The sequence below is a fragment of the Lissotriton vulgaris genome, unplaced genomic scaffold (assembly GCF_964263255.1).
Source record: "Lissotriton vulgaris unplaced genomic scaffold, aLisVul1.2 SCAFFOLD_555, whole genome shotgun sequence".
NCBI lineage: Eukaryota > Metazoa > Chordata > Amphibia > Caudata > Salamandridae > Lissotriton > Lissotriton vulgaris.
This window is the reverse complement of record NW_028243517.1, coordinates 193,684-265,772: the sequence shown is the minus strand read 5'-3', so window position 1 is coordinate 265,772 and position 72,089 is coordinate 193,684. Positions and strand designations below refer to the sequence as shown.

At 44.8% G+C, this 72,089-nt stretch overlaps 1 protein-coding gene across 1 annotated transcript; it reads left to right on the top strand.

The window, feature by feature from the left end:
• Positions 1-16,170: 16,170 nt before the first annotated feature.
• LOC147668321 (maestro heat-like repeat-containing protein family member 1) lies at positions 16,171-65,118 on the top strand. The gene is made up of 14 exons (XM_086948599.1): positions 16,171-16,231; positions 16,878-16,939; positions 17,815-17,934; positions 26,733-26,840; positions 28,046-28,166; positions 30,180-30,220; positions 30,510-30,651; positions 31,555-31,607; positions 32,932-33,039; positions 47,520-47,639; positions 48,620-48,718; positions 61,737-61,820; positions 63,380-63,451; positions 65,074-65,118. The coding sequence occupies exons 1-14, from the start codon at positions 16,171-16,173 to the stop codon at positions 65,116-65,118; spliced, it is 1,236 nt and encodes a 411-aa protein (XP_086804725.1).
• The last annotated feature ends 6,971 nt before the right edge of the window (positions 65,119-72,089 follow it).

Sequence of the window (72,089 nt, the reverse complement as noted above, 5' to 3'; positions counted from 1 at the left end):
GCAATGACAGCGCATTAGCAGGACGCATTTGTCTCCACGCTTGTCTCCGCGCCTGCGCGCTCGTTGTCGGGTCATTCTGCGCGTGCGCGGGAGACCACTATTCTTCACAACGCAACGGCTGCGCATCAGAAGAACGACCCAGCCGATTGCAATTATCCAATTAACAGCGCTATAAATATACGCAAGTCCTGTCCGTCGGTGCCTCCCCTTCGGCTCGTGATTCCGCCGCAAGGTACCGACGGACAGGTAAGAGGGGACCGGGTTTCTTTGGACCAGGGGTTGTAGATAGTAGTTACAGTTATGCCAGTCTGCTCTACCACAGTGAACTTAGCTGGGACACCAGCTCACCAGTTACTAGCAGCACTCATAAATGGCTGCATTTTAGTCAATGGCTGTTGTCTTGGCATAATACTGTGGCAATTAAATCCCCCTATCAATAGTGAATTGAGCTGGGACATTAATCTCACCAGCTAATAGCAGCATTTAGACACGGCTGCTTTTCAGTCATAGGCTGCTGATTCAGCATAATGCTGTGACACTTAACTCCCGGTAAGAACACACTGCAGGGGACCATACACCTGAGACATTCTAGGCACTGGACAGTACAGGCCCTTTGGACCTATAAGTCTTTGATTTGTCCTTCCTGCCTGTAGAATGACTCTAATATAGGACAGACATCTTGCAATATTTGTAAACAGCACCATGTCCTAGCGGTCTACACTAACATCGGTAGACATTGTGGGTTAACCACTCAGTAAACCCCTTTAAAGGGGACCAGATACCTTAGTTGTCCGATGGGGCCATCAAGGACACCTGGTGGGTTACTGGTTACAGACAGATTAGAAAAATAAGTGGGTTTCTTCAACAGCACATAGAGGTCGTATCCTCAAGACATACATCTATTACAGAGATTGTCTTTGTATGTTTAGAGCGGTGCCTTATTCGTCCGAGCAGTTGCCGGGTGAGGTGAGGTCCACTTCCCATAAACTGATGGGTAAGTGTCAAACTTTTTGTATACTTCTTTATTGTGTGATGCAACATAACATATTGTATATGTGACTATCATAGAGTTATGATGGTCCAGTCTGAGAGTATTTTATATTACCACTGGTCGTGCACAAGCGTTAGCAATTTTGATTTTGCTTTCATTGTAGATGTAATCGTAAGGATAATACGTATGGTCTACAATGTTTTCTTTTCATTTTTTCCTAAACAGGAAAGACCTATTGCATCATCAGAACAATACTGAGAAGATGTGGTAGGATGGTTCTAATTTATCACTAGTATGATTATTATTTTTCTTATTTCTTAGTTGAGCACATTTGATAGTGCCCTTGCAGTAGCAGACTCTAGTTTGGCCCTGACGAATGCCAGTGACACTTCACAAGAAGGCAGAAACATGTTGGCCCTGTATAGATCTTTGTCTTGATTTCTACCAAGCAAGCCAGACAGTGATTATTTCACACTGTCAGTCCACTACTTTTAATCTGACATCCAGGTGAACACTATTAAAGGTCTTTGTTTGCCTTGATAGCCATTTTAATTCACTTCACTTTTTCCTTTTTTTGCACTGCACATATCAGTCCCACTATCTAGACTTACAATTTTGGTTACCATACCTCGGTTTTGTGATGCGCTGCCAATATATAAATGGGCGATCGCACACAAGCTGGCTGTGGAAGTCCTAGATGATGAGGCTCCGCCATCAGGTGGGCTGATAGGACTCAATCACCAAGTTATTAGTCTCTAATTATTGTGCAACTTCACCAGTGTTAATTGTTATATCTCAGCACCACGTGACCAATGGGTTTTGTTGTTATGTAAATAGTTACACAGGGGGTATTAGCCTGTTTGGTCGATAAACACTTCCCTCGGACCCTCTCTTATGAGTTGTGTTGACAGTCCCTGTGCATAGCCAAGTTCAAACCGGTTGCAGGGGCACTCAGCCCCTGCTCTGGCGCGAAACTGGACAAGGGGAAAGGGGTGTAACCACCCCCTCCCTGGGTCCTCCAGTAGTTGGGACCCTAGAGTAAGTCCAACCACTAAACTTAGAATAAGTATAGGAACCCAGTCCTTAATACTTTGGATTATACCTGGACGAAACTCTACAACATATATCCTGGAACTTTGACATTCTATTTCGACTAGAAGACAGAAGGATCTCCCTTGTGGTCAAGGAGTGACTTCCCTGTTCAAACCGGCACCAAAGAAGCATCTTCCAAGGCTCCCGCCGGATCCCGACAGATTTGCAACACAGGACACAGACTTCCAGACTTCCCCGAGGCCGACATGAGATCCCAGCAAAGCTGAGACCCGCAGCCCTCACAAGTGACTTGAAATCGGAACTCCTGGACACTATGCACATTTGCTAGTGCATCAACTTACCAAGCTTTCCCGAAGTTGTGCATTGGGCTAATTATAGTCCCTGGGCCGTTGACTGGTGGGTCCCCATGAAGGTAACTCTTTTGTTTCTTGGGCTTCCCTGATTGCTCCAGATGTGCCCTGACTCCCCTCCAAAATGTGAGTCCCTCAGACCTTTCTGGTCTGCACCAACGCCAATTTATTTGCTTTCTACATGGGTTGCTGTTGCCAAGGCTTGTTGGGTCCAATCCAGATACCGACACCACAGCACTCGACATCCCTCATGGCACTGCTCAAATCCAGCTCCTTATTGTTGTTGAGGCATCCTGGTCCTCATTGCTGAAGAGTCAAGCTTCACCTTCTGTACCTGTAATCACCGGACATCGGTGGGCGTCTGCTCATCGCCTTCCTGGTCACTGGCTAGTAACCCAGACTCTGTCCTCTCTGCTTTCAGGTTCTTCATCTCTCTGATCCACCCTTGGATCCATCCGGACACTTTCTACTTGGTCGCTGCAGCTCTTTTCCGCAGCTCACCATAGAAAACGACGACGAAACCTGACACAAAAAGACACCTATGCACCCGGCTTCCACGGGTGATGTAACTCGAGTACTCCGGTGCTCCCGTGGGTATTGACTCTAGAGCTGCCTAGTTCTAAATGGGTTTGCTCCAAGTCCACTTCTAAGTGTCCCTAATCTTTAAAATTCTAACCTCAACTATCTCCATAGAAGTCAATGGTGATTCTCGGCTGTGTTTAGACACTGCACGTGTGCCCCGTGGGTCATCTCTGTCACTTCCTTGGGTGGTTCCTGGTTGCCCCAGCGGTTTTACAGGCCCTAGGCCTTGTCTCTATGTCTATTGTAGTTCTTATACTACTTTCTTAGTATATGGTTTATTACGCCCCTAGGGCTAATCATATATTGTGCTAATTTACTGTGTGCTAAATATGTTTACCAAATGTACTTTCGCCTCTAGCCTCATAAAGAGACTAGAGGGATGTGTTTAGAATAAATACATATATGTTATATATATACCTAGCGTGGTTCTCCTTTCAATTGGTCATTCATGAGATTATAGACTGGCAAAACAAGCTGCTTTACATACCTTCAAGACTTAGCCTGAAGGTTGCTCTCCACAGCTACCACTAGGATAGCTTTCTATATAGATTATCTTTAAACCTACCATCAATAAGGGTCGTTTGGACTGGTGCAAGGTGCCCACTAGAATAGTGGACAGCATATGCCAGGCCAACTTCTCACAGTTTCACTTCCAGTGGATCTGCTTGTTGGCTCTAGTTGCATCTTAGTGTACCAGACAGTTTCACCAGCAAGGAGGAATAGACGCTGAGAGCAGAGGACAGCTGGTCAGCCACCACTAAGTGCACTGAGAAACACCTACTGGAACCCCTCTTGGACTAGGTGCAGTAAGAAGCCGGGGGCCCAAGTCTCTCAACCCCCAGCGACAGGACAAGAAAGAACTCTTAACCCCACAGGGCTGCTACCATCTCTGGTTGTCTTTGTACACCGCTTTGCCCTTGTTTTATTCTCTGCTGCTAATCTGCTCTCCTTTCTGTTTCTGCGATGCTGCTCCTGAATGCAAGAGGAGAAGTGGGAGGCAATCGGGGCCAACAAGTGGGGACAATGCAGTTCGCTTGCAAGCTGCACCCGGTCCTGTTCTGGCCGCTTCTGCTGGCTACCGGGTCTCTCACTTAGCAGCCACCTACTAATGGTGGCTGCGCTTGTGCTTGGCTTCCCAACCTGCTGGTCCCGCGACCCGTCTAATTAGCCTGACGGCTGCTCTACTGTGGCTGATGCTGCATCTCTGGATTTCAGGGGGCTTAGTCCTCCTGACTACCGTTTACTCCTCTGCACGGGTCCCCAGGCAGGAATTCGTTAAGAGTTGAGGCAGCAGGACGAGAAAGAGCAATAGGGCCTTATGGCCATCAGGGTTTGAAGAGGGGCTGGGCAGAGCCAAGAGGGTCAAGTGGGATTCAAGAGGGGGCCGCAACTAAGCGAAAGTAAGTACTTGACCACGGCTCTCCCCTCAGCTTAGCTCTCCCCTCTCTCTTCTCCTCACCTCCAGATGACATTGATGCTCCGTGTTCTTTGCCGGCACAAGGGCTCTTGGCTCATATCACTTCAGCTGCAACTGCAATTGCTGCCGCAAGAGGCTGCAAAAGGCCGTGAGCAACCGTGGCACACACCGCCTGGTTCTTGAAGGAGCAGCACCAGCAGTGGGAGCGCCCAATACAGCCCTCAGAGGAGTGGCAGAGGAGTTACGGTTACGGCTACGGCTACAATGAGGCAAATCCAGCAATGTCACTTCCAAACGGCCGTTCCACTCTCCAACACCGCAGCCTCACTCGCTTGCTGACAAGAATGCACATGACCGCAGGGAGGAGTCCAACAGACAGTTAGTTCCAGGCTGCTGAGAGAGAAGCTCTATCACTGGCCAAACCATTATTTAAAAAAATGATCATGTTTAAGACAGTTCCAGTCATACTTACTCTATGGGATGCCTGTTCACCAGTACTGTCTTTTAACTTTTTTAGGCTGGGTCTGTTTCATCAGTTGTTAAATCCAGAGGAAAAATGGTTTAAGTATACCGATTCTCCATTTTGTTCCTGTAATTTGTCTTTTAAAAGTGATATTTTGCACATCGTGTTGATATGTCCTATGTTTGAACATCTCCATCACAAATTTTCAAATCCACTTCTTTTAATTGGTTCCTTTGATTGGGACAGGGCAACTTTTTTGTTTTACAACTTCTAAATTCGCAATTAATATATTATAAAGTATCAATGTTTCATATGAGGGGTTCATAAAGTGGTACAATAGGGGACAATACCACTTGTATTGTATGGCATATGAATCTATTCATATACTTTTTTTTACTGTGATGGATTCTCTTATGTACTTGTATGATTGTATCGCAAAATCGAATATAAGTCTCCTATCATTATATTAGGACGAGCAGCTAGGTGAAATGTATCAGTATAATGACATCCATTTATGTTTTATTGCTTGAAAATTATATTATTTCAATCATTGCAGGGCTCATTAGTACCCCACCTATTTTAGTGAATATTTTTGACCTCCCCATACTAGACAATAATATAGATAACACAGGTAACATAGGCGACCCCTAATGAGGCCACTTCCTAGAACTTTTTTCTGAGGTTTTTGTCCCTTCGGCTTTCGTCTTAGTATTGTTTTAGCATTTTCACAATCAATGTATTATTAATGTAATTGTTTTATATATTACACTGCTATGACCTGTAATTCGTATCTATTGTGCTTTTATGTATTTATATTGCTTTTGTCCTGTGCACTTTTATGGTTTCTTGAAACGAAATAAAGTTGGTTGAAGAAGAAGACCTCTTAGAACAAACTGTGTGCCATTGTATCTTCTCTAGTCTGAGGGGCTGCATACACCCTTTGAAATAAAAGTTAGACAGTCCAAGTAAATGTATAAATGACCTTCACTAAAGATCACAATGACTTTGCATTACACTCCTGGTGACCAAACAGGTAAAACAAAGCAGTCTTAAGAGGAGCCCTTGAAATGTACCATGTTGGAAATCAATAATGTGTTTGCATTATTGAATACTATTTGTGGTTGCGATGTGAACTTAAAAAATATTTTTGCAAATTAAATAGTCTACAGTTACTGGGGTGTGAATTATATTTGCTGGAAAAGCAAGAGAGACAGACCTTGGTGGACTCGCTATTGGAATCATTACTTCTTGAATCTGCCAATTTTCATTTGCACAGAAATATACTTTTATGAGCCTTGAGACTAGAAGATTAATGTTGAGGTCCAAAGTGATTCAGTTTCTGCCTGGTCTGAGCTCTTACAGTTCAAAGGACAGGGTGTTACGATTCCCTTATGGGCCTTCTTTTGAAAGCCTCCACTTAGAATAAAAATTTGAAAGCCAGCTACAAACCAAAAACAAATGACAACATTTTGGTGTAAACCCTACTGGCCATGCACATTTGAGGCTGTTCCCCTGATGAGTCTTCTGAGCCTTCACTGCAGGTGATCATTCTCCTCATTAACATCTGTGAACCTAAATGTGTTCCTAAATCTACTTTCAGTCACCCATCTTATGTGCTGCAGCTACTGCCTCTAAGTCACCTCTGTGTCTCTTCTAAGCAACCCCTCCCCCTATTAGGCACATCTGCACTCCCTTGGTTCACAATGTGCAGGGCTGCAAGAGGGACATTGAAAAATACCTTATCCACTAATGCTAATACTGAAACAGGTGTAGTGGCACCTAGGTCCAGGGTTTAGGGGAACATCCAAATTATGACTGTATTTTACTGTCTAAATGTAAACAAGGGGCTAATTTCCTTTCAATGGTGTCCATCTAAACATTCTCAATCTCAGTGTGTCCTCTGACTGGAGGCTGTATCTGGTTGACTTTGGATGAGGATATATTGGTGAAGCACTTGCAGAATCAGGCAGATACCCAGAGGACCTGTGGGATGAAGAGGGAGAACTAAGGGGTGAAGAGGTTACACAGACGAGGAGGACAAGGGTACAAGAATCTCACAAAGGACCAGAAAAAGGGCCAGTACAACTGAATGAAGGAGGAGGCGAATGACCAGGTCCACCAGTAGGGTTAGGAACTGGATGTCCAAAAGAAGGAAGAGAAAGCAATATCAGTAGGGCCATGAAAAAGACCTGGAGGATCAGGCACCAAAGACCAAGTCTGCTAGAATGACTGAGGCCACAAGGACATGAGGACCAGCATGCCCAAGACAAAGGGAAGGATCAGTAAAACCAGGAGGAGAATTAGAATGAGGAATACCAGAACCAGGAGGCCAAAGAGGAGGAGAATGATTGGCAAGTGGAAAACGAGGGGCATCAGGAGGACTAGGACACAAGAACAAGAAGGAAGAAGACGGCCAGATCCACAAGGAGGACTTAGACCACTACAAAGACCACACACAGGATGAGGAGAAGGAAGATGGCCATGAGGATGACTAGAGGAGTTGAAGGGGGTCCAGGACCACTAAGAAGTTTATGAACTCCAGGACCACCAGAAGGATTTGGGTCACTTGACCAACAGGGGGCCAATACCTTGTCCAAGTACTAGGGAAACCAAGAGGATCAAGACCAGGAGGACTGGGAAAAGGACTTCCAAGAGGACTAGGAGAATAAGGAGGAAACCCAGGAGGAGCAGGAACAGAAAAAGGAGGAGAATTAAAAAGAGAAGGAGAAAGAGGAGGCCAGGAGGAACAGAACAGCAGTCACCGCCATGATCACCATGAGGGTCAACATCAGGACCGCTAGGAGGAATGGCACTAGAGGATCCAGAGGACTAGGAAGAGGATGACCAAGACTAGTTGGACCATAAACACAAGGACAAGCAAGATCATGAGGACCAGCAGGACTGGGAACAGAAGGATGAAAAGTTCGAAGAACACCAGGGCAAGATCGCCAGAAGAACAACAAGGAGGGACACAGCAAGAAGCACCATGGTAAAGATAATATTTACCAACAGGACAAGGGTCTCAGGAGGATGAGGGCCACTTATGACCAATTATCAATACCCAGAAGATCAGGACCAAGAATATGTGGATGAAGACCAGAAGTATGAGTTTGAGGAAAACTACGAGGTGGGACAGGGTAAAGAAGATTAAGAAGATAATCAGGAGGAAGAGATCTAGAAAAAAGGATAGCTTGAAAACCAACATGAAATTAGGAGAACTAGGAAAAGGAAGAGCTGGTAAACCAGGAGCATGAAGAGGAAAACCTGCTGGTGGAAGACCAGGATGAGGAGAATGACCAGGAGGAGCAGAGGGACCAGGGCAGCCGAGAAGACTAGGAACACTAGGATTACCAGGTCCACCAAGAGAATCAGTGGACCATGACCTGGAGGACCAGGATACAAGCAACAAGAGAATCGTGAGAACAAGCATTAGGAGGACTAGGGATGGGTGTAGCAAATGCAGAATAAGGATTTGAAAAAGGAAAGGGAGAGAAACAAAACTAGTTAGTACCATCAAGACCAGCAGGAGGATGAGGAACAAGAAGACCATGACTGGGGGGAGGGACTAAAATGGCCAAGAGGATCTAGACAAGAGTGCCATAAGAAGCAGGCATAGCAGACAACCCAGAGAACTAGAATCACCAAGAGAACTAGGACAACCAAAACGAGGGCCTTCAGCAACTGTGGTTAGGAATACAGGGCCCACAATGACAAGAAGTGATTCTAGGCTACATGCGTTAGGGCATGCCCCAGTTAAATGCAAAAGAAACAATTGATGGACAGAATTCTGGACAATTCAAACATTCACCCACAGTCACAAAGACCTGGGTTAAATCCATCATTCTTTTGTTCACCACACCACCACAGTTTGGACCCAGCCATATGCAATTCAGTCTTAGACCTGTTCCTTGAGGGAACAGTCCAGCCTGAGCTACCAAGCCAGGTCCTCCCTGGACTGGAAGCAAGCATCCTAGGACCAGTTTCAGGGCATCACCCTTCATCAGCCAGGCTAGCTTGAATCCAGTGGTGAATTGAGCACGGCGCCCACGTCTGGGCATACCCTTCCCACTTAGGGCGACATTTGCAAAGGAACAATTGATGAGCGGGCTGCTGGGCAATGGAAACCTTCAAGCCCAGTTACAGGGATCTGGGTTAAATCCATCATTCTATTGCTCACCACACCACCCCAGTGTGGACCCAGCCTTAAGCAAATCAGTCTTCACCCTGTTCCTTATAGGAACCATCCAGCCTGAACTGCAAAGCCTTTCTTCCCATGGACTAGAAACAAGCATCCTGGGACCCGTTTCAAGACATCACCCTTCATCAGCCAGGCTAGCTTGAATCCAGTGGTGTAATGAGCACGAGACCCACGTCTGGGCATACCCTTCCCAGTTGGGGTGACATATGCAAAGGAGCAATTGATGGACGGAATGCTGGACAATGCAAACAGTAACCCCAAGTCACAAAGATCTGGGTAAAATCCATCATTCCTTTGCTCACCACACCACCTCAATTTGGACCCAGCCATATGCAAATCAGTCTTGACCAAGTTCCTTGAGGGAACAGTCCAACACGAACTGCCAAGCCAGGTCTTCCCTGGACCAGAAACAAGCATCCTGGGACCGGTTTCAGGGCATCTCCCTTCATCCTCCAGGCTAGCTTGAATCCAGTGGTGTAGTGCACACCGGACCCACATCTGGGCATACCCGTACTACTCAGGACGACATATGCAAAAGGAACAATTGATGGATAGAATGGTGGACAATGCAAACATTCACCCCAAGTCACAACAATCTGTGTCAAATCCATCATTCTTTTGCTAACAAACTACCCCAGTTTGGACCCATCCATATGCAAATCAGTCTTGACCCAGTTCCTTGTGGGAACTTCCAGACCAAACTGCCATGCCAGGTCCTCCATGGACTGGAAACAATCATCCTGGGACTGGCTTCAGAGCATCACCCTGCATCAGCCAGGCTAGCTTGAATCCAGTGGTGTAGTGAGCATGGGACCCACCCACTTAGGGCAACATATGTAAAGGAACAATTGATGGACGAAATGCTGGACAATGCAAACATTCACCCCCTGTCACAAGGATTTGGGTTAAATCTATCATTCTTTTGCTCACCGCACCACCCCAGTTGCGACACAGCCATATGCAAATCAGTCTTGACCCTGTTCCTTGTGAGAACCATCCAGCTCAAACTGCCAAGCCAGGTCCTCCGTGGACCGGAAACAAGCATCCTGGGACCGGTTTCAGGGCATCACCCTTCATCAGCCAAGCTAGCTTGAATCCAGTGGTGTAGTGAGTTAGGGACCAACGTCTGGTCATACCCTTCCAACTTGGGGTGACATACGCAAAGGAAACCCAGATCTCTTGACTGGGGGAGAATGTTTGAATCATTCAGCATTCCGTCCATCATTTGTTGCAGTTACACTTATCGCCCTAAGTGGGATGAGTATGCGCCAGACGTGGGCCCCTTGCTCAGTGTGCCACTGGATTCAAGCTAGCCTGGCTGATGAAGGGTGAAATAAAACCGGTCCCAGGATGCTTGTTTCCTGTCCAGGGAGACCTGGCTTGGCAGTTCGTTCTGGACTGTTCCCATGAGGCACAAGGTCAAGGCTGATTGCATATGGGTGGGTCCAAACTGGGGTGCAGCAGTGGGCAAAAGAACAATGGATTTAACCCAGATCTCTTGACTTGGGGAGTATGTTTGAATCATTCAGCATTCCGTCCATCATTTGTTGCAGTTACACTTTTCACCCTAAGTGGGAAGGACATTCACAGACATGGGTCCCTTGCTCACTGTGCCACTGTATTGAAGCTAGCCTGGCTGATAAAGGGTGACATAACCTGAAACCGGTCCCAGGATGCTTGTTTCTGGTCCAGGGAGGACCTGGTTTGGCGATTTTCTCTGGACTGTTCCCATGAGACACAGTGTCAAGACTGATTTGCATAAGGCTGCGTCCAAACTCTGGTGGCATAGTGGGCAAAAGAATGATGGATTTAAACCATATCTCTTGACTGGGGGAGAATGTTTGAATCATTCAGCATTCCATCCATCATTTATTACAGTTACACCAGTTAAATGCTGCATGTGTCCTCTTGTGGTTCCTTGAAGGTCTATAATCCAAAATCTGACTCCATTAGGTAACCTCTACAGAAATCCCTTTGGACATTAGAGATCTTGATTGCTGACAGGCATTAATTATAAAAGGGTACTCCTGTGTGAGGCACTGTGAGTCAAAAAAACAGAGCCATCAATGAAGAAACAATTAGACATATTAATGGTCACCTTTCTAAAAATACTTGTGGTCATGTGTATTTAGAATTAGTACATAAGAGAGCTTGTTCACACACAAACTCACTCTAGCATTCATACAGAATGTATAATTTGATGTTTGTCATTTACCATTGACCCTCACCATGTCCTCAATTTTGCCCTTTGGCCTCATCTCAATTGACTTATCTCCTTGCAGACCCTTGAGTTATGCATGAAGGCAGCTGTTACCAAGAGTTGCAGAGCACTGAAGGAAACTGTGCCAACCGTGCTTACGGCTCTGCATCACCTGGTAAGTATATACATGAGGACATGCAAAGTATTTCAGCAGGAGACAACTGACATTTCCTAACAAAGAGGGTCCTGCAATAATCCAATTTATAGTAAGAGTATTTTTAGAGGGGAACATTTGGGAACTCGCTTGTATAAAATATTAAATGATCACCCATAAAGAGCCTACATGAACCAATTTGCTTCAAGGATGCAAAGAAAGAATACAATGCAAATACCTCTGTCAGATCTTTCAGCGTTGAGAGGTCATCAGCAGGAACCACCCATAAGTCTACCTCTCAGCAACTCTGGCTCTGATAATAGGTAGCAACAGAGTGGCCTGACAAGGGAAGGGACACAGGGAGGTACACCAAGGATGGAGACATGAAAAAGAAAAGATTTGCCCAATAACAATGGTTTACAAACAAATATATAATCACTAACAATGATTATCTCTGAGGGTCAATTGTCCAACTAGACTTTACTATATAACATATACTTATATAAATAATGATAAATAGTATATATCATATACATCTGATTAATGTCATCGATCAAAGTAAATTCATTATTTATCCAGCTGGGGTTCCTAAAGTCAATATGTACAGAAACTACCCTACACATAAGTTCAAACAATCCAAATGCATAATTCAAAATCAAGTTAAAGCCATTCGCTTTGCTATACAATAGCATTAGCAAAGCTAATGCCTTTAACTTAATCAAAAGCAAGACCTATGCATTTTCAATGCTTGTTTTTTTTTATTGCTGCTATGAGTACTTTCCAAGAGACTGGGAGCATACTACATTTACTCAGATCCTGCTTAATATCTTTTACTAATGCTAACCATTTATCAGGGACCATCTTTGGCAGTGATGGAGTGATGCAAAGTCTTTAATATTTAGTGTAATAGAAGTTATTTTTTAAATCCCTTCACTTCTGTTTGTGCAGGCATCAGTGCAAGTGTTTCAGATTTATTTATATTTAGACAAAACCATGCTATCCCATAAACAGTCTCCTTGTTCCGAGAGTCGTGTATCAAGTCTTGGAAAACCATCCCTTTACAGGTTCCTCTTTGAATGGTCTTCTGTTTGCTCCTCTCTGCAAGAATTAATATATTCAGATGGTATGTGGTATCTTGGCAAACACAAGGAGATCTTTGCCACAATGTCCTGAGGTCTAGCTTTGTCATATAGCTCTTTCTCCCCCTTTGTGGTCTCTTTCAATCCCTATAGGGAAGTCTAAAGAGCTGTTCAAGCACTCCACCACATATTCTCCTTCTTCTCCCTTTCCTTTTCCATATTACAGCCTCTTAGATTGCCTGTCTGGACCTATTTTCTAGGTCTTCACATCTATTAATTAATTATATGCTCTCGGTCTCCGGAGTAACTATCGACGTGGTGGCAACCTGGCTCATGTTACATGAAAATTGCTCTTCAAAGCCATGCCTCCAGCCTGGTAATATAGATTCTACCATCTAGTGCAGTGGTTCTTAACCTGGATTCTGCAACACCTACTCAGGCTGCCCACAATAGAAAATCAAATCAAATAGCAAATTAATTAAGCAAACCTAGCTAAACATCGAATATGTATTAATGTTCTATAAATTAGTAGGAATTTGCAACTGGGAGTCTAAAAATTAAGTTGGTACTGTTAGCACGATTCGTGGGAGCAGCACAAGAACAGCAACTAGAATCCAGTTGGACAAATGGTGGCCTCAACTGGAGCACTGCTAGACACGAAAAACGCCAGCAGTAGGAACAAAAAAGAAAGTGATTTGCAACAGTCTAGCATATTGTTTTGAATCTGAGAAATAAAAACACATTTTGAAAAGTTCCAACCTTCCAATTAAAATGTCAACTTTTTCATAGTTTTTTATTTGTGAGTGAAATAATTGCATATGTTGTGTATTTTTTTTGATGTACACTTGTTTCTTTATTTTCCTGTATTGTTTAGATGTTTGAATCGAAGCAATTGTGCTCAGGCAGGGTCCAGCTTCTAGTAGTGATTCAGTCGGTGTCTGTTTACAGATGTCAAAAGTTTAAACACCACTTAATTGTAGTGGCAATTCCGCCTCACTTCAACATATGCAATGTTCCTAACCCCTTCCTACTAGTGTCATGCTTATCACCCACTTAAAGTTGTTCAGTATTTTCATGTGTCACGCTGTGTCTTCCCGGTAGCAAGCCTCAATGTGCAGGTGTTCCGCTACTAGCAGTTGTCATCATGCATCAAGCCGTCTCCCTTACGCCATGTCAAAGTCCTCATGCCCTAGTCTCTCTTCCTCCACCCATAACAATACATATAACCCTCATACACTGCCTGTCATTCTTCATAACCCACCTTGTCGCACACCATACCCGGATGGTGTCAGGCTTCAATCGGGGTAGAACGCATCTGAGCTGGGTTTTGCTTCTAACATCTGAAGTCACAGGTCTCGCCTTTTCAGACGAATAGCCAAGGCTATTGTGAAATATCCTTCAGGCTTAAAGAGCATCTTCATGCGTCCCAGACATACCAACTTTCAATGCATGTACCTGTCTTGTCATTCTCTATATCTCCTATTGTGTCACAATCCTTGTCCCCGTCTCGGACTTTAACCTGCAAGCAGCATACCTACAAGCCAAGTTGTCAAAATCCCATGATGTCAAACTCCTAGAATCAAGTTCCCTGCAATGAACCTCGAACCACGAGTATCATAGGGTTTTACCAATTGTCTCTAGAAGGAAATGCCACTGTTCAGTGGAGTCGCTCTATCCATTACTGTTTCGGTTTCATCCAATCACCTACAAGATGCTGCTTTAGGTTTCACACGTGTTCAAAGATGACTTACAAAGATGTCGTGCTCATGTCAAAACATACCTGCTGTTATCATGGAATGTATGACCTTACAACGCGGTCTTTACACTGCGATACGTTCACAACGCGGTCATTACAATGCAAGTTGTTAGAACGACTTGCGCTAGAGGCGAGGGACTTAGGAATAGTATGATTTACTATTACAACTCCAGCTACGTAACAGTAGGGAAGGTATTGGAATAGTAAATCATACTATTCCTTACTATATAGCGCCATCCAGTGCAAGTCGTTGTAACGACTTGCGTTGTAATGACCGCGTTGTAAACATATCGCGGTGTAAAGACCGCGTTGTAACTGTTGTCTCCCATTATCATGCTCTTCCCTACTAACAGACCTACATAGTCATCTATGTGGCAAGCTGATAATATACCTACTGTGTCACGCCACGGGTAAGAGATCCAATCCCGCTAGGCATGGCTAAAAGGAGACAGGATGGCAACAAGCAGCGATTTACATGCCTTGCATGCAATCATTGCACTGCTATCGGCATAATTTGTGATGCCAAACGCCGCGCACGAATCAAAGCTGAAGGTGGAGCTAAGACGAGGCTTTTGGAATTGTATCAATTCCAAGAAGATTCGTAAGACGAGAGCAGCACATGCACTGCCTATGTCACAAGACCTAAAAAAGGAAGTACACAACTTGACGACCATGGCATGAAATTCTAAATAGCAATGCTGGTGTGCGGAATTTGCAATGAACAGGAACCAAAAAGACATGCAGCTCTGATGGGGACCAATCTGCGAGAACTGAATGCAAGCAAAGAACAAAAAAAAGAAATTATTGCTAGCGGTACGGCAGAAGCAGCGAGTGGCGGTGAGACCTGAAAAAGACCCTAATGCAGGCACCAACAGAAACACTCGCTCACTACTCTGCCAACCAGAAACTGGGGACACAAAAGGGAGGAAAAGTGCACAAAAGAGGCCCGCTCTGAAAAGCATGCAACCCACCTTGCTAGCCAGACACTGTGAGATGCAAAGGGGGAACGCACTTACAGTCCCTGGAGATAAACTAAGTTGAAGTGCAACAACAGCCTCTGTCTTGATTTCCTTGAACAGCAGACACTGTCACTAGTGCCAACTGTGTTAAATAGCATTCAGTACGACTGCCTGCTGCAATGTTGTGAGACTTCAGTCTCCAAACCATGCAGAAACCATAGGAAACTAAGGCGTTAATCTTAGAATGGCAACTGAGAATTTGCAATTCCACCATCATGGCCCCACAAATCCTGACAAACTCTTATGCCGTCATTTCCCCACTGAATGGAATTTGCTTTCCAGATGTATAGGGTTGGCTTTCAAATAGCCTAGCTTCCATTATTGTTTAATATGGCTTTGTTATTGACAGATCTGCGTACCCTACCGTGGAGGTTCAGATGAAAGGGAAGAGTCAGTCAAGGTGTCCACGGCCATTATCCTGTCACTGGGTGAGTTGGTCATAAATGTATATATGTATATATTTGTGATACTGCAAGTATATGACGGTCTTTACCAGTGATCGGGTCCTCCGAAACATTAATTTCTGTCCACTGCTCTGCACATCACTTGATCTTCTTAAAAGCTATTGTTGCTTCAGTAATTACCTCCCTTCCCAGTGCATTTGTTAGCTTTCTATTAGAACACGTTGTCCAATTTACTATATACAGCTATAGTAGTCACATGAGTACCATGTGCTCCACCGATCATCATTAAATGTTGTAAACTATTGATATTGTACCTCCTGGATATGCGTTGAAAATTTCCTTACATTTGGCCTTGATGACCTGCTCCCCTGCGTTTAGTTCCTCCGTGCATGATTTTATTGTATGTCATTTTTCATGTATGTCTATTTTTCTCTTCACTTTACTCTTGCAGCCCATTCTAGCTCTAGTGAGGTCCTTAAATATTTTGGAAGTAGCTTGATCCATATGGGTGCAGAGTCCCGTGCCACAACAATAAAGCTGCTCTGCAAGCTTCTTGCTGAAACTGGTAAGCCTCTCAGTGGGTGGGTGGCAGCATGTGATTTCGATAGACATGGAAGATAGTTAAAGGACTGAATGCTTTCATGGAATGTGGAGCCCTAAGTTATAATTCCAACTTACCCTCTTACTTAACCAACATGGTGCAGCTATGAGCAAATCACCTCAATTTCATATTCCTCAGCTACACTGACTGCCAACAGTTCCTGGTAGAGCACTGTAATTTAAGAATAAATCCTCCCATCGTTAACATGAGTCGTGGTGAAGAAATAAAGTAGTGGTCAAACATTTCCACATCTGTCTTTTTGATAAATTGCTCCCACTGTGAGCCAATAATGGGACAGGGACACTGTGGAAAGAGATCCTGACATAGACTTCGGTGAGGAACAAAAAGGGACATAAAATATGGGGCAGGAAGACACAGACACACTCAGTGGTACATGATGGCACAGACATGCAGAGTAGAACAGGAAGACATTGATAGGCCCATGAGGCTCACAGTCACAGACACACACACCAAGACTTGACAGGACCCTCAGGTAGGTAGGCACATGTAATAGTGGAAGCTTCATCTACTTATCTATTATTCCTGATCGTACTAGACAAAGACAATATCTATGTGTTATGAACATTTGATGTATGGCTTCATTTCATAGATTCAGAAGGTGCCTCTTATCTGGATGCTGTCCGTCACGTGCTTGAGGATGACAATCACAAGGTACCATCAAGTTATTATGTGTGCAGCATTCTGTGGTCAAGCAGTTTCATAATTAGCAACGCAATCTAATTTAAGTTATGCACTTTTTGAATAGTGCAGTATTCTCTACTTACGTGGACTCATTGCAGTGGTGCGTATACCACAGTCTGTTGTATTTTTCTAAGGCTGGTCTTTCGTGCAGGTGTTGGGTCATGCAACCTCCATCCATGTGTGTCTCCTCAGTGTCTTGTGTCTACTGTTTCCCTGTTCAAGTGGACATATCCAAGTTTTCCTGTCCTTCTCTGTGTCAACTCATTTTCAGACCCAATATATAGTATAGTGTAGGTCTGCTAAATCCTGCAGGTTGAGTTAGACAGTGGCCATCATTCTTCCCACAGACTACTCTAGTTTTTTTTCATTTCCACATTATTGGAATCTACAGCCTACTGATTTCTCATTTGCATTTTTGTAATCAATACAAGGTCCTGAGAGCTTCTTTGCTAGTTGTAACCTACCTAGACATCTTTTGCAATGTATCTTTCAATCTTTTACCAAGTTCCAATCACCTATAGAAGGCGTACACCACCTGGAATGTTTGAATATTCCCTCAATCACGCTTTGGTCAGACATTCTGTAAAAACAGTTTAATTAAATTGATTCAAGTTTTATTCTCAGAGTGTCTTAATAACCATTTTCCAATATTTTTTCAAAGGCTATATCCAGGTACTAGCTTTCCACACATACAAGTGTATTTCTATTTCCTCTATGAACAAAAAGGAAGGAGAGATTGTATGGTTTTCTCACACTCCCGTGCTGCTCCCTCACCAGAATGTGGGATTTGGTTTTATTTATACATCAAAAGGGTTTCTCACTAACCATTTTTTGCTTCATCACAGGTTATTCTTGCCACTTTAAGTTTAATATCCAATTTAACAACCAAAGGATATTATGATATGAATGGAAGAGCTTTGATGGAATATGTGCTTAGGAAAAACAGTCTCATCATTGAAGAACAGGTAAGTGGCAGATGTACATATTTGGGTGGGTGAATGTGCTAGGGGAACAGCAACCGTAGTCAGCCCAAAAGAAATAAGTGGACCTTTTAGCCCCTTTGTGCCCCAATGTAGCTTGTTTGCCACGTAATACAGATCTGCAGTGTTCCATATTTGCCCCTGGTGGTGGAATATAGACCTATGTACCTCTATTTAGTTCACATAGGCCCACTTAACATTCCATGTTCTCCATTTGAGCCTGATGTTCCCCACTTGCATTCCAGTGCGTCTTTCACCCTCCCTCAACCGTATGGGTCTCCCTTGCTCCATCAGGCTGATTACATTTGAACCTGAAATTCAGCTGCTGACTACCAGTGTCAACACTGTATATGCCATTTCTTTATGTCTTGTTCTTTCAGGGTGCCCATGACGTGAACCAAGCCACTCAAGTGCTTTCCAGTATATTTACTTGTAGCTTCACTTGGACAGTCATCCTTTCAGTATACCTAGGCTTTCCTGTTTTCAGTTTCTATTTGTGGTCCATTCTCGTGTTTTTTTTCAATGTTTTCAAGTTATTTCAATACCTTTAAAAACAAGCATTGGCATAGTCAATAGAGCTCGCCTTTGGGACCTTTGGGACCTTATAAGTGTTTAGTTATCCAGCACAATATCCTGGTGCAACAGCAAGTGTTGCATGGCTAAACACTTATAAGGTCCCAGAGGAAATACCTATTGGCTATGCCAATGCTTGTTTTAAAATCCCTTCTCAATGGTTTATACAATGATCAAAATTACAGCTTTCCTAGAAAATCTCATATCTCCACAATTTCCCAAGCAAAACACCCGGTAAGTAGGAGTAAATGTAAATTCTGCTGTGCAAATCACCAATATCCCTGTTATGCCCTCTTTTAAAGGGCACCACTTGTAACAGGCAAAAATGATGGCACCTTTTAATTTCCGATCCCCGTGGTGTTAGATGTAAAAGAATGCCATAAATATCACATCCCCAGCAGGCCACTCGTAATGAGCTCCTAAACCATCCTTTCCGATTAGGATGTTTAAGAACTACTGATAAAAGGGTTTCCAAAGGAAGTAAATGTGTTAATTTATTGAGCATAATGGAGCATAATGGTGGAAAGAATTGGCAGAGGTGGGCTGCAGAGTTCCTCACAGAACGCTAGCAGCTTAAAGCCATCTGTGGCTACACCAGGACTGGTAAGGGACGAGATAGGACTGGGCAAATGTGTCGGAATTATTATGATTTATGGAGTCCTGCATCAGGGTAGCAGCACCGGCCCAGCTCCGAAACAACTATCTCGCACTTCCATGTAAAAGAAGATGTGTGCCCACACTTTTCATCAGTTGTTCATGATAAATGGGCAGATAGTGCGGTTTTAATATTACATAAAGTTCCATGCAGCAGGACCATGACTCGCATAAGGCGAAATGAGGCAGCAATGTTAGGGTATTAGGACTAGGTGGCGCAATAAATCAAGGAAAGGCTATTAAAATAGACGGCTTTCCTTCTTTGCCTGGAGCACCGAGTATGCTAAACAAAATGGACTACTAGTGAGGAACAACAGTGGCTTGTGAGCTGCACTGCTTTAACAATGCTTTTGTTTACTTTTAACAATAACGGGAAAAATAGAGACTATGGGGATACGGAAAACAATATGGTTTATCTGTTAAACTTTTGTAGATCAGAAGTTGGCGTTGCACCTATAAAGCACTTCAAAATCCTAGAAAGGTGCAAAGACGCGATTTGACAGACTGGTACCCCAGTACTCATTTGCTTGGGCTTGTTTGGAAGCTCTGTGGGATCCAATATTTAATTACTTCCAGGGCTTACCAGCCTAGCAAACACATTACAAATCTACAGTCACACATCCTGCACAGCTAGAGTAAATATCTATTGCCAGTCTTTTACAAGACATACGTTAAGCAACGAGCGACCACGTTTACCCAGTCAAATGCAGCACTGAATAATCCAAACATACCAATGCTCGAATTGATAGGCAGGTTCTCTCTGCTCGCTACCTCCACTAGGTGGAGCCTAACCTCCATCACAGCTTCCTTGTGGTGCAGACTGAGCATGGACTCCCACAGGGCCTTCTCGCCAAAGAATGTAAGAAAACTAGAAACAACCGGAACTAAACAAAACCATGCATTTGTATTCTACCATTTGCTTTAGAATCTGCCCGGCACATAACAGAGAGCATACAGCTGCATGCTGGAAGAAACAGAGACGCCACATGTATCTCACTTGGTTTCATTATAGATGAACATTGAAAGTATAATAGTGAAAGAAACAGAAAAAAATACAAGCTTCAGCAGCACACGAGTGGTGCGCGCACGAGGCAAGAAGTAAACGAGAGGGAGGGGTGGGAGAGTGCCCGCGCGCATGCTAAACATCTAAAGGACATTTTGAAAAAAGCACGTAGGTGGTGGCCGAAAAAGCATTGTATGTGCAAATGATGTTTAAACATGAAGCACAGCAACCTAAAGTGGGTCATCGCGATCGTTGTGAAAACGAAAGTGATTGCGATGACGTGCCAAAACACGTAAGGGATGCGCGCGCAGCAGGCCGCATGCTTGTGCGCATTCTAGCAAGCTGGTGGCTGCTTTGGGAGCACTTCCCAAAGCCGCTACTATATGGACAGCGCATGCGCGCTGACTCATCGAGACCTAATCAGTGGTGTCAGGGGTTACAACTTTTTCGCGCCATGAAAAGCAACAGAATCAGTGTTTTTCTGGTGTGTATGGAACATTTTGCTTTTATTATTGCTTGCTTTCTACACTGATAATGCATGGTATATAGACAGTGTATGTACAGTGTATATGAGGTCCAAATACATTTTTGCAAATCAAACGTATTGTAGTACACCATAGACCAGAGACTTCAATGAGTCTTTGGTCATGTGCGCTCGCTTTTTCCTTCCCATGTCCCTTTTTTCTGTGAAAAGGCCCTCTCAACATTGGCACTTGAAATGGGCAATGACAAGACAGCCAGTACACTATTTGCTAACGCTGGCCACTGACATAGCTTTCTATACCTACACTGTGCCCTTGAAGATTGCAATTCTCTGGACAGGTTCTGCAGCATTTGCTTTGAACTGGGCGATTCTGCCCTCCGAGTTATTGAAGTGGTCAAAAATAAAGCAGCACTTTTGAAACTACTGAGAAAATTCCCCTTTACTGAAGGGAACTAGAACTTGCACAGTGTACCACAGTGAGGATTCATTGACTTCAAATGCCATGGTTGATGAAGGGACATTTCTATGTCAAGCCGTTTCTCGTACATTGTAAAATAAAAGTTCCTGAATTGCTCTTCAACACTGATTTGTTTACCATATGGCAAGCACTCTAACATGGAACATGTTGCAGTGCCAAAGTCAATTTAAGGTGTCACCCAGACAACTCTCAAGACGATGTTTCACATTTACACCAAGTATGCAGAACACTTGGCAGACCAGGGTGTTTTCCGCCTCTAGTTTTTTTTATGTCCACTACAGCAGTTATGTTTTCCTGTAAACATCTAAGACTTTAGTAGAGTGTACTTCTTTTCACATCACTAGTAATTTGCGAACAAATATCCTCACATTTCTTGCCTTTGGCATCATCATTCAGCAAACATGTTGTAAACGGTTTCCACATGGGTACTATAGCATTTCACAGCCCCTTGGTCCAAGAACCATCAGCTAAGTGACACAGTTCACAGTGGGATTACTTTTTCTTTGATGCCACACAAAGCACAAAATGAGAAATATTTGTGTTTTAGTCCCCTCGCACAACAAAACAGTGCACTAGGATGGACTAAAAAGTCAATAGCATTCTTCATTAACTCTGAAGATTGTAAAGATGCTTTTAGCATACCATCTAACAAGTGGAAAGGATCTCTTACAGGTATCAATTTTGAAAGGTCATTACACAGCTTTTTTGTATATGTAGCTGAATCACTGCAAGTACAATCAAAATCACTCCAATCTGTGTTGAATTTAGAAAGAAACATTTTGCAGCGGCATACCGAGTGACACTGCGATCCATGTTTCATCCTGTCATGTTTTCACCACTATCCCAGATGCTTGGCGATAGCACTTTTTTCACATATACTTGTCATTATACATTGCATTGAATGTTTAAAGCCTGTGGTGTTGTCAATTCACCTACTATCAATACTGACTCACTAGAAACTTGGGGCTGATCTATCAAGGGCTTTTACCCATTCTCTGTGGATAAATGTGATGGCACATTTTGGGACAGATTTGTATGAAACCAGCCATTTTACCTATCAGTTACAGAATCAAACACAGCCAAAATATCAAATATGATTTTGATATTTCCTGATTCTCTACAGTTTATCAAATTATTAAACACAACCTAAAACATGCTTCTAAACTCTGCATCTTTAGACCAAAGACCACAAAACTTCAAAAAGCAAAAGGAAGAAAAAACATTATTTCAGTGACATCCCTCAACAGCAAAACTCAAGCAGAATAATGTTAGCCCAGTCTTTCTTGCTGCCACCTTATATAACAAAGTTATATTGTATAGGCCCCCTCAGGAAAAAATGACTCTTTCACTCTCCTTTTCCTTTCTTTGAGTGGCATTTAATTAGTAGTACGCAGGTGTTTTTTCAGTGTTTATAAGTTTAAACTGGTGAGGGTTTATCAGTTATTATAGGTTTAAAACTAAGACAGCCAAAGTATACCCTATCCATGGTTTTTCAATTATTGCGAAACGATTAACACAGTGTACCCTTACTATTGTGGGGTCCGAGTTTTGATGTCAAACACAAGTGCAGTCAGTGTCCCCAAATAAGAGTCATTGCCACTGGTTTGAGTAGGACTGTGGCCCTTCTGATCCTTTGATGGCTTTCATCAAGCTCTTGTGGTGTGAAAAATTGTTCAATATTGTGAACAACGCACATCAGAAAAGGGTCCAATAATATCCTTTAGTTATTCTCATTCTAATTATTTGCCCTCCTCTTCCTCCACAGATTCAATGAGTGATTTTGTATTGGGCACGTCTTCTGCCTCTTCTCTTTTCTTGGACCTTCTCAAGTCCTATGGACGCTTACACTTTGATCATATCTCTAGTCGCTGTAGAAACACCTGTCATCTGACTAGGGGACAGGAATGAGTTTTGGATCAGTGCCCTTCACCAGTGTTTGTGGGGCTGCAGGTGATGGTGTGAAAGCATGGGCAATGGGAGGTGGCATGGTGCCTGAAGGCTGCAGGACACTTAGCTTTGTCAGTGTCCCTGTGAGAGTAGGCCACAGTTGCTTATGCTCTCCCCAATCCCTCCAGAACAGCAAACGTACCATGTCCTTTTTGATCACTGTGAAAGATGGCGGGACCTTATTGAAGCTTGTAAGGAGAGGAACATGCACCACTTTTGGAGCCTGATAAAATGGGGTGCAGGAAGCACATGTAATCACTGCAAAATCATGTGGAGCCTGCTCTGTAGGTTAAGTTTTTTCAGATCAATATGCATCTAATAATAAAATTGATTATGACCCTTCTTGGGTTTATTTTAAATCATCGGATACTGTCTTCAACTTAGCTGATGTGACAATGGCGCTGAGCACTGTTACCATTGGGAGAGCGCCAGGCATAGTCAAGGTCCCTGCAGATATTTTTCTCCAGGATAAAGACAATGGAATTAAAACATAATGTTTTTAGCAAATGCAATTGCTCATGGAGCTCTGATCCCGGATACCTGGAGAGGGGCGGAAATCATCCCGATTTATAAAAAAAGGAGATACATCCTTACCCGGGAACTACAGGCAAATAAGCCTGTTAAACTCAATCCAGAAAGTCGTAGCTCAACTTATCTTGGCAAAAATTAAAACCTGTATTGATGATAATGACATTTTGAGTCCTCTTCTGGGCTAATATGAGCACTATTTATAAAGTATTCCGATTAATTAAAATTTATCGGTGGACAGTAACACTTGGAAAAGGAAGCCTTTATGCAGCCTTTGTTGATCTTAAGTCTGCTTTTGACTTGATATCACGGCCCAAACTGTGGAGGGTACTGCAGGAACTCGGCTTGCCCCCGACCTACTTTTCCTATTTGTGCGCCTCCAAGAATACAACTATGACCACATTTGTTGGGGGGCGCCAGGAAAAAAGACTGACCAGTTCCCGGTAATGATGGGAGTACGTCAGGGTTGCGTTTTAGCACCTACGTTATTCTCACTCCTTATTAATGGTATTATTAGCTTTTTAGCTTCCTTTTCCACAGATGCTCCAGTTTTAGCAGGCACAAAAAGTCCCATAATAATGTTTGCGGACGATATGCTTATACTGTCTAAAACACTGAGTGGGCTACAGCATTCGCTGTTGCATTTTGAAGAATTTTGCTTATTGCCTGGCCTAACAGTCAATAGTTCAAATAAAAGTTCATGACCTTTAAACCACATAGGTCATTTAATGGGGGGTAATGGATGGGCAATGCGTGGATCAGGTTAATGCATTACTTATCTAGGCATCACCCTGCATAAACGACTTAGCTGGAGGCCGCATATTGACACCATGGCCTTAAAGCACATGCAGTTGGCCGGAGCCATGAAAAAAAGGAACATAAGACATCACTGACTAAGCCCCTTTACCCCGGCACTGCACATCTATATTATGGGGCTTAGAGAAAATGCATCCTCTAGCTTTCTCCGAGAATAAGTTCCTGAGTGGGATAACAAGCCTACATCAAAGTACCCCTATGATTTAGGCAGAAAAGCCATAGTAGACCTTGCAAGGCTGTGCCCTATTCTCTTCTGGCATAGAATCTGGCGTACCCCAGAATTGGCCATCTTTGCAGACGGTCTTAAAGATATAATGGAGGCAGATCACTTCCACAAGATTGGCTGGCTATGCAACATCAGATCATTACTAATTAGCATGGGTATGCCATCACTGTGGGATGATCCTAGTGCTACTGGGTTCCCACCAAAACATTTAATTAAGCAAAAGTACTGGGAACCGATGGTGCAAGAAGCAAATAGAATGAGCGATGCCACCTCTCTAACAGGGAAGTTCTAACAAATTAAACCAAATCCATGTTTTACTGTGACGTAATTAGTACTAAGCCGCTAGATCGCAAACTGTGTTTTCAGTTTAGAGCAGGCTGCTTACCTTTGAAGTCCTTTACAGCTGCATGGTCCACTGCGGCCGATGACAAATGTCTAAACTGCACTGACACTGAAGAATCATACGCGCATGTGCTGTTTGTCTGTCCGGCGTACGCTGCTCCCCGCAAAGCCTGGCTGACACCCATTTGTAGGAACATGGGTACTCACTTGTTAAGTGTAGCAATGAGAATATTGTGTTCTGATCCATCAGTCCAGTGCGCAGTATCAGTGGAAACGTTTTTGAGATGGATGTGGACAATTAGATCTAGGCTCCTTTTGTACCTCTGTAAATGAAGTCTCCTACCGATAATAATAATAATATGCTATATTTTAATGCTTGGACACTTTTTTAAACTATCTATCAATTAGTAGCATTAATTTTGTCTATCAACATATAGTATATGCTCTTTTAATGTGTTTGATTATCTCTTTTTATTGAAATTTTCAATTTATTGTATTTTTTTTATAACTTGAAAAATCGTTTTTATGTGAATTGCTTTTGTGACATCTGTCGAATAAAGCTCATGTTGACTGACAGTTAAGCAAGGCCCAACCTTAAAAAAACAAAACCTATGAAAAGCCATTTTTTGGAAAGGCAAGGGTCAGTTTTGGTCATGATTCAAAATGGTGGCCAAAGATAAAATGGTGCCGCAAATGCAAATTTTTACATGAATAAGTGCATAATCAAAACAGCAAAAACAATTTTATTCTAACAAGGTCTGATGCTGGGGACAATTCAGATGCCTGTCCTTGTGTTGCATCGCACTGTAAGAATGATGCTTGTACACCTAGATCCCATCTTAGTTAACCTGATGCACATGTTGACTGGCTTAAGCGCAAAGAAATAAAATGCTCAGACACTTTGGGAATGGGACTGGCTCAACAGCAGTGCTCACAGGCAGTACAGAGGCCAACCACACAATCCAGCCTATGAGATCCAACTGCCCCTTAGACTTTACCAAGGCTAACTGGGCTATTTCTGGGGTGATTGGGGAAGGCACATGGGCATTCAGCTACTGCACTGATAAGCTGGGCTTTTCACTGACAGTGCATTATCTAGTGGGTTATTTTCTGTTGCATACCCCACTTTACAGTTTAAATGCCTAACATGGCAAACCACCAAATCCAGCGCAAAGTAGCATGAACATACTTCAAATCAGTATTTTATATCAAAACTGCCTACCATAAACGTGGTTCCTGGTATTCTTTAGTCTTTATTGAGTGTATTAAGTCCCATAAGGTATCACATACTTCCTCATCAAGTCATAGGGGAAGGGCAAATCTGTGTGGTGAGCACGAGATACTACTGTGTGGTGCCAGAGGCGCAATTTCTCAGGGGTAGTGTCCCATGTATCAGAACCTTATATATTATAAGTGAGTCCACCGGTATTTTGACAGTATATGAATGCTATACCCTCCCACGCCTAATGGCTGGGTACTTTTATACTCAACAGAGCGGAGCATGAGAGCATAATCGCATTTGTACATTTCTATTTACATGTTTGAGGCTAGTAGTTTTGCTTTCACATTTGGATTTGTCAAGAGGTTCTCTTTGTGCTTGACAACTTTGATTAGAAAGTTGTGATGTTTTAACTCTCAAATCTCTTGTCCCTCCATAAGGAGAGAAAATACAATTAAAATTATGTGCAAATACATCGTATTTTACTTTGCTTTCTTTTCCACATTTCCACAGATCGCTAGTCACCTGGATGATGAATCTGATGTTGAGGAAGAGACCATCCTCATCCAAATCTCTCAGCTCCTCAATACAATTGCATTACACCATAGAAATACTGATGAGGTAAGCGAGGGGGATGTGAAACAAGGTGGGTTATTTAACTAGGTGTATAGAAAATATAACTTGCAGAATGTCCAAAGACTCCTAAATTCCCGGGTGATCTTCATTATCCTCCGGCTCAAATACAAGCACATTTTTGTAAAGCTCCCTCTGCTGCAGGGTTGTATGTTGGAACCATGCAGGCATTTATCACACCTGCCTTAACAACGTGTTCTGAACCACGATTGCATGTTTGAAACGCATTCCTTTACCAGAGAAGTCGTTACAATGAATTGCCTTAGGGAAAGCGCTGGACTTTGGAATAGTAAAATGTACTATTCCAACTCCATTATGTGCAACAGTAGGGAAAGTGTTGGCCTTAAAGTCCAAAATTAGTCCAACAACGCTTTCCTTTAGGCGAGGCATCGCAACTACCTGTGTGGTAAAGGAATACATTGTAAAGATGCATTAGTGAGTTGGATCACATTGTTAATGCACACAGTGGTTAGAGATACGATGTAAAAGTTGTGTCCTCTGATGGAGGAATGGAGGTCTGCTGTCCCATGCAGAACTTCCCAGGGTTTGGAGCATTTGTACAAGAGCACCAATTGAATCCTACCTCATTCATTAGAATGAGGCAGAAGGGTTTGCAGCTTCTTCTAAATAGACTGAAATGAGACTTAATGGTACACCGGTTATATTGCATAACTTTGCTTCTCAATTTGCATCTCCTATTTGCTACCTGTCCCATGATACATCAGGCACCAATATTTCATATCAACATGGTTGTTCATTCCCAGCCATTGCTTTTCGTATTCTGGCACATTCCTAAAGATGATTCTATGAAGATTCCAACAGATAATGAGCTAATTTGCAAACTTCAGCTCACTTGTAGGGTTTTTGGAAAGTAACATGTTTCACACATTCTCTGCACATAATGGGTTCATTTTGATTGGATGCAGAATCCCAGATTGTAGCATTAAACACGGTTAGTGCTACATCAGTGTAATACTAGGCATCTGCCTTGGACCCCATCAGCGAGGAATTGTATCAGCAAGGGGATGAATCAAATATAGCCCCATCTCTTGGATATGGGAGCTTGCAAAATGCCCTATGAACTAAATAAAATGCCAAAAACCCTCCCACCAGCCATGATTGTTTATCTGTGGGAATAAAGCCTTATTAAATGCTAATGATACAAATAACACGTTCACCACTCTTTCTTGCAGGACTTTTGGAAAGAGATTTTGCTCTACATGCTGGAAGAGGGCTATACTTCATCTGTGCCAGCACTGTGCCAGATGGTACTTGTTGTAGATAAGAAAGCAAGCATCAACTTTAAGGAATGTGGTGAGTCTTAAACATCCTACTCATTGATGCCGTGGGATCTACCATTGAAGGTGGTTAATGCTTCCTCCTCCTCTCCCCAGATTCCCTCATATTTAGTAATGATCTGGCATGAGGTGAAGAACCAGTCCATTAGCTCAGGAGTTTGGTTAATTTACTATAGTATGTGGGTGTCATTCTTTCAATAACAGTGTTTGCTCTCACTTTAGTGATATATGTATCCGTGTTGATGTTGCTGCTTTCTATATAATAATAAATCTTCATTCGGAAGTAGTCACATCCATAAAAGATTCAAAAACATATAAAATATAACTATAAGAAGAACTTCATTACATTAAAAGAGATACTGTGCAAATTTGCATGGTCCAAGCTGACGTCAGTCGCATCTTGAGCTTCTTGATCTAAAAGAATCCCTCAGGAAATTTGTGGCAACAAAAAGGGTATGGTTGTTAGGCAAAAGCTGCAAATGCATTACTACAACCCAGGCTTGTCTAAATTTCATGGCTTTTAAAAGGAGCCTAAGAATCAATCTCCTGGGGTGGGGAAAATATTTACATAAGAAGAAAAAGTGTAAGGTGTCCTGTGGCGGTCAAAAGTGTGGCAGGGTATGCTCAGACGTGAGTCCCTTGCTCACTTTGCCACTGGATTCAATCAAGCCGGGCTGAAGACGGCTGGAATGCCAGAAACCGGTCCTCGGAAGTTTGTTTCCGGACCAGGGAAGGCATGGCTTGGCAGTTTGGGCTGGACTGTTCCCATGAGGCACAGGGTCAGACTAATTAGCATATAGCCATGTCCGCCACCTTGTTCTCTATATACTTATTGTAGTTTGTCAGCCATAAAGTTACTTTCTGTTGGTTTCAGCACTTCATCTGGTTATTATTATTTTCACGCCACTTAAATGCAATGTGCTGACTGTCTCAGGTTTCCACACTCTGTGAGACTTCTCAGGCCTCTAATGGTCCTCTTCAAACCTTGGAGTATTCTTGCTCTCCATGGAGTTACCTATCTCTGGTATGGTGATCAGACCTTTCTGGGTATGGTACCTATTTATACGCTTTTACTTTAGTCAGCCGCAAAATGGATGTATTTTATTTCTCTATGGAGTTACTTTTGGTTATGATATTTGTCTCTCCAATGTTTCTGGTACATTATTTTGGACTTCAGATCCAGACTAAATTGCTAGTTATTGGCTCTCACTTGACATATGGACCTGATAGACAAGGAGGCCTACTAATAATTATTTGGACTGACTCCAAGGTCAAGAAGTAGATTTGCATCATGTGGTGAGAACCTGTAATTGAAAACTACATTTCCAGAGCTCCAATTAGCAGTCCCCACTCAACTTTCCAATGAATATGTTGATAAAGTACAAGTAACCTGGGCAGATGGTATCTTAGTCTATTTCTTTGTCACTCATGTAAAGGGTCCTAAGCAGAACAGAACAGGCAATTATGTATTCATTATAGCCTGCTCCCCAGGTGGTTAACATTATTAGAAAATGGTTATGCAAGAACTTGTTTTGGTGTCCTCTTTCTGTTGGGATATCCGCTGTCGCAGAATGACTCCTCTTTAGCATGGTCCATTCAATATGTAGGGCGTGTCCACGGCTCTTGTTGCATCCTCTCTTATCCCACTGTAGTCTTCTGTCACTCAATGACAGCTGAAGCAGGACCATTGCATGACAGCTTAGGTAGCATCTTCTGCGGCTGTCATCCTTGACAGCAATTGTTGGGGTAGGGAGGTGGAGCATTGTAGCACAGACCATTGAGGTACTGTATACTACTAGCAGCACCCTCTGTGGTGGGGGTGTCTTTGTCAGTATCTGCAGGGACATTAAAGCATCCTCATGACCTCTAGTGCCTTATTGAAATACCACCCATCACTCCATCCTCTTCTTTGCAGATACTACTGAGTGTCTTAAGTGTGTTTGTCAGCCACATGTCTTCCTTTGGCAAGTGTTGCTCAGTATTTTATGGACTGCGTATGACATGTCTTCTTTCTTTTGTATCTAAACAGCTAAAGGAATTCCAATACACAGCCTCTTCATAAGATTGCTTGTGAGTATCCACCCCCACCATATTCCAACAGATCCCTCTCCTCAAGTTCTTTGCTGGCATTTCTATGCAACCTGCCCATGGAGAGTTTGCATTCAACTCGGCTTTTATCCTTTTGAACTTGATGGTTTTATTTCTAGTCAATTGGTTATCAGTAAGACATACTATTTATATCACACAGAAACAGCCAAAATGAGGTATTAAGTACTGTATAGAAAACAAGGTAGCATTTCCAGATGCTTTAAAGACCAGTGAGTATTCTCTTGCTGAATTCTTTGTTGTGGGTTTTCAGGTCATTTCTTCACATCCTCGCTGGGATATCGAAAAGGGAACCGCTGTCTTGGCTCTTCTCGAACGCCTGATTCCTGCAAACTACCCGTTTTTAGCGAGGCTCATCAGAATGAAGATCCCCCCATTGATAACATATTTGGAAGGTGAGTTCCCAAAGCACAAGCCATTGAGCACCCAATTTAAACAAGCATTAATGGTATTTCAAACAAGCATTGACAAAGCTATTAAGCCTGGTGTTGGCTGCTAGTTTTTAGGCTTTGTCCACGCTTGTTTTTTTCACAGTTTTTGTAAGCCTTTACTGTGGGAGGAGATGCCAGGTACTCAAAAAGCCCACATTCCCTTAGTAGTCACTGGAACTAAAGAAAAATACTTTGTGGATGTGCTCCTTGTGACCCTCACGGGTGAGTAGTGCGCTCTACAAGTGTATTGATTGATTGATTGAAAAAGCAGAATGCCATCACTTACAGTGAAGTTAGCTTAAGGCTGATTTGGCCCATGATGAATGCTGTGGAGGGCAGAAGAGAATGTGAATGATATGAAACAATAGGTCAACAGATGAGGAGGTCGAACTATGAAATGTTATAATCATTTTGGTCTTGGTTATAATAAAGGAGTATTTTTCTATATGTATGTAATTTTAGAGCAGGTATGCACTTTTTATCTCTGAACCACGACGGCCATCCCCTATGTGATCAAGGCTGCATCTGACAGCCAAATGCATTCAGGCTAAAGCTCTGTAAAAATAGATCTTCTGCAAACAAGTGATGTGGCAGCCTTTCGGTTATATAAGAAAGGAAACCAAAATATATAAACCTAAAATTACAACCAGATATAAGGATGTAAGAGTGACATCAAGGGCACATGAACAACTGATGACATTGAATTCAAATCCCAGGACAGGCTGAGCCAACAGCCAGATTTTGCACACTTTGAATTGTGTGACTCTACTTCTGCTAGTGCTTGGTATTTAAGCCCATGGCATTTGAAATGTTGCCTGCTGTTCACTTTTACTTACGTATTTTCTTTTTTCCCAACTGCTATTTCAGCTGCAACTGAAAGAAACTTTGACTTGGAACAGTGGAAATGCGCGCTTGTTTCAGTAAGGATTAATTGCTAATGAATGTCACACATGGCTCTTAACGCATTGTCTTTCATATTCACTCATTTAGAGTGAATTAATGCAGATATTAAATTCATCCCATCATAGTGCTGTTCTGCTATGTGGTTGTAATATGTTCACCATATGCCTATTGTTTCTCTGGATTGTGAATGGGCACGGTGAGGGAGAAGCCAATCTCGGTACACAACTTTTTCCTAGAATGCAATATTTACCAGAACCATTTAAAACCTCATTGGCCATATTCACATTCAGAACCTTGGAATTACGTGCTTACTGCAGGTAGTCCTGTATGTATCAGATTTTATCTCCATGTTTTACCTACATAAATTACAGGCACTGCAGTGATTATTGCATTAAATCAATCTGACTGTTTTTACACAGGGTTAGAAATGTAGCCCCGTGTTGGAAATCAGGTCCTCTGACTCATTTTGTCCCCAGGATAGTCACACTAGCACAACATTCTTCTTTCCCTGGATTGTCACAATATCACTCTTCCGGGTCTGCCAACTGCTTTTCACATCATCAGAATGTTTATATTCTGCAATCAGTTTGGCATGTGATCAGTGCTCCCCATATTCATCTGAATTGTTACTCTGTCACTGTTCTAGTGTAACCTTGTAATGGCCAGGTTATAACTGTCTCTATTCAATCCTTGGTTGTCGCACTCCTACTTGGTTCCCTTGTAACAGTGTATTCTTTGCCAGGTCATCACACTTCACTTTGCTTTTATTGTGCTCCTGTGAGGTAATTTTCTTTTCCTTGTGTTCAGTCTTCACCCTTATTAACACTAAATTTTCATTCAGCCCTAACTCTGGTGATCTAAGAGTATATGGAGCAGATTTACAACCATGTCCGCCCCTTTTGCGTCACTTTTCCCACTTTTCCCATGTTAAAAGTGGCTCAAGGGGCTTGTAAATCAGCCCCTAGAGGTTTGCATTCTGCTCCTAAGTATATGATATAGCTGCAAAATCCCCATGTGTTTTCTGTCTGGATGGCTGCACTGTAACTCTTTTCACAATAATTTGCAGGTAGCATGCTTTTGGTGCGTATGTTTCTGTGTAAATCACTGCCACTGTAAAGGCATCCTATTTCTTCTGACCACTGATTTCACACCACACTATTTACGTGCTGCTCTATGTGTTCTCTGGTTCTTCTGTCCACACATTATTTCATCATTACTGAGGTTGTTGTCAGCTGAAGTTTGTTTTCCCATATCTTCTCAAAGTCACTGCAAACATCAGCTGTGGATAATGCATTAATGTTTATATTACTGCATTAAAGTCTCTCACTGTTTTCTTTTTAGTTCCTGGGGACTATCCTGAAGCAAGCACCATACAGAAAATGGCATGCCTTTTTTATGGAAGAACTCACCGCACAAATTGACAGTTTTGCCAATCATGAGAATGAGGAGGTTAGTGCTCTCAAGGGTCATTTGGAAAGGCAGTTTAATACAAAGTCAGAGAAGGATATAACTTTGTATTCCAATCGCACTGTGATTGGTAAACTACACTTGTATACTATGGGTGCACAGCACTGGAATTAGTCAGTCGGGAAAATCAGGTATGGTTCTCCAACTCCCTGGAAAAGCCAACCTTCTTAGAGTCAGATGGAGATAAACACCATGAGGTAATTCCTCTCCACCTGGCTCGTTAGGAGACACCACATACCAGGGCTATACTCCTTGCCCTAATGGATCTTCTTTAGCCAATAGGTATTCTTCATTAGAGCCACTCCCCATTCAGTGGATGTAAGGTCATATTCATGCAAAAATCAGTGGAGCTATTGTTCCTATTGAAAAGCAAGGATGAAAGAAAGGCAGACAAGAAGGCGGAACCCTAAGGATTATTTCTTGGTGCCCTCACACATCAATGAGGATGTCATGCTTCATAGTGGGCGTGCTCCTTGTAAGGCCATCACTGTAATGCTCTATGGGCCCCACAAAGAGTCGCTTTAGCGGGGATCTTTTTATTTTTGCTGTCTGATGAAAAGTGTCTGTGTGAGGGCATTTTGAATGTGAGGGGTGGAGTGAAAGTCTAAAGTGAAGGGAAGGGAGACTAAAACTATCTAAGAGATACCAAACTGGACCTTAATGTGATGGGTCCCTTGCAAGGATTAAAAAACATAATTTAGTAGGGTGATGTACCCAAGTAGCCTAAAGTGTGGGCAGGTCGCTATGTTTCACGCCCAATGGCCTAAAAAGGATCCACAATGCTTCTTCAGTACCTAAAAAAACGGGTGGATAACCCTTTCCCACACCTAAGGCGTGACATCCAGTATAGGTATTCCCTCAAAAGAAAATACCCGGTTCAACAAGTTAAAAATTGATCATCCAATCTAGAAAATAAATGAGAATATAAAAAAAACACACAGTAAGCAAATGTTTTGTATATATGGTCCAATGATTCACTGGAATCGCTTTTCCAGCTCACTGTATCACATTGTCTCCAAAGGTACAAATGTTCATGCTAATATTGGTGCTGATCAGTCACCACAATGTGAAAAATGTGAAAAACACACTTGTACTTACAATATAACAGATAAAGCAAGTGGACATACGTGGAACAGACAACATAAAACCAATCTCTGGTGGTGTTACACATCGCTTCATGAGTGATTGGTTGTCTTCAGGTGTGAGTGCAGGGTCTTACACTTTGATACAATGTATTATGCCCCATAGTTCAAAAGCACAAGAGTCTATTCTCCTCTGCTTTAAGGTGCAGGTAATTGGAGTGATTTTTACAGGTGTGGTGTGTGCATTTGCGGGAAGAAGTGATGACCAAATGGCCAATGAGGAGAGGAGGGGTAAACTTGAGCCAGTAGGAGCAAGCCCCTCACGTGCTGGTGTAACAGAGGTATCATCCCTCATTGGCGGCCATCTCAGACTGTGTAGTGCTGAAATGCTGGCCGACCCAAAGTCAACCATGGTTTTTGAAAGGTGGCATCTAAGCAGTAAACTAAGACAGTTGAAGGTTTTCTTAATGGAAGGTGATGGTAAGAGAAATGTATGGGGCACCTAAGTGCTCACGCATATATAGTGACGGGAAGCAAGTCAGGTGCACATAAGTGCTTGCCATCCCTCATGGATTATTCTAGGCATATTGGTGTCTATGTTCATGTTGTAAATATGGGCGGTCACATTTAATAAGTAACAAGGGCGGCTAAGTGGTCTGCTGCCAATGGATTTGCATGCTTGGAGAGCACTGTTGGGCAAATGGCTAATGAGGATAAGAGAGAAGAGTAGGGGTGTGCTAGAAGTCATAGGAGTGAGACCCTCATGTGCTGGTGTAACAGAAGTATCATCCTTCAGTGGTGGCCATCCTGGAGTCTGTGGTGCGGTTAAATGTTGGCTGGCCCTAAGTCATCAATTATATTAGTAAAACGGCGTCTAAAACAGTAGACTAACACAGTTAAATGTTTTCTTATGAAGGGTACCACCTCATTGTTTCCACAGAAACATTTGTAGTAATGAAGAAGATACCCATGGCAAGTCGCAAAAGGCTTATTGTAGGAGAGTAGGGTCTGCTATCCTATGGTCACCCCAAATTTTTGCTTTTTGCTTCACTGGTTTCTGACTTAATGTGGCTGTGGGCCTGCTAATCAGACCCACAGCCTGCTGTTCTCTCTCTAAATTGATGCCAATGCACTTTAGGTGCATTACGAATTGGAACTGGTTCACCTTATGAGCCCCTGTATTAGTGCACCCTAGGTGCCCAGGGCATAGGTGTATCCAAGGCCTACCAGGGGCTGCAGCATGTATTATGCCACCCCTGGCCTGGCCTCCATATTTGACACAACTGGCTGATCACTCAGCTGGGGTAAGTCGGTGTAACCACCTCTTACTTAGGTACAGTATGTCTGTGCCTAACCCTAAACTGGACACATATGTTCCTATCAGCCACTCCTATGGAAGGCCTCATCAATCCTGGAGGCAGAGTGCTTGGAAATATGTGAGATGGTGCTCTGGCATGAGCTGAGCCTGTCTGCAGCTGTCGGGAACAACTCCCTAAGCCGTTCCGGGATATTGCCATACCATATACTCTTAAGTGCATTATAATCCTCGCGGTTAAATGCTATCTTTGGTTTGGCTTTATCAAAACATGTCGAGTAAGGTGTCATACGAATTGGAATACTATCCCCTCGCCAATTCTGGCGACGGGGATAGCATTCCACCCTTCTAGAGGGACACGACATGTGTGTAGCCTTAACCCCGGTTAAAGTTAAACAGAGCCTCAGCTTCACAAAATGGACGCTGCCACCACAGACACAAGTCTGGCCTCCTGCTGCTGACCGAAACTCGGCAGATGGTGGCCTGGACAAAGGGTTTCCTGCCTTGGGAGGTGCGAGCACCACCCCAGGCAGGATTTTGTGTATTAGGTAGGACAGGGCTGAAAAGAATCAGACATGCCCGGGGCACACAAGGTGTCCCCGTGCATAGGCCAGTCCAAACCGGTTCTGGGGCCTTCCAGCCCCAGTCCTGGCGCGGAGCTGGACAAAGGAAAGGGGGTGTAACCGCCCCCCTTCCTGGTTCCTCCCAGAGGAGGGACCTAGTAGGTGATCCACCCCCAGTTTGGGAATAAGAGGGGGAGCAGTGCCATTGCACAGCAGATCATCCCGAAATCAACTTAAAACTAAGAAGAAGACTGGACTTCGACATTCTGCTGCACAGAAGACTGAAGAAGAATCTCCCTTGTGGCCAAGGAGTGACCACCCTGTGAACACAGGTACCAACCAGCGACTCGACGTCTGCTTTGCCACCGCCTCCCGCCGGAGACCGAGCCCAGAGCCCGACAAGAACCAGACTCCCAGACCTCTCAGAGCCCGATCCACAGTCCCTGCGAAGAAGGGACCCGTGGAGGCACCGAGTGACGTGGGACCGGACCTCTTGAAAGACACTCGAAAAGCTGACTGCGCAGCTTCTGAGGCATCCTCGACGTTGTGCTTTGGGGATTGAGAACCCCCACCACCGAGCAGCCCTTGCACCAAAGATCAGCCCTCCAGCATCTCCACGATCTGCGTGGGGCCCTTTTGCATTGTGCCACTCGACGCGCCATCCCGGCCACTAGCCACGCGGCCAGCGGCCATCTTGGCGACGAACCCGAAGATTTAAACAGCAGGTCTGGTTGCTCCAGACCTACCCAAGCTCCTGTGAAAAGGAGCCCTCGCTCTGACCTTGCTGGTCCGAGTGAACAGCATCTTTCAACTCCTGCGTGGCTTGCATTTGCCAAGGCCTGTTTGCTCCGATCAGGTCGCCGACACCGCCAACAGCGAGAAGCCTACGTGGGACAGCTCATGACCGACTCCCGGACGTCCTCGACCCCGGGTATCCACGTGGCTGCAGAAAGAAGCTACCCGACAACGCCTGTTTGCACCCGACATCGCCTGGTTCCACTCTGGTTCCACGGTAGTCACTGGCTAGTGACTTTGAACACTGTCCCCTCTGCTTTCAGGTCTTCAACTCTTCAGATCCACCCTTGGATCCACCGGAACTCTTCTCATCGAGCCGCCTGCAGCATCTTCAGCTCCAAGCACCATCGACCAGCGTGACGAAACCCGACACATCTTCGACCCTGTGCACCCGCTTCCTGTGGTTGAGGTAACTCAGCTCTGCCGGTGCTCCTGCACTGGTACACATCCCAAGGGCCTGTGTTTTAAGTTTCAGCTCCGTAGGTCACTCGGAAGGTTCCTAACTTTCTAACTTTGTGCTTTTTACGCACCATAGACTTTGTATTGAGAAGTGCGTGCACTTTGAACACTGCACCCGAGTCCCGTGGGCCTTTCCCGACTTAGTTAACTCCAGTCTCGAATAGCTCCAGCGATTCCCAAGGCCCTAGGCCTCTTCACTTTCCTCCTGGTATCTCTTATACCACTTTCTTAGTATATGGTTTAGGTGGCCCCTAGGGCTCATCCATATTGTGCAACTTTTGTGTATTTTAAACTGTCTTGTGATTTAACGCTTGTGCTTCTGTGCTCATAAAGAGTCCAGGGGATTTTATAGTTAATAAATCAATATATATTTTCAATATATATCTGTGTGGTGTCCCTTTCATTTGGTATTCAAGGGGGTTGTGTATGGTATAACAGCTGGCTTCACATGCCTTTCAGAGTTTAGCCTAAGACTGCTTTGTCCACGTTACCACTAGGATAACTGGTCTACAAGGTTGAATTACAACCATCATCATAAGGGTTGCTTGGCATGGTACAAAGTGATCACTAGAATTAGTGAGCATTATATACCAGGCCAACTTCTCACATTGGTGAGCAGCGGATTGGGATCTGAGCTTGCTGTTGTTTTACCATTACAATCTTTGAGATTATCATTTGAAAGATCATACAGGTACCTGCTAGGTACATATAAAACAAGACTAGTATACTTAAGTTCTACTGAACTTAGTTGTTGTAGAGCAAAGGGAGTAGCACACCCTAGCTACAACTACTAGATAGGTTTAGTAGGTAAACACCAGTGTAGGTAGATTGCAACACATCCACCCACACTAGAGCAATGTCTGGAGCAGAGGGGTCCAGTGGACTTACTCCTGTTGAGAGTGACCCTCCAAGGGCACCATCCAAATTTGCTATTTTTTCCTTTAAGGAATTAAGACAGCTTTGTGTCTTAAGGGGTCTGAAGACAGGGCCTTCCCCTACTACAGACCACCTAAGAGAGCTCTTAGACCAGTCTGAGACTCTAAAGCCCTCTAAGGCAAACCCCACAGGGGATGCTGAAGGAGGCCATCCTTCAGAGGATGACACTGTAGACACCCCTGCCCCTATCATCCTAGTAGATGAGGAAGCCTCCACCACTGGAGCTCCTCAAGTAGATGTAGAGGAAGAGGAAGAAGAAGAGGAGGAGGAGGTGGAAAGCAGTGAGTCAGATGATGACAGAGATAGTCAGGTGCTGGTCAGTAGACTGAACCAGGCTAACTTAAGTCAACTTGGGAATGAATCAGGTAACAACCCATTCAGACCCCCAGGTGGACTTAACCAGGGCCATAGGAGGAGGAGGCATCACTCAGGTGAATCCAATACCTCCCATGTCTCTAGAGGCTCTCATGGTCACCCCAGAAAGGAGATGACTAGCCCTCAGAGAAGGGAACATGAGGCCAAGATGAGAGAGGCTGAGCTTAGGATCCAGAGGCAAGAGTTAGAGGTTGCCCTGGCTAAGGAGAAACTTGCTAGAGCAAGACAGCCTAGAGAGAGTGGGGTAATAGAACCCACTGGTGGCAGCAATATCCACAAGGATAAAGACAGGTCTTTTGATAATAGAAACCTGAGTAAGATTGTGCCCCCCTACAAAGCTGGGGATGATATCCATAAATGGATTACTGCAATGGAGAGAGCCTGCAGAGTACAGCAGATCCCTCAGGAGCAGTGGGCAGCAATCTTGTGGCTCTCCTTTGAAGGTAGAGGCCGAGACAGACTCCTCACAGTTAGTGATGGGGATTCTAGAAACTACCTGGTCCTGAAGAGTGCTCTGATTGATGGGTTAGGCTTAACCACTGAACAGTACAGGTTAATGTTCAGAGATACCCAGAAGACACAGACTCAGGACTGGTCTGAATTTGTTGAGTGTGCCACTAAGGCTCTGGAGGGATGGTTGCTGGGAAGCAAGGTTACAGACTATGAAGGATTGTACAATTTGCTGATGAGAGAACAAATTTTAAATAATTGTCAGAACCAGCAGTTGCATCAACATTTGGTTGACTCAGATTTGACCTCTCCCCAAGAATTGGGAAAGAGGGCAGATAAATGGGTAAGAACCAGAGTTAAGCAAAAGAACCAGAACCAGAACCAGGGTGGTGACCAGAAGAAAACAGACCAGAAGGGTGGGGAGCAGAAAGCTAAAGACCAGAAGTCTTCAACAGGGCCCCAAACTGAGACAGAGGGTGGGTCCCAAACTTCCAAGAAGAAGAAGAAAGAAGGTCAGAAGAAACCCTGGTGTAAAACTTGTAAAAACACCTCTCACTGGACAAGTGAGTGTAAAAAGGGTGGAGCCCCCAGCACTGCAGCCCCTAAGGCACCTGCACCCACTAGTACAGTTAGCAGTGCTGGTCCTCAAGCCAAGGGTTTAGTGGGAATCACTTTGGGAACTGAAGGAGATTCTGACCTAGTCAGAACCCTTACACAGGCTGTTCTGGTTTGTGAAGGGGACATAGATTTGACCCCTGACATAAGTCCCAGTAACCTGGGCAAATACAGACAGACACCTTTGATTAACAACAAAGTGGCTCAAGCTTACAGGGACACATGTGCCAGTGTCACTATGGTGACACCTAACTTTGTGGACCCTGGACAATACATGCCAGGCGATGATTACCTGGTGACCAATGCCAGCAATGTCACTACTACACATAGTGTGGCACTTGTTAACTTTTCCTGGGGAGGGGTAACTGGCCTAAAGAAAGTTGTGGTTAGTGCTGATCTCCCAGTAGAATGTTTGTTGGGCAATGACCTGGAGAACTCTCTATGGTCAGAAGTTGAGTACAGGACTCATGCAGAGATGTTAGGGATATCATCACATGTCCTTGCTGTGACCAGGTCACAGGCCAAAAAGTGCCTCTCTGAACCTCAGGCCCTGGATCCTGGAACAATGGACCAAGTACCTCCCAAGAAGAAGAACAGGAGGGTTAAGGCTGCGCCTTCCCAACTGCCTACAAGTGAGGATCAGGCTTCACAGGAAACTGATCTTGAGACCCCTGAAGGAACTGTCCCTGAAGAACTTGAACCTGATCAGGTTGAGTTTCTGGGGACAGGGGGACCTTCTAGGGCAGACTTGGGGCAGGCTCAGTTAACCTGTCCTTCTCTTGAACCCCTCAGACAGCAGGCTGCTGCTGAGGCTGCTGGGAATGCTCAAGGTGCCCATAAAGTATATTGGGACGATGGACTCCTTTATTCAGAGGCTAGAGACCCCAAGCCTGGTGCTACCAGGAGGTTGGTTATACCTCTGCAATTTAGGGGCTTCCTACTCACCTTGGCCCATGATATTCCTTTAGCAGGACACCTAGGCCAGAACAAGACTTGGGACAGGCTTGTCCCTCACTTTCACTGGCCTCACATGTCTGAAGACACCAAGGAGTTTTGTCGCTCCTGTGAAACCTGCCAAGCCAGTGGTAAAGCAGGTGGAACAACAAAGGCCCCCCTGATACCACTACCTGTGGTGGGGGTTCCCTTTGAGAGAGTGGGGATTGATATTGTTGGTCCAATGGATCCCCCTACAGCATCTGGGCACAGATTCATACTGGTGGTAGTGGATCATGCCACCAGGTACCCAGAGGCAATTCCCCTTAGGACCACAACAGCTCCTGTTGTGGCCAGGGCCTTACTTGGAGTTTTCTCCAGAGTGGGGTTTCCTAAGGAGGTAATATCAGATAGAGGTACCAACTTCATGTCTGGATATTTGACAGCTATGTGGAAGGAATGTGGTGTAAACTACAAGTTCACCACTCCTTATCACCCACAATGCAATGGGCTTGTTGAGAGATTTAACAAGACCCTAAAGGGCATGATTAAAGGATTACCTGAAAAGCTCAGGCGAAGATGGGACATCCTTCTGCCCTGCCTTTTGTTCGCTTACAGAGAGGTCCCTCAAAAGGGGGTTGGCTTCAGCCCCTTTGAATTGTTGTTTGGGCACCCTGTAAGAGGACCCCTGTGTCTTGTGAAGGAAGGATGGGAGTTACCTCTCAAAAAGCCTAAACAGGACATAGTGGACTATGTACTTGGTCTCCGCTCCAGGATGGCAGAGTACATGGAAAAGGCATCCAAAAACCTTGAGGCTAGCCAAGAATTACAAAAAGCTTGGCATGACCAAAAGGCTGTCCTTGTTGAGTTTCAGCCTGGACAGAAGGTATGGGTGTTGGAGCCAGTGGCCCCAGCAGCACTCCAAGACAAATGGTCTGGACCCCATACAATTCTGGAAAAGAAGGGAGAGGTTACCTACTTGGTGGACCTAGGAACTCCCAGGAGCCCCCACAGGGTGCTCCATGTGAACAGATTAAAGGCATATGTCAGCAGGGCAGACATGGGCTTGCTCATGGCTACAGATGAGGGACAGGAGGAAGAGAGTGACCCTCTCCCAGACCTGCTCACTCAGAACCCTGAGGATGGCTCAGTTGATGGTGTGGCCTTAGGTGGCAGCCTCACTGAACATCAGCAACATGACTGCAGACAAGTTCTACAGGCATACAGGCATATGTTCTCCTTGACACCCAGTCAGACTAACTGGTGTACACATGTGGTGGACACTGGTGACAGTCTTCCTGTAAAGAGCAAAATTTACAGGCAACCTGACCACGTCAGGGACTGTATAAAGACTGAGGTGCAAAAGATGCTGGAATTAGGTGTCATTGAGCCTTCAGAGAGCCCCTGGGCTAGCCCAGTGGTTCTGGTCCCCAAACCTCACACCAAAGATGGCAAGAGAGAGATGAGGTTCTGTGTGGATTACAGAGGACTCAATGCTGTCACCAGGACAGATGCACACCCTATTCCAAGGGCAGATGAGCTCATTGACAAGTTGGCTTCTGCCAAATATTTGAGCACATTTGACTTAACAGCTGGCTACTGGCAAATCAGGTTAGCTGAGGAGTCTAAAGCCAAGACAGCATTTTCTACCCCTAGTGGGCATTATCAGTTTGTGGTGATGCCCTTTGGTTTGAAAAATGCACCTGCCACCTTCCAAAGGTTGGTGAACCAAGTCCTCACTGGGTTGGATGACTTTTGTGCAGCTTATCTGGACGATATTGCTGTCTTTAGCTCCACCTGGGAGGATCACCTGATCCACCTGAAGGAAGTGCTTGAGGCTCTGCAGAAGGCAGGCCTCACTATCAAGGCAACAAAGTGCCAGATAGGGCAGAGCAAGGTTGTATACCTGGGCCACCTTGTAGGTGGAGGCCAAGTTCAACCACTGGAGAGTAAGATCCAGACCATCAAGGACTGGTCCCCTCCAACTACCCAGACTCAGGTCAGAGCTTTCTTGGGCCTGACTGGGTACTACAGGAAGTTTGTTAAGAACTATGGGTCCATTGTGACTCCTCTTAATGATCTGACATCCAAGAAGATGCCCAAAAAGGTTCAGTGGACAGAAATCTGTCAAAAGGCAGTTGATGACCTGAAGAAGGCCATGTGCTCTGCACCTATCCTGAAGAGTCCTGACTACTCAAGAGAGTTCATTGTCCAAACAGATGCTTCTGAGTTGGGAGTGGGAGCAGTGCTTTCACAGCTTAATGTAGAAGGCCAGGACCAGCCCATTGCTTTCATTAGCAGAAGGCTGACCCCCAGAGAGAAACGTTGGTCAGCTATAGAGAGGGAGGCCTTTGCTGTGGTGTGGGCCCTGAAGAAGTTGAGACCATACTTATTTGGCACTCACTTCAAGATTCAGACCGACCATAAGCCCCTCCTATGGCTTAATCAGATGAAGGGTGAAAACCCCAAACTACTCAGGTGGTCCATTTCCCTACAGGGGATGGACTTTACAGTGGAGCACCGCCCAGGGACTGACCATGGCAACGCAGATGGTCTCTCCAGGTACTTCCACTTAGAACATGAAGACACAACTGGTCAAGGTTAGTCTAATGTCCCTGCGTTTGGGGGGGGGTTATGTAGGAGAGTAGGGTCTGCTATCCTATGGTCACCCCAAATTTTTGCTTTTTGCTTCACTGGTTTCTGACTTAATGTGGCTGTGGGCCTGCTAATCAGACCCACAGCCTGCTGTTCTCTCTCTAAATTGATGCCAATGCACTTTAGGTGCATTACGAATTGGAACTGGTTCACCTTATGAGCCCCTGTATTAGTGCACCCTAGGTGCCCAGGGCATAGGTGTATCCAAGGCCTACCAGGGGCTGCAGCATGTATTATGCCACCCCTGGCCTGGCCTCCATATTTGACACAACTGGCTGATCACTCAGCTGGGGTAAGTCGGTGTAACCACCTCTTACTTAGGTACAGTATGTCTGTGCCTAACCCTAAACTGGACACATATGTTCCTATCAGCCACTCCTATGGAAGGCCTCATCAATCCTGGAGGCAGAGTGCTTGGAAATATGTGAGATGGTGCTCTGGCATGAGCTGAGCCTGTCTGCAGCTGTCGGGAACAACTCCCTAAGCCGTTCCGGGATATTGCCATACCATATACTCTTAAGTGCATTATAATCCTCGCGGTTAAATGCTATCTTTGGTTTGGCTTTATCAAAACATGTCGAGTAAGGTGTCATACGAATTGGAATACTATCCCCTCGCCAATTCTGGCGACGGGGATAGCATTCCACCCTTCTAGAGGGACACGACATGTGTGTAGCCTTAACCCCGGTTAAAGTTAAACAGAGCCTCAGCTTCACAAAATGGACGCTGCCACCACAGACACAAGTCTGGCCTCCTGCTGCTGACCGAAACTCGGCAGATGGTGGCCTGGACAAAGGGTTTCCTGCCTTGGGAGGTGCGAGCACCACCCCAGACAGGATTTTGTGTATTAGGTAGGACAGGGCTGAAAAGAATCAGACATGCCCGGGGCACACAAGGTGTCCCCGTGCATAGGCCAGTCCAAACCGGTTCTGGGGCCTTCCAGCCCCAGTCCTGGCGCGGAGCTGGACAAAGGAAAGGGGGTGTAACCGCCCCCCTTCCTGGTTCCTCCCAGAGGAGGGACCTAGTAGGTGATCCACCCCCAGTTTGGGAATAAGAGGGGGAGCAGTGCCATTGCACAGCAGATCATCCCGAAATCAACTTAAAACTAAGAAGAAGACTGGACTTCGACATTCTGCTGCACAGAAGACTGAAGAAGAATCTCCCTTGTGGCCAAGGAGTGACCACCCTGTGAACACAGGTACCAACCAGCGACTCGACGTCTGCTTTGCCGCCGCCTCCCGCCGGAGACCGAGCCCAGAGCCCGACAAGAACCAGACTCCCAGACCTCTCAGAGCCCGATCCACAGTCCCTGCGAAGAAGGGACCCGTGGAGGCACCGAGTGACGTGGGACCGGACCTCTTGAAAGACACTCGAAAAGCTGACTGCGCAGCTTCTGAGGCATCCTCGACGTTGTGCTTTGGGGATTGAGAACCCCCACCACCGAGCAGCCCTTGCACCAAAGATCAGCCCTCCAGCATCTCCACGATCTGCGTGGGGCCCTTTTGCATTGTGCCACTCGACGCGCCATCCCGGCCACTAGCCACGCGGCCAGCGGCCATCTTGGCGACGAACCCGAAGATTTAAACAGCAGGTCTGGTTGCTCCAGACCTACCCAAGCTCCTGTGAAAAGGAGCCCTCGCTCTGACCTTGCTGGTCCGAGTGAACAGCATCTTTCAACTCCTGCGTGGCTTGCATTTGCCAAGGCCTGTTTGCTCCGATCAGGTCGCCGACACCGCCAACAGCGAGAAGCCTACGTGGGACAGCTCGTGACCGACTCCCGGACGTCCTCGACCCCGGGTATCCACGTGGCTGCAGAAAGAAGCTACCCGACAACGCCTGTTTGCACCCGACATCGCCTGGTTCCACTCTGGTTCCACGGTAGTCACTGGCTAGTGACTTTGAACACTGTCCCCTCTGCTTTCAGGTCTTCAACTCTTCAGATCCACCCTTGGATCCACCGGAACTCTTCTCATCGAGCCGCCTGCAGCATCTTCAGCTCCAAGCACCATCGACCAGCGTGACGAAACCCGACACATCTTCGACCCTGTGCACCCGCTTCCTGTGGGTGAGGTAACTCAGCTCCGCCGGTGCTCCTGCACTGGTACACATCCCAAGGGCCTGTGTTTTAAGTTTCAGCTCCGTAGGTCACTCGGAAGGTTCCTAACTTTCTAACTTTGTGCTTTTTACGCACCATAGACTTTGTATTGAGAAGTGCGTGCACTTTGAACACTGCACCCGAGTCCCGTGGGCCTTTCCCGACTTAGTTAACTCCAGTCTCGAATAGCTCCAGCGATTCCCAAGGCCCTAGGCCTCTTCACTTTCCTCCTGGTATCTCTTATACCACTTTCTTAGTATATGGTTTAGGTGGCCCCTAGGGCTCATCCATATTGTGCAACTTTTGTGTATTTTAAACTGTCTTGTGATTTAACGCTTGTGCTTCTGTGCTCATAAAGAGTCCAGGGGATTTTATAGTTAATAAATCAATATATATTTTCAATATATATCTGTGTGGTGTCCCTTTCATTTGGTATTCAAGGGGGTTGTGTATGGTATAACAGCTGGCTTCACATGCCTTTCAGAGTTTAGCCTAAGACTGCTTTGTCCACGTTACCACTAGGATAACTGGTCTACAAGGTTGAATTACAACCATCATCATAAGGGTTGCTTGGCATGGTACAAAGTGATCACTAGAATTAGTGAGCATTATATACCAGGCCAACTTCTCACACTTATCATAAGCACTGCTTTTTGTGGTATATGAGACTCTAAAGCAGGTATGTTACATGGTCTCAATGGTGAAATGGTAGATCAGATCCCCTGTATGACGGCATGTCAATAAATCCATTGTAAGGGAGTATCTGATTTAGCAGGAGACTGACATGGGAATTACACCTTGCACCAAGGGATTTCATCATTCAGACCTTTGCTGTTCATGGAGAGGCAGAAAATACACCATTGCTCCCTTCTGAAAAGTTTAACAGGACTACATGAGTTACTTGCCATACATGAAACAAATTTGTTTACAGTGTGTCTTCTTTATTTTCTAATTTAGTTTCTAGGTTGGATGATCAATTTTAAAATTTTTGAAAAAGAAGTTTTTTTCTAGGACAATACCTACACTGCAGTGTAGGTATGGGGTAGGGTTACCCCCCCATTTAGGTTCTGAAGAAGCACTTTGGATCCTTTTTGGACCATCATGCGCAAAACATGTTGACCTGACCACACTTACAGATTTAGGCTACTTGGATACATCACGCCCCTGTAATAGCCCCTACCAAATTACGTTTTTCAATCTTGCAGAGGGAACCATCACATTAAAGTCCTGCGTGGTATCTCTTAGACTGTTTTAGTCTCCCTTGATTTCACTATACCCATTCACTCCACCCCACACATTCAAAATGCCATCACACTGGCACATGTCATCAGATAGCAAACCTAAAAAGGTCTTTGCTAAAGCGACCCTTCGTGGGGCACTGCAGCACCAGCCCTATGAGGAGCACATCCTATGATGATATAGTACATCTTCATGGATGTGTGATGGCACCAAGATATAATCAAAGGGATTCTCCCTTCTTTGTCAGCCTTTCTTTCTTCTTTGCTTCCTGAAAGGAACAGTACCTCAACTGCTTTTTGGATTAGCAGTTTCGGAGCATAGGTAAATGTAAATGTGTTTCGATTTATATAGCGCACTTTAACCCAGGGGTCCCAAGGCGCTTGCTTAGGGAACCCGTCCTGGTATTCCCCTGTGAGATATCTCGGCCAGGTATCCACATGGTGAAAGCCAGGCATCCCGCCGCGAGGGGCCGTAGTGGAGATTAAGCAAGCTATTGCCCAGAGTCGCAGAGTGTGACCCCGTGAGTCGAGTAGGCACCGGAGCGAGAATTGTCGACTCCGTGGAGTTTTTGAGCCCGAGACCCGCCGAGGCGGGGAATCGAACCCTGGTCCACGGCCAATCCCAGCTTCCGGGTCTGCCGCCTCTAACCACTGAGCCACGCTTCTCCACTTAGGTACTGGACCTTTACTGGCTCCCAGTCCTCCCTCTTCATTGTTTTGAGTCATATTCATGGCCATATCCAAATCTCTACAATGTCCAGAAGATATAACATGACATAACATAACAAACATTTCGCTCAACTCATTAAGAGTTGTTTCATAGTGTGATTTGAAGACATGTGTAGAGTGAATCAAAGATGAATACTCCTCTATAAGAATTACTCTCATAGAGTGGGCAGGAGTTTCTTTTCATTCTTAACTCAGACTGTCTTTAATTTACTCCCATATTAGGGTTTTATTTTCCGGTGCCTCGGGAAGTGCCTCGCCGCATGCGATGATACTGAGCTGATCTTACGTTACCTTCGAAAGATGTTCAATTCTACTAAGTTTATTACAACTCCTCACCATGCAGTAAGTATCAAGTGTATTTCTATTCCCCTTAGGTAAAATTTGACCCTGTATGACCAGAACAAGCACATGGAGTCTTAAGGAACTGAAGAACATCTGGGTTATATTGTTCTGGATTGTAACTTCATTAAAGGAGCTTGATGGTAAATTAATGATAACAGGAAACACCTTCCTCACTTAGCACATCCTGTCACCCAAAAGTGTGATATCTACCCCATGGATAGCCAAATCATATCAGAGTGGAAACCCTCCGCAGAGTGGGTGAAGACTAAGCTAGCTGAAACTAGAAGTGTAGTGCCTTTGTTCGGGTTACTACTGCTGCATTTCATCAGGGATTATTTTTGCCTCTTTAGGTGATCCGTCTTGATGGACACAAGTGAATTATTTATATAAATCAAGCTTAATCTATGTAGCAGATAAATGGGATGACGATCTAAAGCTTTGTGAAGCTTTCAGAAAGGCCCAAATAGATAACAGAGCTGTCTTTTTCTACCTGTTGTCAGAGGGGGGCGATTTCTCAAAGAATGAAGGACAGAGCAGAATCTGGTATAATCCCTGCACAGTACCCTTGAGGAAGAGAGGATAAGCATTCCTTCTAAAGAAAGTGCACTCCTTCTTCCCAAATGCTTGTGTACTAAAAAGTCCTTGCAGTTTCTTTAGGTGAAAAACCAGAAAGAACCAAGTTACAGAACACAAATAGTGACTGAACTCTCATCTTATTGTCCATAGATGTTTCTTCAGTAGCATGGTAAGGACACTCCAGCATAGTTGTATAGGGGGTATCCTTAAATCATGCTTTCTGGAAACTGAATATATTTGCTTTACTAGTGGAGAACCATTTGTAATTGCCAGTTGTAAACACTGAAGGTCCAATCAAGAACCGTATCATTATAATTTCTTTCGAATATGGAATCTCTATTCCTAAATGCCTGTGTTTGGTTAATGTTTCCCTAATGCTGTGAGTTGTCTTTCACTCTTTGCAGGATATAATAATTGGATTTCAAACATGTGCCAAGACTCATCCATTCGAAAGCCGTCGGGTGATTGAAGAGTACAAAGGCTATCTTTTTGCTATTGACCTGGTAAGAACCATGCATCTCTTTTTGTCTCATATTTCCAACTTTCCTCAGCAGTGGCGATTCACATCTATAAAAGTGTAATTTGCAATTAGATAACAGTTTACAAGAAAGAAAAGCAAAAATATGTCTAAAGGCGTAGGTGGTCTACAATACCGAAAACAAAAGAAATTTAAATATTTATTTTGAATGGGCTTATGATACCAAATGCAACAATGTCTTAAATTCACTATAAACAACAAGAACATTCAACCTTTACTTCCTCCTTTGCATTACTCATGACTTCAGAAGTGATAGAGCTCAGAGGGAAAGGCTGCCTTCCAAGGCGACTCGCATTTAGGAATCAATACAAGACAGGGTCTAAGACCGGTCCCTGCACTCCGAGGTGGCGGAGTACTCAGGATCAAACACCAGGCCTGGCTAAAGGCTGGGCTCTGTATCCACAGGATACACAATACAGTTACATTGAGGAAAGGGGAAGGGCTCTGTTCATAACTCCAGTTGAAATAGTGACTGGCTTAAGCCAGGAGGCAACCTTCACTGGCCCTGGTGTGTTGTGCTACATTCAGGACATCCTGGGGCCGAATAGCAAAGGCAATCTGAGACAAAAGTCTAACTTTACAACTTTTGGTATTCACAGAAGTTATTTATGACTTTTGGTATTCAAAGAGGTCATTTATGAGTCGTATCTATACGTTTGCAGTCGGGCCGGAATCTTCGCCTCTGTGCCAAACTCTACACACCCAGGCCTTACTCTCCGGCTGGGGCCGTACTCTCCAGCTGTGGCATTACTCTCCATTTTGAGTCGTTCTTTCAAGCTCAGGCCGGATGAAGTGTAATAAATGGGCTGGAATGCAAAATTTACAAAAAGGAACATTAGGAACATGTGATAAATTGTAGAGGAGGCCATTTAAAACAGTCTGGCAGGGAAAAGGGTATGGCCAGACACTGCATCATGACCCAGATAAGTTTGCTCCTCTGTATCATGGTACAATTTGTGCTTACCTCAGTGTTGACTGTAGTGTAAACACTACAGTCAACACTTAGGGCGCTCCCCTTAGTGTTGACTGTAGTGTTAATACCAGAGAGTGTGTGTGTGTGTGTGAATAAGAGCTACAGTAGGAGTAATGGGACACATTAAAGTTAGGTGCAGTGATAGACTCCAGGTTGTGTATATTGTGGCAATTATGGAACAGTTTTTGTTTAATGTTAGTCTTAGGGATACCTTTATGGCTAGAGATGAAGTATGGGTTTGATACAGGGTATTGGTAAATGATTTTCTTAAGGTTAAGGATACTTTGCAGGATTGAACTAGGTTTAGGTTTATGGAATGTAGGTGTAAATTATGCTGCTAGTGTTAGGGGTTTTGTGTTTAGGTTACATTGCATAAGAGTAATGGGCAATTGATGAGGATAGCGTTATCGTTAGGCATAGGATTTGCAGTTCGTGTACCTGGTTCGTGAATGAGAAAATGAGCTGGGTGTCGGAAGCGTGGAATACTATCCTGAGTCTGTGTTTTCTGACAATGGTGGCAAGAAGGACCATGCAGATGTTGAGGAGCGTGGGGCTGATAGAGGATCCTTGGGGTACTCCGCAGCTGATCTCTGTTGGTTCAGAGAGGAAGGGCGGGAGTCTGATTATTTGAGTTCGGCCGGTGAGAAAGGAATGGATCCATTCCCCTGAATGCCGGCGTCGCAGAGTCTGGCGGTTAGTGCACGGTGGGAGACGGTGTCGAAGGCTGCTGATAGGTCTAGTGGGATGAGGGCAGCCATGTGTCCTTGGTCAAGGAGGGTGAGGATGTCGCCCGTGGCGGCTAGTTGGGTAGTCTCATGCGGAGGTTGCTACGGAATACAGATTAGGAAGTGTAGAGGATCGAGTTGGATTCAATAAAGTTCATAAGCTGGTTGTCGACGATCTTCTGTTTGACTTTGGCTGCGAAGGGGAGGAGAGAGGTGAGAAAGGAACGGATCCATTCCCCTGAATTCTGGCGTCGCAGAGACTGGCGGTTAATGCACAGTGGGAGACGGTGTCGAAGGCTGCTGATAGATCTAATAGGATGAGGGCAGTCATGTGTCCCTGGTCGAGGAGGGTGCGGATGTTGCCCGTGGTGGCTATAAGGGCAGTCTCAGTGCTTAGGTTAATACGTAATACAAATTGGGAAGTGTAGAGGATTGAGTTGGATTCTATAAGTTTGTGAGCTGGTTGTTGACGATCTTCTCGGTGACTTTGGCTGCAAAGGGGATGAGAACGATGGATCTATAGTTCTGGAGGTTGTCAGCTCTGCGGAGGGCTTCTTGAGGAGGATCTTGACATCAGTGTGTTTCCAATCACCGGGAAACATGCCTGTTTTGAGGGTGCTATAGGGGAGGTGGCTCTGTGGTAGATGTACGTCGGGCTGGGGTCAGTGGGGGCTCCTGAGTGTATGCTTCTCATGGTTTTAGCTGTGTCTTCTGTGGTGACAGGGGTCCATGCGGTGATGGTAGGCTGGTTGGCATTGCTGGTTGTAGGTGTAGTAGCGGTGCCTAGGTTCCGCTGAGTAAGTCCCAGATTTCTACTGCATGTCTGTGCAGGGAGCGTATGCTGAGGAGTATGCAGCTCAGGGGAATGAGTGCACTGGCATCCGGTGGGTAGGCACAAATAAATATCACGTAGTCCCAGGGCTTTAAGTGGGCTGGGTCTTGACGGTGCACCAGCAGTACTAAAAAACAGGTGCTGAGATGGGTCCCTATTGGGCTTTTTCATTTGTATAACGTGCCCTTATTATTGCTCTCTCTTTCTAACTCCTGGGGCTAGGTACCCTCTCACACTCCAGTGGATTTGAAAATGCAAAAGCTTATGTGTCCCTTGCCACTGCCTACCTGGGCTCTCTGCAGGAGGGGCCTTTCACTGCAGTGTGGGCCGCACTGAAGCAACCTCTCAATCCGTGTGCCACCTCTTCAATAAAATAGGAACAACGCCTACTTTTCTCAGAACGTAACTGTGGGTCGAAAGGTTGGTATGTGATCGAAAAGAGTGGCAGATTGTAAAGTACTACACTATGACCATTTTGAGAACCATCGGAGTCATTTTACACTCATCTAATTTGAAGAAACCTGTTACATATGTTTCTTTTATTATATTGGATTACACCATATTTGCATGTACATGTGATTTTCCTAGGATTACATTTGTACACATGTGTGCTACTTTGTGTGCATACCCCCAAGGACAGGATGCCATATTGCACATTTATGTCTGCATCTACAAATTTGTCCACTACCCCTATACCGTGGCCAAAACACACGCAGCCATTTTTGTTGTCAGGCATACTGCTCCCACTTACTCATAAACCACAGTGTCTGCTTGGTCAGTCTATCTTGCTCTATGCCTCACTCTGAGAATGCGAAGAAAACATATATGCATTGGTACAGGCAAAGCCTTGCACCGCTATTCAGGTATCTCTCTGATGGTAAATTACACAGTTAGAATAAGTCATGTTTTTAGGTCTTGGCTCTAGACAGCACACATGAGCTGTCTCAAACCAAGAAATACTGCATCTACTACATAGGCTTCAGCCTGCCCATGGGCTTCCCATTTGCTGAAACCTTTGTCACTCTTAAATTCTATCCGCATAATTCCACAGCACACCATGCCACATATTTCCACTACACAACTTCACACTACGCCACACAATTCCACAACAAACAATTTCAATCCAACACTTGCACTACCACCAAACCTGTCATCTCTCTTCCACATACCCACAGCCCCTCTCATCTCTCCCTCACACTCTCAGTACCCGCTCTCATCTTGCAATACCACTGCCCTCTCATCCCTCCCTCACATACACTGTCTCCTCTCTATACTGCCTGCTCACACACGCTACCTTCCTGTACCTCCTCACGCTCTGCACTGGTCCGCTTCTCCCCCATGGGTGCCCCTTCCACTCATGCCTTTTTCTCTCTCTCTCTCTCACTTGTATTCTCTCTCACCCCTCTCTCTCGCTCCCTCACACACGCTTACCGCTTCTCTCATATGGTTCTCTTAGGTCTTGAAGCACAGTTTCTTTCTCGTGCCTTTTCAAAATTTCAATCCCTCAAACCCATCCTCTCCTCCTCTTCTTTGGGTGTCTTCTGCTTACACATGTGGTCCCACTGTATGCATCTGTGGCCTGCTGTCCCCTTCTTTTTGCTACCCTATCTCAATATCAATCACCACTTCCTGCACAAACTACCTATTCCTCTCGATCTTCTTTTCTATCTATTCTGTGCAGCTCTCATCCCTATCTATTCACTATGCCACAACATTCCCTTTCACAAATACACAACACAATTTCAAAACTAACAATGTCCAATACATCCCACATACTTCCACTCTACACCACATACATCCACTTCACTCCAAACCAAAATATATAGGTAAAAGGCATTGTCATGTACGTCAATTGCTCTAAATATCAAAAATCTGAGTCCTAATGTATTGCAAATGCTTGTTAAATTATGCAATCCAATAACTGTGAAGGTCTCTGTGCATTGGCTGAGGGTTATGAAAGGGATAATGTAGATGATCAGTGGCTAATAAAGCAAGACAATGAAAGGCTCAGACTAGATGAAGAGTTTAGAGAAATGCAACAGCACCTACAAAGGCTGAAGTGAGGTGCCTACTTTAACCAATAGTTGTCAATCTAGAAACATGTATTTTGATTCTCTTAGAATACATCAGTCACAACAGCAGTCCCACCTCTTCCTAGGTAACCTAACACTCTACACTGATATTGCATGTATGTATGCATAGATATTTCTATAATCTGAACTTCATAAATATTGTAGTGTTGATGGATGGGCCAGACCATCAAATAGTGTACTCCGTTTGGACAGGACAGTGGTGGCATGTACTCTACTGACCTGGCAGACATACAGCCAACCATATTGAGGGATTTCTTCCCTCTGAAAATCCCATGCTAGTTTGTAGGACTTGGGTCAATAATACCAAAAGTTGTGAAGAAATTCAGATGGCACATCTGCAGGGTCAGCTTTGACTGTGATGTGAACAGATTGGTGGAGATTCATTGCTGCATTTCACTCTGATTCGAGAGTAGCTATTGCACAAGAGATAATTCTTGTTGTATTTCCTGTAGCTGGATAGTAATTTATTTCTTTAAAAAAATTATTTTACTTAGTTTTCAACAATTTTAAGATCACAATACTGTGACACTGCTTTGCCATCCACCTGATTCTCCCCTTTCTTAATATACCATTTAGTTCCAAAATACCATGAAGTAGACCACAGTCAAGTCCACTGCAACCAGTCCGGTGCACTATAGATGGGTCTGTGCCCCAGTCAACTGTGTGCTTTTCCCCCAACAACTTCCTATGGGTGGGCCGCTCTGGGTATTTTGTGAAGTGCTTTTTACTGTCCCCAGATGTTATCATACTTTTGTGGTCCCCCTCTGGACCTATTCACTTAGCCACTTTGAGATTGGGAGGGCCCCCCGGATCCTCAATGGCCCGCTATGTGATGTTTAGCCAAAAAACAACTGATCCCAACCATCAATTTTTGTCCCCTTACCTGTCCCAACCCGGGAATAAGTTCTGTGTAAATGGCATTCAGCTTTGAGATGGTCAGAGAACATCATATTGTGTGTCTGCCAGACGTCTCCCAATTTTGAGATCCCCAACTTATTTCAGTGTACTTGAGCCCTACTGTTTTCCATAGCCATGTACCCTTCCACAATGGCTTCTTCCTAGTGGGCACCCTCCACTTTCATATCCATTGCAATGTCTCTTTCCAGCTAATCACTGGAATGGCTGGAATGGCTGGAATGGCCGGGGGAGTGGGTAGGAGGGACTCCCCATACAGCCAAAACCCTGGTGCTTGCCTGGTAAAGTCCATGTGCGTCTCGTAGTGGGTCCCCGTGCACCAAAGATCCAATCAATAACCACAACCAGCTGGGCAGCCCAGTAAAGTAATACAGTCTGATGTCTACTGCCCCTAGTCCACCATCATAAGGGGATTGTATGCAGTTCTTATGGGAGATTCACAGCAACGATCCTCGCTACTTGTTGCTATTGAAGTTGGCCTCTAGGGTTGTAAACAAAAGGCTAGGGATTTTGTGGGGGTAGTGTTGCAAAACATACAACAGCTGTGACCAGGCCACAATTTTGAAGAGGGCTATAGACCCCATCATGATCAGGGGGAGAGAGTTCCATCTTGCCATATGTCCCTTAATTTTGCATGTCAAAGGGGTTATATTCCTGCCCCAGCGTTCCTCTGGGTCTCTTGATAAGAGCATGCCTCAGTGTTTGAAATTGGCTTTCTGGTTGGCACAGGTACGCACCCTGTCCAAGCAGAAGCCATAATCCTGGTCAGGATAAGCAAGATACACACTAAAAGATAACCTGTGCTCAGCTTGGCACAGAACACTCAGGGGTATCCAAAGAGACAATGTGCAAAGTATGTGTGCAACACACACACATGCACAGTAACACAATGAATACACCACAACAAGACTCTAGACAGGTTTAGAAAATGATAGACAATTATATTATAACCAAAACAAGCCTAAAATGACAAAAATCCAATGTATAGAAGTTGAGATATATAACATTTTTAAATGAATAAATGCATTAAAGCACCTAGAAGCAAGCAGCTCTAAAAAGGTTACTTCAGGTTGCGCTGTATCGGGTCAAAGTTCAGGCCAAACGCGTGGAAGCGCAGGCCAGCTACAGAACCCCGGCAGGAAGAAGTGAAAAAAGTACCTTTCCGGGTCTCAAACAGTGAGATGTGTTGATCTGCTCCACGTAGTGAAGGCGATACGTCAGTTCTAAAAATGGGTGGTAGATGTGTTGAGTGATGTGCCACATCGGATTCTGCGACACAGTCGAGGGGATGCATCGATCTTACCAAGCTGCCGCCGAGGCGATACGCAGTCTAATGTATCGATCTCTGAGGGCAAAGCGCTAGTTCTGATGCGCTGTGCCCATTTTACTCCTGCAACTGGTTGATGCGCCAGTTCTGTTAAACACAGACATACAATTCATCAAATTCCATGCTGCAAGTGTCTGGGCCACTTCCAGTGAGTTCAGGTACTGGAGCAGGGATAGAGACTTTGATGTCCCTCAGTCTCATGCAATAAGAGGCCAGCCAACAAGCCCTTGGAGATCACTTGGAGGATAGGCAGAGCCCAGCTCTCCTTCAGGGCAGTCAGAGAAAAGCAGACAGCAGAGAAACACCAGAGAAAAGCAGGCCTTCCAAGCCTGCAAGCCAAAGATAAGTCATTTAAGCAGAACAGCAGTCCTTCTGACATAGATTCAGTTCAAGATCCAGAAGTGCCTGATTTTGAGTGGGGCGTGTTGGTCAGAGACCCAGACTTATAGCCAAAAGTGCTTTTGATGCTGGTTGGTGAATTCAAAGCAGCTCTCTGAAGTGCACAGCTTCCTCTTTCAGCCCAGTCCTGTCCTCCAGGCTATCTATAGGGGATAATGAGTCCTTTGTGTGGGGACAGGCAACTGCCTATTCAAGTAAAGTGTTAGACCCTCTGTTGCGCTCTGCCCAGGTAAGGCCATCAGAATACAAATGCATGTTGATGGCTACTCAGACACACCTATCTTTTCTGGGTTGTGGCTGTCAAGAGGGAATGCAAAAAGTGTAGCTGTCACTTACTCCAATTATTGGAGATGGGCTGTCAGGCACACAACGCAGTATGTGCAGATAAATGTCTACTTTCTTATTGTGAACAAAGCAAACACAAGGAAATGATGTACGGAGCGCTGACACTTTTCAGACACTCACCCCCTGTCACAGATTGGGATGAATGCATCATCATTCTTTAGCTCACTTCGTCACTTCAGTTCAGACCCAGCTACATGCAAATCAGTCTTGAACCTGGCTTGGCAGTTCAGGCTGGACTGCTCCCATAAGGAACAGGGTCAAGACTGATTTGCATATGGCTGGGTCCAAACTGGGGTGGTGTGGTAAGCAAAAGAATGATAGATTAAACCCAGATCCTTGTGACCGGGGGTGAATGTTTGCATTGTCCAGCATTCTGTCCAGCAATTGTTTCTTTTGCATACTTTCTTAAAGCATAGCGGCATTTCTAAAATAGCAATGTTAAATTCAACTTCACCAGTAAGTAGGATTTATCACTACCATTCCAAACATACGAAACACAAAAAAGCCTCATTGTAGTGAAAAGTGAAATATGCTGTTTGTCACTATCAGGACACGCAAAACAGAAAAGTACATGTCCTACGTTTTACTTGCATACACTGTGCCCTTAGGGCTACATAGGGCCTACCTTAGGGGTGACTTATAAGTAATAAAGGGGGAGTTTAAGGCTTAGTAAGTAGTTCTAAATGCCAAATCAAAGTAGCATTAAACTGCAAACACAGGCACTGCAGTTGCAGGCCTGAGAGAGGTTTGAAAGGCTTCTTCTGTTGGTGGCACGATCAGAGCTGCAGCCCACTAGTAGCACTACATTTACAGGCCCTGGGTATATGATATACCACCTTACAAGGGACTTACAAGTTAAATAAACAGGTCAATTAAGTATACACCAATTATACACATGTTTAAGGAAGAAGCACATGCTCTATAGCACTGATTCAGAGTGGTAAAGCGCTCAGAGTCTTAGGACCAACAATAGATTCAGCCAAATGTGGAGGCAAAAAGATTGGGGAAGACCACCCTCGGGCTGACAGGTCAAACACCAACTATTTAAATGCTCCAGATCACCTGGAAGTAACTCTGGAGGAATGGCACCACAGGGATTATGACTGATTTCCCCCAGTTCACTCTCAGGCCTGTTTCTTCTTTGTAGATTTCTAGAATGCAAATCAGCTGTAGGATCAGTTGGTTTAGGTGCTGAATATAAAGGAGGACATCATACCACATACAAAGAGATGCAGTACCCTAATTCTACACCTCACCTCAAGCCCCAAACCTGCGCATCCCCCGATCTATTTGGCCAGTGTTTCAATCACAAGAGCGAACAGGAGAGTAGACAGCAGGTGGCCCTGCCAGTGGCCTCTGCCTAGCTGGAACTGTTGTGAGTAAATGGTGTTCACTCTGACCCTATCACATGGCACTGTGTATAACATCTTTACAGACTGAAGGACTTTAGGGCCAAAATTAATCTTTTCCATGATGCGTGGAGGAAAGGTCATTCAATTGAGTCGAAGGCCTTCTCTAAGTCCAGTTGCATCACTAGGAATCTCACCTGTTTCAGTACCCTGGTGCTACGGCCTTTGCAAATATTTTGGTTTAAATATTACTTAGGGGAATCAGGCTGTAAAATGCACAGTCTGTAGGTGGCCTATATGGTTTGGGGAAAACTACAACTGAGGCCCCCTAGATATGATAGGGAATTATCATAGCTGTACCTGCAGCTTCGACCATTGTAAAGAAGTGAGAGAGTAGTGTTGGTGTAACCTTTTCTGCACTTGAACCGGGCACCTTCTCAGAATGCATCTCCTGCAAGGCTGAAAATAATTCCTCCTTCGACAGAGGTGCATCCAAGTCCTGCAGCATGATCAGGTCCGCAGCTATGGGGTGTTGTTGCTCCACTTGCCGACGTGTTTGATTGGTAAAGTTTCTCATAGTAATGTGTGCAGTCATTGCCGATTGCCTCAGCATCGTGTGTCACCTCACTGTCGGGCCCCGTGTCTATGGGACAAACCAGTCTACCAGAGTTGGTTGCATACCTGTGTAGCAATGTTCCCATATTCTCGCTGTTTTTGAGAATCGGACACTGCTGCCCATGCAGGGTCTGCTATTGTGTTCCCCTGAAGAACTGCTTTCCTTCCCTCCCACAATGTGATTGGGGAGACATCTGTTGTGGAGTTTGTTCTGAGGTAGAGTTATATCTTTTCCTTCATGTGTTCCAAAAATCTAACATACCTCAGTCACCCAACCTGAAGGTTTCAGTGCGTATTAGACCTAGGCATCCCCAATTAGTTAAATCGGTCAGTGGTCCAATGGTACCCTTCTGAGAAATCGGAGTCCAGCAGTGAAAATAATACATACTGACTAGTTCTTTGCTTTCCATTGATTGCAAAGCATCAGGGACTCCACCCATGGCACCAGGGTTGAGCCTTTCATTTCACATCAAGTTGTGGGTGCATGACATTATTGAAGTGGCCTGCTACAATAAGGTCCCACTCCGAGACTGTGGTGATAACTGTCATCAGATCTTTCATTGTGGTCGCCTGCTGGTTCGGTGAAATATACACAGACACTACCATCCATAGGATGCCATTCAGGAATTGAGTAACCACCACATATCTATCCATGGTGTCTCAGATAGCATGCGTGACCATCAGGGGAAAGGTAACTCTTGTTGAGCACCTAGTAAACCCTGCATGATATACGCAGTTAAAGCCATGCTGTACCAAAAAGGAACCCCTACTCCCAAGCAAATATGTCTCTTGCAACAATAGAACCACCAGGGTCAGCTTGTGGACCTATTGAGAATTGTTGTGCATTTTATTTTATCCAGCAACCCACTGACATTGCAAGACAACAGCTTTTAGTGGATGGTTTTGTTGTCAGAGGTCTTGGCGAGTCGTTGAGCCCGTTTGACTAGGGTCCGTGGCCGTGTAATGTGTCTTGCGTGAGGCATAGTGTTGCAACCGAAATCAGCCCTATAGTACGCAACTTCAGGCGCGGCTGGCACAGGTAACAGCGGTGGGGTGTGAAGGGGTGGGAGGGATGAAGTCGGCAGAAAGTAATCACCATAGTTTTGTGTAGCTTCGCTCCAAGCAAGCCCCTCTATCTGGAGGCAATGTGTCTCTTCTCCATAAGTGAATGAGACAACATTTGTAGCTATACATGGAGGAAAGGAAGGAAGGGTACCAAAATTCTCCTGTCTGAGGAGGATGCTCTACGTCTGTCCTCTGGTTGTGACCAGAGTTGCCCTCCTATCAGTCTGCTACACTTCTTCTTAGGGTGGGATGGTTGACCCCCTACAGTCTCCCGAGATGTCATTGGCTCCTTTGTTTATATGGGCAGTTATTTCCTCTCCACTGCTCACTCCCAGGCCTCTTCCGGGCTCTCAAAGAAAATGGTTCTCCACTGTGACATTAATTTCAATTTGGCAGGTTATATCAGCATATATTGAATGTCCACAGCCCTGACTTTCTACTTAATCTCTAAGAAAGATTTACAAAGGAGCTGCACTTTAGTTGTGTAATAAGGGAAGAGTATAACCCTGGAGTTGGTGCAATGGATGTCTAGATGTTGGCGTACCTGCCACAGGATATATTATCAGTTCACAAAGTTCAGTACCCTGATGACAATGGCTCTAGTGGGTCCCCCCCGGCGGAGGCCTTAGGGCAACCACCCTGTGTGCCCTTTCCAGAACAAAGTAGGGGGAAAACTCACAATCCAGGATCCAGGGTCTGAAGTATTCCATGAGGAATTTCTCTGGGTGCTGGTTTTACATGCCCTCTGGGAGGCCCACCAGCCAAAAGGGCAGAGGAGGGTCACCCCCTACACCTGATACAGGGAACATCTGCCTACGCTGGTCCAGGACAGGGGCCACGCCCTCTATCCTCTTGAGACACCACAGTGAGGTGGAGTATTGCTGTACTGGTTTGACCGTCCAAGACCAGTGTTTGCTGTAGTAGTCTCCCAGGATCTTGGGCTCCTGGGGGGTCACCTCCTGAGGGGGAAGCTGTGTGCCCATCTCCTACCTTTGGGGTGAGACGTCATGTGCGGGTTTCCACCCACCCAGGCTGCAATCGTAGTCCTGGATTCTCATGTTGCTCAGTCTGTCTCATCTACCCTTGTCCGCCAATTTGGCTGGGCTGTCACAAGCCCATGTGGCTGCCTAAAGGTGAAAGGGGGTCCCTACCTCTCTTCTCCATGTGACTGTTTCTTCTGACTCGCTGTGCCCCAAGAGTGAATGCTGAGGTAAACGTGGGTCGCTGCTGTGGGATTGCAGCTCCAGGTTGTGTCCGTTAGCGTCATGCCAGTCTCACGGCAGGGCGTTGTTTGCCTAATGCGTTTCTCTTGTCCCCGGCTTGGGTAAGCTGAAGGGGAAAAGCGCGGAGGCCGCCTCATGGATTTTTGCCTCAGAGAAAAGGTTGCCCCATAGTCAGCTCTTCCAGGATGCAGTTGCAGTCCTGGCTACTTATAGCGCCCAGCCCATCTCCTCCACTTTAAGGTACCCGTTCCGCTATTACGAGCTACCGCTTGGAAGTGAAAACAGCTTTGTCCCACACCCCGGCTAATCAGCTGTCTTCTCTCCCTCGCTCATCCCAGGAATCGATGCAAAGGGGGGTTTGCCACGGTGGGTTCACAGCTCCAGGTGGAGTTTGCCACCGGCAGGCCATCTCTCGGCAGGCCATACGCACACCCATGTTGTCGATCACCAAAATGATCTCTCTCATCCCGGGCTCCCTGGATGGGCCAAAGGGGGTGAATATGAGGGCCATTGTTCAGGTGCTTGCAACCGAAAAAAGGTCGCCTAAGGGTCGGATTCAGCACAATTCTCAGAGCAGACACCAGTTTGTTAAAAATGTGGCCACAATCCTAGGGTGCTTGGCCACCCCCCCCAGTAATTTCTTCCCTGATGCTCTTTACAATGTAGTTGAGGAGAGTGATATGTCAATGGTAGATGATCCCTTTGGAGCCAGGATGGTATTCATCAATAAGGTAGAAAAAGGTAGAAAATGTATTGTTTAGGAGTCATATAAGATTTCTTGAGTAAAGAGCAGAGTGAGCACTTCTAGTAGCAGTACACTTGTACACTGCCAGCTCACCATTATTCACTATTTCTGCATCTTTGATCATTTACTCACAAATAGAAACATTTCACTCACACATATCTTCTACTTTAAAAGGTGATGAACACAAGGTGCTATGGATGTGAAATGCCAAAATAGGAAGCAAGCATAGTATGCAGTTACTTGTACAATTTTTTTTCTCCATTTTTAGTTGTTTGAGGTGTGCAGCGTTTCATGACTTCCATCTCTGGAAACTTATAACAGTCCACATTTGTTGACAATGGTCTTGGTAATGCTGATCTTTTTTATTATATTTTCAGTATCCATATAAACTACTTGAAGAAGTAACACCACCGGAACACAGAGATGCCTTCAACATCCCCACCTTAGCAGCTGAGAAACATGTGAGTCTTCTTTAAAATACCATAACATCATGTTTATGTGCCTCCTCTCTCGGACTCTGTTTCTTCCATTCCATCTTCACAAATCTAAGTAAATCTGCAAGATATCACAGGAATAACTGCCTGTGGAAAATGCACTCCATTCTCAGAAACAAAGGAATTCTTTACGATACTAGCAAGGAGTGAATGGTGTAGCAACTCAATCCGTCTCTCAGCCACTGGTACCCTTAGAAAGCTAGAGCTGATTTCTTAATTTCAAAGACGGTTTTAGTGCATAGAGTAAACAGACAGAGTTGGAATCTATCTCCTGCTGGTAACAGGGATTAATTAAAACAATTGTCTTGACTACTAGACTAACCTCTTCTGTGAGAGATGAGAAAACAATACACTGGGTTGATCCTACTTGTGGACAAGCAAGAACTTATGGGCTCAAAAATTCCATTTCACTCTAGGATCAAATTTTGCCTCACTTCTAAACTAGACAAAGGAAACAGCTGGCATTGGCTTTGAGAAAAGAATAAAAAAATCTTCTCTTAAAAAATTGGTCACTCCCAGATTTCGCAGGTGCAAGTGGGGTGGCCGCTCCGTTTCTGTGGCAGCCGTAAAACTCTGGAAATCTTTGCCCCTTCTGATATCCAAGGCAGACTCCCTTCCGGTCTTTAGGAAGCTCTTGAAGACCTGGGACCAGATGCATGACCCATTTTTGCATGCACAAATGGGTTAGCGACCTGTTTGCACATGCAAAATCTAATAGGGCCATGTACAAACCCTATTTAGCAAGTAGCAATTTATTTGCAATTTGATAAATAGGATTTGCAACTCACAATTAGGATGGGGCATTCCGAGGGTGTCCCTTCCTAATTGCGATTTGCTACCCTATGTAAGGATGTTTTGCGATTGCAATTGCAGTCACAAAACACTCACAATTTACCGCCCTCTTCAAGAGGGTGATAATGCACTCTCAAATGAGAAGGTGTCCCCAGGGGACCCTTCCACTTTGCAAATGCAGGGGAAAACAAAAACGTTAATTTGTAAACACATCCAGTTTTCCTTTAAGGAAAAGGAAAAGGGGCTGGGTTTTAAAAAAAACTGCTTTATTGAAAAGCAGTCTCAGACATGGAGGTCTTCTAAGTCGAGCAAGTCGCCATACCTTTGAAGGCCAGCCATTCTTACTGGGGTCGCAAACTGCGAGTGCCTCATGAATACTGATGAGGCATGTATTGTGCAACCCCATTGGGAATCACAAACAGTGTCTCTGACACTGTTGTACATGGCATTTAGCGACTCGCAAATTGCGACTCGAAATTGAGCGTAATTTGCAAGTCGCTAAATGCCCCGGTCGTACATCTGGCCCCTGGTTATTTGCCTCCTAGCAGGTTGTTGTTGCTGTCACTTCTCCCTGTTCACTTAGCGCCTTGACACCAGCTGGTATAAGTGCGCTTTATAAATACTATCCTATCGTATTACCTAGGATCAACCAGTTTTGCCATTTTAGAGAGAAATATATCAACAGTTTTACAAGTCTAAATAGCCTTCTTGTTTCCATTCTCTCTATCTATCAGCTTGAGAACATGATCAAAATGATGAACAGCACTCTCAGGTTGTGCGAGTTCATACTATCTACAGAGGGCGAGGTAAGATTTTGATGCTTTTTTCTGTCAATGTGAGAGAGAGTGTGAGTACTATCCAATTGAAAGAATCACACAACTAACCGTTACTAATCAATGTGGTCTCTGGAATGTAATGTAAATGTAAGGTGGATTTGTAAAGCAGTGCTTGTCACCCATGAGGGTATCCAGGGGTTTCTCCCATCCAATTATGGGTTTGCTTTACTTGCCAAATAATCCATCCTATGGTACACACTTTGCAGTTTTCCACAAATAAATGTTTGGCTTGTTTAGAAGGATCAAATATAACACATGGTGCTGCGCGGTGGCAAACGTTAACTACTCACCTGATTGTTTCACCCAAGTGTTATATTGGTACTAGAGAGCCAGAACGTCTTGTGAGAACAGCATTAATATGTGATGAAACAGCAAAATAGTATTATCACAGAATGCACTACATTATGTTGCATCATTTTCACTGTGTTCAATAATTTGGCCTTCCAAATGTGTCTCTGAACATGAATATTGTGAGACAAAAAGTCGAGAGACAAAATGTCAAAAGGTATTTGCATAGATTTTCTGTACCTAATTCCACATCTGTGTACCAAAAAAAACATACACATATATCTTCATTTATGTGGCGTTAATAATGGCAAATGTATACATCCCTCTGTGCATTTACCATTCGATATTTTGTCCCTCTATATTTTGTCCACTGTTTTACTGTGCCACAATATTCTTGTCCTAGATATTAAAGAATACAATCGGCCCTTCATAGTCTTAGAATTCCAGAACCACTTCTGATGGAAGACATTTGATTAATGTTTTAAATTACATTACAGTTGGGTGTGTAGAAAAAGAAGTAAATGCATAGGTTTTCAAGAGTCTTGGGAAAAAGTTAAATCAACATACGACATGGAGAGACTGAGGCTCACATCCCAATGGTGCTGTAGAAGGAGCGTTTCTGGGGTAGGGTCATTCAAAGCAGTCCTCATCATATAAGAAACACATTTATGTTGATTAAGATTGGGTGCAAAACCTTTTAAAAGAGAAAGACTTTGTTTATATGAATTAATTACATGCATCATGTGAGAATAGAGCTCCCAAGAGCTTGACTGTCATCCCTATATGGATGCTTTGGGATTGCCACAGAAGAGCAAAATAATTCTGCAAATCTAGTTCAGATGCAAGGGGGGTCCGATGGGTAAGTAACATTATCTGCCCCCTAGAGTCTAAGACTGGTGTTTATCAGGTCGCGGTCAGATTGTTATAAATAATCTGAATGAGTACAAAACTCCTACTGGCTGTTTAGAGACTTCAAAGAGTAGTAGAATTCTGTGGAGTAGCTCCTGCGTGGGAGAGGTTGTGACACTGGAGAAGAGATGAGGCCGCTACTGGAGTACAATATTGTATGGAAGCACATTTTTATGAACTGTCTTACCTCTTGTAGTGTTTAAAGAGGCATAATCTCTTCCCAGCTAACTCCCCCTTTACCTTACTTATAGTTATTTAAATTATTTGCAAGCCAACATTTAAAGCAAGGCAAAAGATATTTTATGAGCTCATGGTGCCTCCACGTTGCTTGCTAGACTGTGAGGATGGGCAATTGCCTACTTTACCAATCTGACCTTGTACCTTTCAACTTTCAGGTTCCAGCCGAAATGCAATCTTTCGATTCTGACCACTGTGACTGATATCACTGATCACATTTATGGAGGATCCCTCACCATTTCCTTTCTTTACATATTTATTTAAATAAACATTTATTATATACCTATTTATGAATTCCATATTTATTTGTTTTATTCAACAGCAAATGTTATACCTCCATTGATATCTTTTTTAGTATTGTATTTATTAACCACTTATTGATGCCTTATTATTAACTTGTATTATATTATAAAACTCAATTCAAATTTTCAACACAAAAAATATGTGTAATGTGAATGTTCTTACCCACACTTAACTGAAGGTAAACATTGTCCATTTTTTGTTTGTTATGCATTTTAAGGTGCCCTTGGAACATAATAAATTAAATAAAGAAAATCCATACTCTTGCCTTTAATGAGAGCTATCATATATTCTTGGCTACATGACTGGCATAATCCTTCAAGATAGAGTTTTAAAACTAAGTAGGTGTGGGGCATATTGCAACACTCTTGAAAAGGCACACTCAGCAAGGTTTTTTAATGCAGAATTTAAGATTTGGGTGGAACATGTTTCTTAAATCACATTCCCAAATTTGAAACACAGGGACACACTGGTCTTTGTCTATGAATTTGCTTGGTTCAGACATGTGCAAGAGAAGCAACATGAAGAAAAGAATTCTGTTTATTAGCTGGGCAGTAAACTCTGCTGCACTTCCGGAGTTTGCAGAGTATTTCCCACTCTGTGCCCCGCACAGAGCACGGAGATCTGAAAAACTCTGCAAAGTGGCATGCAGTGGAGTATTTCCTCTCTCCTGGTTCACCAAGGCTAGACTATCTCTTGGCGAGAATCCTCAACATGGGTTGTCACAGCAGATCGTTACTGCTCACGTTGAAAAACCGGCCACTTGCATTGAGGAAGCTGCCACTCAAGTTAAACATGTTTTCAATTGGCAGAAAGAAGCTTGCTCCTCTTGCTCTGCTTGTGGTGCTGTTCACGCTGTTTTACTTCTTGTGGTAAAAATCAGCAGCATGACTTATCTCACTCTGCTGCTTGTGCACCTCCGCGGAGTGCTGTGGAATTTTTTGTCACTCAAGCCTACTAATTTGTCCCTTGTTTATGTAAACGCTTATGCCAGCCATTAAAAAGCCATGAAGAATCTAAGAAACCACATTTACACAAATCACCATAAAAAACGAAATCCATGCTGATCACATTTATGAATCTTCTTCAACTATTTTCAACCATCTTCGTTATTTGGGATGTTTCAATGGACAAAAATAATCTCACTGTTTCAATTATTATGTAGTGTCCTTGAGCAGGGTAATGGGCACATACATCTTTCTTGAGGAAATAAATAACAAAGTAAAAAAAAAGTGAAAGAGTATCTAAGCCCCTAACTCGCAGGAGATTTTTCGCTTTTTACCCCAAATGATTTTTTCGACTCCTGACTCATTCTAAGAAGGAAGAGATGTAACTGAGGATCATATGGCTTCTCTGGCATAAGTAAGAGACAAGGTAATTAGTAAACAAACCCCGTAGCTGTGTGTCTCAAAATGTCCTTTCTTATTGTTAGATTTGGGGGTCTGTAGTTGGCCCAGGTAGGTACTTGTGACAAATAGGGCCCCTTGCCTCTAGTCTGGGTAAGGGGGGTATACTCCTAAAAGAACCCCTGCTCACCCTATTGGTAGCTTGGCACGAGCAGACAGGTTTATCTCAGAGGCAGTGTGTAAAGCATTTGTGAACACATACAGTAATCAAGTGACAACACTACACATGGATACCACACAGGTTTTATATAAAAAATAAGTATTCTTTATATAGGCTTATCACAAGACCACTACCAACAAAAATTCACAATCCTAAAATTAAGATGGTCGTTTTAGCTTAGTTCTCTTTAGTTCTTAAAATGCAACACTTTGAGTCTATGTACCTTAAGATGCGACACGAAGGGCAACGAAAGTGTTGCAACGATGGAAATGCAGCTAAGATCCGGTGCAAAGAAATAAAGATGGTGCTTTCTCCTTGATGCAACGCGCTTCCCGGTAATGCGGAGGCATCTGCTGCAATGTCGATCCTCTTCTCCGGCGATGAGCGGCGACAGGCCCTGCGACATGCTACTCGGAGATGCGGCGGCGACTGATACAACGTCGATCCTCTACTCCTACGACACGCTTCCCGGTGAGGCGGCGGCATCTGCTGCAACATCGATACTCTCCTCTGGCGATGCGAGGCACCTCATGTTGTGAAGAGGCAGCTCTGCGACACACTTCTCGATCTTGAGTCGTGCTACCAGCTCCTTGCGACGCGCAAGTCCCTAAAAAGTCCAACACAACTGCAGGCACTTCAGGAGAACTCTTGAGGAGCCAGTGGGTGAAGTCTGCTGTGGTGTGGAGTGCAAAAAAATGATGGATTTGGGCCCAGATCTTTTGACTGGGGTGAATGTGTGACATTGATCCACATTCGGTCCATCACTTGTTGTTTTTGCAATTGCCGCCCTAAGTGCGCTGGGGATGCCCAGACGTGGGTCCCAGGCACTCCACACCACTTGGAGTCAAGCTAGCCGGGCTGATGAGAGGTGTTACCTCGAAACCGGTCCGGTCCTCGGATGCTTGATTCCGTTCTGAGAAGGACATGGCTTTTGTAGTTCGGACTGGACTGTTCCCATGGGGCAACAGGGTCAGAGCTGATTTGCATATCACCATTGTCTAACCCAGGGTGGTGTGGAGTGCAAAAAAACGATGGATTTGGGCCCAGATCTTTTGACTGGGGTGAATGTGTGACATTGATCCACATTCGGTCCATCACTTGTTGTTTTTGCAATTGCCGCCCTAAGTGCGCTGGGGATGCCCAGACGTGGGTCCCAGGCACTCCACACCACTTGGAGTCAAGCTAGCCGGGCTGATGAGAGGTGTTACCTCGAAACCGGTACGGTCCTCGGATGCTTGATTCCGTTCTGGGAAGGACATGGCTTTTGTAGTTCGGACTGGACTGTTCCCATGGGGCAACAGGGTCAGAGCTGATTTGCATATCGCCATTGTCTAACCCAGGGTGGTGTGAAGTGCAAAAAAACGATGGATTTGGGCCCAGATCTTTTGACTGGGGTGAATGTGTGACATTGATCCACATTCGGTCCATCACTTGTTGTTTTTGCAATTGCCGCCCTAAGTGCGCTGGGGATGCCCAGACGTGGGTCCCAGGCACTCCACACCACTTGGAATCAAGCTAGCCGGGCTGATGAGAGGTGTTACCTCGAAACCGGTCCGTTCCTCGGATGCTTGATTCCGTTCTGGGAAGGACATGGCTTTTGTAGTTCGGACTGGACTGTTCCCATGGGGCAACAGGGTCAGAGCTGATTTGCATATCGCCATTGTCTAACCCAGGGTGGTGTGGAGTGCAAAAAAACGATGGATTTGGGCCCAGATCTTTTGACTGGGGTGAATGTGTGACATTGATCCACATTCGGTCCATCACTTGTTGTTTTTGCAATTGCCGTCCCTGAGACTTCAGCAGGAGGCAAGCTCTGTTGCAAGCCCTTGGAGAGCCTTACACAAGTTGATGAAAGTACACACAAAGTTCCTCTCACCTTTCTTTGGCAGTCAGGCAACCACTGTAGGCCAGTCCCCCAAGCAGCACTTCAGCTTAGGGATAGTCTTTCCTCAGTTTCGTCAGGTTCCTCTCCTCAGCAAAGGTTTTTTCTTGTTGTCCAAAAGTGATCTAATTTCTTGGGATGAGGGTCCCAATATTTATACCCCAAAATTATTTGTCCTCTGAGGGCAGAGGGGGTTTTGCCTAGTCCAAACCAGTTCTGGAGCATTCTATTTACATGACTCCTTCTTTCCTTTCACAGTGCAGGGCAGAAACATCAGACGCCCCACAGGAGGTGGAGCCAGCATTGCGGAGGAAAGGAACAGCCCTGGAGCACTCTGTTGACATGATTCCTTCTCTCCTTTCACAGTGCAGGGCAGAAACATCAGACGCCCCACAGGAGTTGGAGCCAGCATTGTGGAGGAAAGGCACAGCCCTGGAGCATCTGTTGGCATGACTCCTTCTCTCTTTTCACAGTGCAGGGTAGAGACATCAGACGCACCACAGGGGATGGAGCCGGCATTGTGGAAGGCAGGCGCAGCCCTATTCAGGTCCCAAGTGCAACTCCTCCCACCCATCTAGATGCAGATCTCTATATTCACCACTGGGCTGACTCATCCTGTCTCCTGGAATCCCCCAGCCCTGTCACTCAAACTCCAGACAAGGAATACACAAACTAGTAGAGGCAGGCTTGGGTAGTTAGACAAGAAAATACCTACTTTCTAAAAGTGGTATTTTCAAACACAGAATGTTAAAACCAACTTCGCTAAAATATGTATTTTATCATTCTGAGTTCAGGCGTACTAAACTTGAATTTCTACCATGTCCTCTGAGTCAGTTAGAATTATAAGAGGTTTAATCTAACTGCCCATTCTGGCACATGGAGAACAGGTATCCTTGCAATAGTGAAAAACGAAAATTGCTGTAATTCACTATTAGGACATGCCACACACAACAGGGCTTGTCCTAACTTATACTTACAATGCACCCTGCCCTGGGGCCTACCATAAGGGTGTCTGATATGAAGAAAAGGGAAGGTTTAGGGACTGGCAAGTGGGTGCACTTGCCCAGTCAACATGGCAGTAGCAGACTGCACACAGGCTCTGCAATGGCAGACCTGAGACACACTTTTACAGGCTGCTTCTGTGGGTGGCACAACCAGTGCTGCAAGCCCATTAACAGCATTTGGTTTACAAGCCCTGGGCACACTCAGTGCACTGTACTAGGGTCTGATAAGTAAACCAAATCAGCTAATCATGGAATCACTAATCCATACATCAATTTACAATAGGGAGAGCATATGCACTTTAGCACTGATAAGCAGTGGTAAAGTGCCCAGAGTCAAAAAACAACCAACAACAGGTCAGAAAAAATAGAGGAGGAAGGCAAAAAGTTTAGGGATGACCCTGCAAAAAGGGCCAAGTCCAACACTTATATTGAATTTTCTTGTTGTTTATAAAATTGGGAGGGATGGGATCTGATGAGCAGAATGAGGGTTTGGAGCTTTTTATGGCAGGCTTAATACAGCACGCTCGGGAGGGATTTCTATCCTCATGATGCACCTTGTTACTTCGTCTTTACTTGATATATGAAAACTCATGTTATAGAGTATAGTGCCTCACTAAAGGCCTATAACTGCCTCCTGGGGCACCCGTCTTTAAGGCCTAAGGAGATTTGATTGTGTGCAAATTGTAGAACAATATGATAGTGCTACGTTTTTTTTTACAGAGAACTGTACAATATACAAAACCTATGATCTGTTCACAAACAGTGTTAATCCGCAAAAGGATGTTGCCCTAGGTCCCCATATGAACTCGCTGTAATATGATGGTTGTAATACGACCTTGCCCAGCATTAGATTGCTAAAAGACTAGACCTTGTAATAGATAACTTATAATAGATAATAGATCCCCCTATATATGGGATTTATTCTTGTTGTACATGGAGAAAACCTTTAGGGGTCCATTAGGATGGCGGGCGGGCTTTGGCCGCCCGCCACCCTAACGGAGAAGTGGACCGTCCGCTCACAGTGCGGGGGTCCCAACAATGGCATTAGGATGCGCCCGCCACACAGGCGGGACCATCCTGTATGTTTACCATTGCGGCGGGCGGAGCAGGAATCTCCGCCCACCGCAATGGTAAAAGTGCACGTTGCACTTTGCAAAGCGCAACATGACAGGCACCGCACGGTGCCTGCCATGTTGCACACATGGTTCCCCCCATGTGCACCCCCCAAGCCACGGACTCCGAGGGGGCCCGCAGGGGGCCCCCGCAGGGAGTCTCCGCATGCCTTTCCGTGGTGGCATTGCCGCCACGGAAATGCATTGTGCAAAGCCCATTGTAATGGTGTTGTTGTCAGAGGTAAAGGCGAGTCGTTGAGCCCGTTTGACTAGGGCCCGTGGCCGTGTAATGTGTCTTGCGTGAGGCATAGTGTTGCAACTGAAATCAGCCCTAAAGTACCCAACTTCAGGGTTCGCTGGCACAGGTAACAGCGGTGGGGTGGGACGGGGTGGGAGGGGGGAAGTCGGCAGAAAGTAATCACCATAGTCTTGTATAGCTTCACCGCATGCAAGCCCCTCTCTCAGGAGGCAATGTGTCTCTTCTCCATCAGTGAATGAGAAGAAATCTGTAGCTATACATGGAGGAAAGGTAGGAAGGGGACCAAACTTCCCCTCTATAACGCTGAATAACTTCTCATCATCTACTAGTAGGGTCCCCTTCCCGGTGATCACCCGAGCTCTATGAAGAGGATGCCCTATGTCTGTCCTCTGGTTGTGACCAGAGTTGCCCTCCTATCAGTCTGCTGCATTTCCTTCTAGGGTGGGATGGTTGACCCCCTACGGTCTCCCGAGATGTCATTGGCTCCTATGTTTATATGGGCAGTTATTTCCTCTCCGCTGCTCAGTCCCATGCCTCTTCCGGGCTCTCAAAGAAAATGGTTCTCCACTGAGACATTCATTTCAGTTTGGCAGGTTGCATCAGTATATATTGAATGTCCACAGCCCTGACTTTCTACTTAACCTCTAGGAATAATTTACAAAGCAGCTGCACTTTAGTTGTGTAATCGGAGAAGAGCATAACCCTGGAGTTGATACAATGGATGTCTAGATGTTGGTGTACCTGCCACAGGATAGATTATCAGTTCACAAATTCAGTACCCTGATGACAATGGCTCTAGGAGGTCCCCCCTGGTGGAGGCCTTAGGGCAAGCCCCCTGTGTGCCCTTTGCACAACAAAGTAGGGGGAATACTCACAATCCAGGATCCAGGGTCTTTACTATTCCATGAGGAATTTCTCCAGGTGATGGTCTTACGTGTCCTCTGGCAGGCCCATCAGCCATAAGGGCACAGGAGGGTCCCCCCCCTAACACCAGATACAGGGAACATCTGGTTACGCTTGTCTCTGTGATGCCATGTCTTGAGGGTCCAGG

Bases quoted from the DNA above. Each gene is read 5' to 3' on its own strand.
- LOC147668321 (XM_086948599.1), top strand. From the start codon at position 16,171: ATGGGTGCAGAGTCCCGTGCCACAACAATAAAGCTGCTCTGCAAGCTT. The intron at 16,232-16,877 runs GTAAGCCTCTCA...TTCATTTCATAG, and splicing joins CAAGCTTCTTGCTGAAACTG to ATTCAGAAGGTGCCTCTTAT. The intron at 61,821-63,379 runs GTGAGTCTTCTT...TCTATCTATCAG, and splicing joins CCTTAGCAGCTGAGAAACAT to CTTGAGAACATGATCAAAAT.